The 60,948-nt window shown below is 46.2% G+C and overlaps 2 protein-coding genes and 6 non-coding genes across 9 annotated transcripts in view; 1 reads left to right on the top strand and 7 right to left on the bottom strand.

The window, feature by feature from the left end:
* Positions 1-23,418: 23,418 nt before the first annotated feature.
* Positions 23,419-32,444, bottom strand: RPS7 (ribosomal protein S7). Of its 2 annotated transcripts, none has more exons than XM_075269084.1 (7): positions 32,372-32,444; positions 31,415-31,496; positions 29,778-29,849; positions 27,298-27,441; positions 25,560-25,624; positions 24,578-24,731; positions 23,419-23,534 (listed from the first exon to the last, which is right to left on the bottom strand). In XM_075269084.1, the coding sequence occupies exons 2-7, from the start codon at positions 31,487-31,489 to the stop codon at positions 23,457-23,459; spliced, it is 588 nt and encodes a 195-aa protein (XP_075125185.1). In that variant the 5' UTR covers positions 31,490-31,496; positions 32,372-32,444; the 3' UTR covers positions 23,419-23,456. The 2 variants fall into 2 exon arrangements, with proteins under 2 accessions (XP_075125185.1, XP_075125186.1); XM_075269085.1 differs by having other exon boundaries at positions 24,581-24,731.
* LOC142198691 (small nucleolar RNA SNORA73 family) lies at positions 23,610-23,831 on the bottom strand. The gene has a single exon (XR_012715364.1). It is a non-coding gene; the product is annotated as a small nucleolar RNA SNORA73 family (small nucleolar RNA).
* LOC142198779 (small nucleolar RNA SNORA73 family) lies at positions 24,844-25,065 on the bottom strand. The gene has a single exon (XR_012715419.1). It is a non-coding gene; the product is annotated as a small nucleolar RNA SNORA73 family (small nucleolar RNA).
* Positions 26,633-26,854, bottom strand: LOC142198775 (small nucleolar RNA SNORA73 family). The gene has a single exon (XR_012715416.1). It is a non-coding gene; the product is annotated as a small nucleolar RNA SNORA73 family (small nucleolar RNA).
* LOC142198777 (small nucleolar RNA SNORA73 family) lies at positions 28,627-28,848 on the bottom strand. Its single transcript, XR_012715417.1, has one exon. It is a non-coding gene; the product is annotated as a small nucleolar RNA SNORA73 family (small nucleolar RNA).
* On the bottom strand, positions 29,929-30,150 carry LOC142198778 (small nucleolar RNA SNORA73 family). The gene has a single exon (XR_012715418.1). It is a non-coding gene; the product is annotated as a small nucleolar RNA SNORA73 family (small nucleolar RNA).
* LOC142198690 (small nucleolar RNA SNORA73 family) lies at positions 31,610-31,831 on the bottom strand. The gene has a single exon (XR_012715363.1). It is a non-coding gene; the product is annotated as a small nucleolar RNA SNORA73 family (small nucleolar RNA).
* Positions 32,445-46,594: 14,150 nt separating the features above from the next.
* Positions 46,595-60,948, top strand: part of LOC142196819 (ribonuclease H1-like) — a 15,019-nt gene continuing 665 nt past the window's right edge. Inside the window, exons 1-9 of the mRNA XM_075266798.1 lie at positions 46,595-46,667; positions 48,680-48,862; positions 49,610-49,731; positions 53,568-53,732; positions 54,507-54,606; positions 57,777-57,831; positions 59,895-59,979; positions 60,075-60,199; positions 60,766-60,948. The exon at positions 60,766-60,948 is cut by the window's right edge and continues 665 nt beyond it. Coding sequence (XP_075122899.1) covers positions 48,741-48,862; positions 49,610-49,731; positions 53,568-53,732; positions 54,507-54,606; positions 57,777-57,831; positions 59,895-59,979; positions 60,075-60,199; positions 60,766-60,867 — 876 coding nt within the window. The 5' untranslated portion in view covers positions 46,595-46,667; positions 48,680-48,740 and the 3' untranslated portion in view covers positions 60,868-60,948. The remainder of the gene's footprint in view (positions 46,668-48,679; positions 48,863-49,609; positions 49,732-53,567; positions 53,733-54,506; positions 54,607-57,776; positions 57,832-59,894; positions 59,980-60,074; positions 60,200-60,765) is intronic.

Genomic DNA, 60,948 nt, shown 5'->3' with positions numbered 1-60,948 from the left:
ATGAATGGCAGGCAAATTTCAGATAGAATTTGGAGCTGATTTTGATGCTAAATCTACTGCAAATTCAGATGTGTGAATATAGCCTAATACTTGGTTCACATTTGTGTTGGTATTCCGTCCGGGAAAAATCCACATGGAGACCCCCTGAAAGGAATTTCAAACGCAATTACAAGCGGTGTGTAGTAAAAGCACAAGTACTCCATAGACTATAATGGGGTCTGTGTGCTTGCTGCTCGCTGCCCGCACAAATCATGCGGATAGGAAAGTAGTTTGTGAACTACTTTCCTGTACACATGATCCCTGCGGAGATCTGGCGGCAAACACACGGACCCCATTATGGTCTATGCGGACTCCCCCGGACGGAATACCAACGCAGATGTGAACGAGTCTTAAGCATTTCTGGAGGATCTCAGAATTGGACTACGTTAGATAAAGTAGTGATGATGGAGGAAGGGAATGTGAATGTTTCTGGACTTTCTATCTTCTTTTATCCCATTTTGATTATTGTTACACTCAGACTCCCTTATCATGACATAGCTGATAACAGGGAATAATAGATTGCATGTAATGCCACAGCAAATAGACATGAGATAGATGTCACACTTACAATACCTTACCAGACAACACATGAAAAGGTGTTATGAAGGAGCCATATACATCAGGCAAACCTGCAGGACCTGTTGGCCAACTACGGCTCTATTCAGATCACATTTACATTGACATGTCTGTGTAAATGTTGGCCATCCCTTTGCATCTGTTTGCAGCTATTGGACTACCATTGATCAGTCACTTATTTCGTAGATAAGTGATATGTTTAAAACTTGGTACAACCCCTTTATCACATCATAGTAAAGGTCATTCAAGGGGTGTCCAAGGATGTGCAAAAGTTATAATCCATGTCAGCGACTCATTGGACAAAATATTGTTCTGTGCATGGCCGGTTGTCTTCTAGCTGCTCAAGAGTTTACCATTGTCTTGAACTCAATATCCTAGCAAGATAGATTAAGGACACGTGGTGCAAAAAAAAACACAGCGTCTTACTGTTGCGGTTTTGGAAAGCCCAACATGTTAATCACACCTATGGAAAAGCCAGCGTTTTCCCTATAGGTATAATGGAAGCAGAAAGTCCAGACTTTTACGAAATTTCTGTGAAAAGCTCTACAGAAAAACCACAATGCTTTGCAACCACAGTTTTTCCCGGAGCGCTTTTTTGCTGAGGACCGCTACGTGGGGCCTTAGCCTAAAGAGGTTTTTTGGATATAAAATATTGCCCTATTCTTAGGAGCACTGCGGCCTCTTCACTACTAACCAAACACAGCGCCATACCTTGTATAGTGGCTGGGCTTGGTATTGCAGCTCAATTGATTCATTTGAACGGGACTGAGATGCAAACAGGTCATGTGACTGACGAACGTGATGTCACATGGCCTGTGAAGCAGAATCGGCACTGCTGCAAACAGCTGATCTGTGGAGGTCCTGGGTGTTGGACCCCTTCCAATCTGATATTGATGGCCTACTCTTAGGAGAATTCACCAGTATTTTAGTCCCAGGGACAGCTTTAATGGAGATACACGGATTTCCCACAATCCTCTTGCTACAACTAAAGCCACTATAAAATATTGTTCCAGTGGCGTAACTAGGAATGGCGGGGCCCCGTGGCGAACTTTTGACATGGGGCCCCCCCTCCCCAAACCGATGCCGAAGACCTCGACTGACCCCCTCCTCCGCACTCTATTATGTCCCTTAGTAAGCCCTGCACACAGTATTATCCCCAATAGTGTCCCCTGCACACACAGTATTAACCCCTATAGTGTCCAATGCACACAGTATTAACCCCCATAGTGTCCCATGCACACACAGTATTTACCCCTAGTGTCCCCTGCACACACAGTATTATTAACCCCTATAGTGTCCAATGCACACACAGTATTAACCCCTATAGTGTCCCCTGCACACACAGTATTATTAACCCCTATAGTGTCCAATGCACACACAGTATTAACCCCTATAGTGTCCAATGCACACACAGTATTAACCCCTATAATGTCCAATGCACACAGTATTATTAACCCCTATAGTGTCCAATGCACACAGTATTATTAACCCCTATAGTGTCCAATGTACACACAGTATTAACCTCTATAGTGCCCCTGCACACACAGTATTATCCCCCATAGTGTCCCCATATGTCCCACTGTGGACACCTATAAACATTTATTATACTCTGGGGTCTGAAAAGACCCCAGAGTATAATAATCGGAGACCCGGGGGATTAAAACCATTAAAAGAACAGAGACAGTTGCTTACCTGTTCCTGTCGGCTGTCCTGTCCGCTCTTGTCCAGCTTTAATGACGTCAGACGTCACATGACCCGGGAAGCTGGCCTGGGTCATGTGACGTCAGACACGAATGACGGAGGCCTGGCAGGATCGCGGAGAGGTAAGTAACACTATTTTTTATGTTACCTTACCCCTCCCGGTGCGCCGATCATTATACTCGGGGGTCTGCAAAGACCCCCGAGTATAATGATAGCCTCTGTGGGCCCCGCAGTGTCACTTGCCGATCCCAGCCCAGCCAGGATCGGCAAGTGAATCGGGCCCGTAACGGACTTTTAAAAAAATAAAAAAACGCAGCGGTAGCGGCTGTCACCGGGCCCCCTAATGGCCCGGGCCCTGTGGCAGCTGCTACTGCTGCTACCACGGTAGTTACGCCCCTGTATTGTTCCCTATAGTTAATTTATTTTATCTTCCTATGCCAAGTTTCATTGTCTGTATGAATTAATCATAATCATTAATCCACAAATCCGCTCATAAATTCACTTTTGGATTGAATTACCGCATTTACTAGTCTATAGAGACGCCCAGGTGCCAATGTTCGGGAATAATTACAATCATATTCTCCTTTTTTTACAAGCACCTTGTTGTATCAGACCACTTCTTGCCACTAGATGGCAGTATTGGATTCTATGCATTTACAGTGGCCTTAGGTTGATTGGTTTCCTTCTAAAAATCATCAGTAAATATTCTTGAATTGCAGCAATCCGTCCTTTCTTTTTCTTCACTTTCTGGAAAATGTGGGTGACAACCATTATGGCCTCTATTAATTCCTAAAATTCTGTATGAGATAACGTCTTACTGAATAGCTACGCAGCTCTGCCAGACAGAAGTGTGGGAAAGCTGTGTGCCAACTCCTGCAGGTACTGCAATGTTAGTTGAGCTGGTGACCTTATATTATAAGGTGTTGCCTAATATAAACATTAGGCTTTGTTCACATTAGCATGGTACCATTCCTTTGGAACCTGTGAGCTTGGTGGCTCAGTTATTAGCACTGTTACCTTGCAGCACTCACTTACTTGCGAATGTATTCGGCCCCCCTTCAACTTTTCAATCTTTTGTCACATTTCAGGCTTCAAACATAAAGATATCAAATTTTAATTTTTGGGAAAGAATCAACAACAAGTGGGACACAATTGTGAAGTGGAACAAAATTTATTGGATATTTTAAACTTTTTTAACAAATAAAAAACTGAAAAGAATGGCGTGCAAAATTATTCGGCCCCTTTACTTTCAGTGCAGCAAACTCACTCTGTTCAGTTCAGTTCAGATCTCTGAATGATCCATTGTTGTCCTAAATGACTGATGATGAGAAATAGAATCCGCCTGTGTGTATCAAGTCTCCGTATAAATGCACCTGCTCTGTGATAGGCTCAGGGTTCTGTATAAAGCGCAGAGAGCATCATGAAGACCAAGGAACACACCAGGCAGGTCCCAGATACTGTTGTGGAGAAGTTTAAAGCCGGATTTGGATACAAAAAAGATTTCCCAAGCTTTAAACATCCCAAGGAGCTCTGTGCAAGCAATCGTACTGAAATGGAAGGTGTATCAGACCACTGCAAATCTACCAAGACCCGGACGGCCCTCTAAACTTTCATCTCAAACAAGGAGAAGACTGATCAGAGATCTAGCCAAGAAGCCCATGATGACTCTAGATAAACTGCAGAGATCTACAGCTGAGGTGGGAGAGTCTGTCCATAGGACAACAATCAGTTGTACACTGCACAAATCTGGTATTTATGGAAGAGTGGCAAGAAGAAAGCCATTTCTCAAAGATATCTATAAAACGTCAGGTTAAAGTTTGTCACAAGCCACCTGGGAGACACCAAACATGTGGAAGAAGGGGCTCTGGTCAGATGAAACCAAAATCAAACTTTTTGGCCATAATGCAAAACGATTAGAGATGAGCGAACAGTGTTCTATCGAACTCATGTTCGATCGGATATTAGGCTGTTCGGCATGTTCGAATCGAATCGAACACCGCGTGGTAAAGTGCGCCATTACTCGATTCCCCTCCCACCTTCCCTGGCGCCTTTTTTGCTCCAATAACAGCGCAGGGTAGGTGGGACAGGAACTACGACACCGGTGACGTTGAAAAAAGTAGGCAAAACCCATTGGCTGCCGAAAACATGTGACCTCTAATTTAAAAGAACAGCGCCGCCCAGGTTCGCGTCATTCTGAGCTTGCAATTCACCGAGGACGGAGGTTTCCGTCCAGCTAGCTAGGGCTTAGATTCTGGGTAGGCAGGGACAGGCTAGATAGGAAGGAGAAGACAACCAACAGCTCTTATAAGAGCTAAATTCCAGGGAGAAGCTTGTCAGTGTAACGTGGCACTAACGGGCTCAATTGCCGCAACCCAGCTTTCCCAGGATCCTGAATGGAATACACTGTCAGTGTATTCCCGTATACCCGATATATACCCCGATACCCGTTCCAACGGTGTGCCCCCCCACCTTCACCCCAGAAATACCCTGCAAGTCCCCTAGCAATAGAATTGGGGCTATATACACCCACAATTTTTACTACTGGTATACAGTGCCATTGTCTGACTGGGAATTCAAAGAATATATTGGGAATACAAATACCCTCATTTCTTGCTACTGCCATATAGTGCCAGTTTCTGACTGGGAATTCAAAGAATATATTGGGGTTACGTGCACCCACAATTTTTACTACTGGTATACAGTGCCATTGTCTGACTGGGAATTCAAAGAATATATTGGGGTTATAAATACCCTCATTTCTTGCTACTGCCATATAGTGCCAGTTTCTGACTGGGAATTCAAAGAATATATTGTGGTTACGTGCACCCACAATTTTTACTACTGGTATACAGTGCCATTGTCTGACTGGGAATTCAAAGAATATATTGGGGTTATAAATACCCTCATTTCTTGCTACTGCCATATAGTGCCAGTTTCTGACTGGGAATTCAAAGAATATATTGGGGTTACGTGCACCCACAATTTTTACTACTGGTATACAGTGCCATTGTCTGACTGGGAATTCAAAGAATATATTGGGGTTATAAATACCCTCATTTCTTGCTACTGCCATATAGTGCCAGTTTCTGACTGGGAATTCAAAGAATATATTGGGGTTACGTGCACCCACAATTTTTACTACTGGTATACAGTGCCATTGTCTGACTGGGAATTCAAAGAATATATTGGGGTTATAAATACCCTCATTTCTTGCTACTGCCATATAGTGCCAGTTTCTGACTGGGAATTCAAAGAATATATTGGGGTTACGTGCACCCACAATTTTTACTACTGGTATACAGTGCCATTGTCTGACTGGGAATTCAAAGAATATATTGGGGTTATAAATACCCTCATTTCTTGCTACTGCCATATAGTGCCAGTTTCTGACTGGGAATTCAAAGAATATATTGGGGTTACGTGCACCCACAATTTTTACTACTGGTATACAGTGCCATTGTCTGACTGGGAATTCAAAGAATATATTGGGGTTATAAATACCCTCATTTCTTGCTACTGCCATATAGTGCCAGTTTCTGACTGGTAATTCAAAGAATATATTGTGGTTACGTGCACCCACAATTTTTACTACTGGTATACAGTGCCATTGTCTGACTGGGAATTCAAAGAATATATTGGGAATACAAATACCCTCATTTCTTGCTACTGCCATATAGTGCCAGTGTCTGACTGGGAATTCAAAGAATATATTGGGAATACAAATACCCTCATTTCTTGCTACTGCCATATAGTGCCAGTTTCTGACTGGTAATTCAAAGAATATATTGGGGTTACGTGCACCCACAATTTTTACTACTGGTATACAGTGCCAATTTCTAACTAGGAATTCAAAATGCGCAAGGCTCCCGGAAAGGGACGTGGACGAGGCCGTGGGCGAGGTCGGGGGAATGGTTCTGGGGAGCAAGGTAGCAGTGAAGCCACAGGGCGTCCCGTGCCTACTCCTGTGGGGCAGCAAGCATTGCGCCACTCCACAGTGCCAGGGTTGCTTGCCACATTAACTAAACTGCAGGGTACAAACCTTAGTAGGCCCGAGAACCAGGAACAGGTCTTGCAATGGCTGTCAGAGAACGCTTACAGCACATTGTCCAGCAGCCAGTCAGACTCTGCCTCCTCTCCTCCTATTACCCAACAGTCTTGTCTTCCTTCCTCCCAAAATTCCGAAGCTTTACAGAACAATAACCCAAACTGTCCCTGCTCCCCAGAGCTGTTCTCCGCTCCTTTCATTGTCCCTCAACCTGCCTCTCCACGTCACGATTCCACGAACCTAACAGAGGAGCATCTGTGTCCAGATGCTCAAACACTAGAGTCTCCTCCATCTCCGTTCGATTTGGTGGTGGATGACCAGCAACCCACCCTCATCGACGATGATGTGACGCAGTTGCCGTCAGGGCATCCAGTTGACCGGCGCATTGTGCGGGAGGAGGAGATGAGACAGGAGTTGGAAGAGGAAGTGGTGGATGATGAGGACACTGACCCGACCTGGACAGGGGGGATGTCAAGCGGGGAAAGTAGTGTGGATGTTGAGGCAGGTGCAGCACCAAAAAGGGTAGCTAGAGGCAGAGGCAGAGGTCAGCAGCTTAGGCGAAGCCAGGCCACACCCGGAATCTCCCAAGATGTTCCAGTTCGTACCCAGCCCCGAAAAACTCCCACCTCGAGGGCACGTTTCTCGAAGGTGTGGAGTTTTTTCAAGGAATGCGCCGAGGACAGATATAGTGTTGTCTGCACAATTTGCCTCTCGAAATTGATTAGGGGCTCTGAGAAGAGCAACCTGTCCACCACTTCAATGCGCCGTCATTTGGAATCCAAGCACTGGAATCAGTGGCAGGCAGCAACGGCAGGACAAAGGCCGCCTGCCGTTCACGCCACTGCCACTGCCTCTGCCACTGCCTCTGCCTCTGCCTCTGCCACTGCCACTGCTGACTGTGCTGGCGATGCACTCCAGAGGACGAGCCAGGACACCACTTCATCTGCCTCCGCCACTTTGTTGACTTCTACCTCATCCTCCCCTGGTCCTGTCTTATCTCCTTCTCCTGCACCATCAAAGGCACCATCAGGCGTTTCTTTACAACAACCCACCATCTCTCAGACATTGGAGCGGCGGCAGAAATACACTGCTAACCACCCACACGCGCAAGCCTTGAACGCCAACATCGCTAAACTGCTGGCCCAGGAGATGTTGGCGTTCCGGCTTGTTGAAACTCCCGCCTTCCTGGACCTGATGGCAACTGCGGCACCTCGCTATGCCATCCCTAGCCGTCACTACTTCTCCCGGTGTGCCGTCCCCGCCTTGCACCAGCACGTGTCACTCAACATCAGGCGGGCCCTTAGTTCCGCGCTTTGCACAAAGGTCCACTTGACCACCGACGCGTGGACAAGTGCATGCGGACAGGGACGCTACATTTCACTGACGGCACACTGGGTGAATGTAGTTGAGGCTGGGACTGCTTCCCAAACTGGCCCGGTGTACCTCGTCTCCCCGCCTAACATTCCTGGCAGGGACACGAGAAGAACACCCCCCTCCTCCTCCTCCTCTACCGCCTCCTCCTCCGCCACCGCCTCCTCCTCCGCTGTTAGATTGACCCCAGCTACGAGTTGGAAACGTTGCAGCACTGGCGTTGGTAGACGTCAGCAGGCTGTGCTGAAGCTGATCAGCTTGGGGGACAGACAGCACACTGCCTCCGAGGTGAGGGATGCCCTCCTCGATGAGACGGCAATATGGTTTGAGCCGCTGCACCTGGGCCCAGGCATGGTCGTTTGTGATAACGGCCGGAACCTGGTAGCAGCTCTGGAGCTTGCCGGACTCCAACATGTTCCATGCCTGGCCCACGTCTTCAACCTAGTGGTGCAACGTTTCCTAAAGAGCTACCCCAATGTTCCAGAGCTACTGGTGAAAGTGCGGCGCATGCGCGCCCACTTTCGCAAGTCGACAGTAGCCGCTGCTAGCTTAAAATCTCTCCAGCAACGCCTGCATGTGCCACAACACCGGCTTTTGTGCGACGTCCCCACACGCTGGAACTCAACGTTTCAGATGTTGAATAGAGTGGTTGAGCAGCAGAGACCTTTGATGGAATACCAGCTACAAAACCCTAGGGTGCCACAAAGTCAGCTGCCTCAGTTTCACATCCATGAGTGGCCATGGATGAGAGACCTTTGTGACATCCTACGGGTCTTTGAGGAGTCCACAAGGAGGGTGAGCTCTGAGGATGCGATGGTGAGCCTTACAATCCCGCTCTTGTGTGTTCTGAGAGAATCCCTGATTGACATCAGGGATAACTCAGATCACACAGAGGAGTTAGGGATAGCATCCGATCCGTCACAGCTGGAGAGTAGGTCCACACATCTGTCCGCTTCACTGCGTTTAATGGAGGAGGAGGAGGAGGAGGAGGAAGAAGAGTTGTCCGATGATGTGATGGTGATACAGGAGGCTTCCGGGCAACTTCGAATCGTCCCATTGTTGCAGCGCGGATGGGTAGACATGGAGGATGAGGAGGAAATGGAGATTGAACTTTCCGGTGGGGCCAGAGGAGTCATGCCAACTAACACTGTGGCAGACATGGCTGAGTTCATGTTGGGGTGCTTTACAACCGACAAGCGTATTGTCAAAATCATGGAGGACAACCAGTACTGGATCTTTGCTATCCTTGACCCCCGGTATAAAAACAACATCTCGTCTTTTATTCCGGTAGAGGGGAGGGCCAATCGCATCAATGCTTGCCACAGGCAATTGGTGCAGAATATGATGGAGATGTTTCCAGCATGTGACGTTGGCGGCAGGGAGGGCAGTTCCTCCAGTAGGCAACCAAGTTCTCACCGGTCCACACAAACGAGGGGCACACTGTCTAAGGTCTGGGACACCTTGATGGCACCCCCTCGCCAAAGTGCCGCCACGGAGGGTCCTAGTGTCACCAGGCGTGAGAAGTATAGGCGCATGTTGCGGGAATACCTTTCCGACCACAGCCCTGTCCTCTCCGACCCCTCTGCGCCCTACACGTATTGGGTGTCGAAGTTGGACCTGTGGCTTGAACTTGCCCTATATGCCTTGGAGGTGCTGTCCTGTCCTGCCGCCAGCGTCCTATCTGAGAGGGTGTTCAGTGCAGCCGGTGGCATCATCACTGACAAGCGCACCCGTCTGTCAGCTGAGAGTGCCGACCGGCTCACTTTGATAAAAATGAACCACCACTGGGTAGAGCCGTCATTTTTGTGCCCACCTGTGTAAAGCACCCCAACATGAAACTCCATGTCTGTACTCAACCTCTCCAATTCCTCCGCATCCTCATACTCATCCACCATAAGCGTTGCACAATTCTGCTAATACTAGGCTCCCTCCACCCTGATTTCCACCAACTCTGCTGGTTAGAGGCTCCCTCCACCATGAATTGGTCCAAACTGGGCTGTTTAGAGGCTCCCTCCACCATGAATTGGTCCAAACTTGGCTGTTTAGAGGCTCCCTCCACCATTAATTGGTCCAAACTGGGCTGGTTAGAGGCTCCCTCCACCATGAATTTGCCCACACTGGGCTGGTTAGAGGCTCCCTCCACCATGAATTTCCCAAAACTTGGCTGTTTAGAGGCTCCCTCCACCATTAATTGGTCCAAACTGGGGTTTTTAGAGGCTCCCTCCACCATGAATTGGTCCAAACTTGGCTGTTTAGAGGCTCCCTCCACCATTAATTGGTCCAAACTGGGCTGGTTAGAGGCTCCCTCCACCATGAATTTGCCCAAACTGGGCTGTTTAGAGGCTCCCTCCACCATGAATTGGTCCAAACTGGGTTTTTTAGAGGCTCCCTCCACCATGAATTTGCCCACACTGGGCTGGTTAGAGGCTCCCTCCACCATGAATTGGTCCAAACTGGGGTTTTTAGAGGCTCCCTCCACCATGAATTGGTCCAAACTTGGCTGTTTAGAGGCTCCCTCCACCATTAATTGGTCCAAACTGGGCTGGTTAGAGGCTCCCTCCACCATGAATTGGTCCAAACTGGGGTTTTTAGAGGCTCCCTCCACCATGAATTGGTCCAAACTTGGCTGTTTAGAGGCTCCCTCCACCATTAATTGGTCCAAACTGGGCTGGTTAGAGGCTCCCTCCACCATGAATTTGCCCACACTGGGCTGGTTAGAGGCTCCCTCCACCATGAATTTCCCAAAACTTGGCTGTTTAGAGGCTCCCTCCACCATTAATTGGTCCAAACTGGGCTGGTTAGAGGCTCCCTCCACCATGAATTGGTCCAAACTTGGCTGTTTAGAGGCTCCCTCCACCATTAATTGGTCCAAACTGGGCTGGTTAGAGGCTCCCTCCACCATGAATTTGCCCAAACTGGGCTGTTTAGAGGCTCCCTCCACCATGAATTGGTCCAAACTGGGTTTTTTAGAGGCTCCCTCCACCATGAATTTGCCCACACTGGGCTGGTTAGAGGCTCCCTCCACCATGAATTGGTCCAAACTGGGTTTTTTAGAGGCTCCCTCCACCATGAATTTGCCCACACTGGGCTGGTTAGAGGCTCCCTCCACCATGAATTTCCCAAAACTTGGCTGTTTAGAGGCTCCCTCCACCATTAATTGGTCCAAACTGGGCTGGTTAGAGGCTCCCTCCACCATGAATTTGCCCACACTGGGCTGGTTAGAGGCTCCCTCCACCATGAATTTCCCAAAACTTGGCTGTTTAGAGGCTCCCTCCACCATTAATTGGTCCAAACTGGGCTGGTTAGAGGCTCCCTCCACCATGAATTGGTCCAAACTTGGCTGGTTAGAGGCTCCCTCCACCATTAATTGGTCCAAACTGGGCTGGTTAGAGGCTCCCTCCACCATGAATTGGTCCAAACTGGGCTGGTTAGAGGCTCCCTCCACCATTAATTGGTCCAAACTGGGCTGGTTAGAGGCTCCCTCCACCATGAATTTGCCCAAACTGGGCTGTTTAGAGGCTCCCTCCACCATGAATTGGTCCAAACTGGGTTTTTTAGAGGCTCCCTCCACCATGAATTTGCCCACACTGGGCTGGTTAGAGGCTCCCTCCACCATGAATTGGTCCAAACTGGGTTTTTTAGAGGCTCCCTCCACCATGAATTTGCCCACACTGGGCTGGTTAGAGGCTCCCTCCACCATGAATTTCCCAAAACTTGGCTGTTTAGAGGCTCCCTCCACCATTAATTGGTCCAAACTGGGCTGGTTAGAGGCTCCCTCCACCATGAATTGGTCCAAACTTGGCTGTTTAGAGGCTCCCTCCACCATTAATTGGTCCAAACTGGGCTGGTTAGAGGCTCCCTCCACCTTTAATTGGTCCAAACTGGGCTGGTTAGAGGCTCCCTCCACCATGAATTGGTCCAAACTGGGCTGGTTAGAGGCTCCCTCCACCATGAATTTGCCCAAACTGGGCTGTTTAGAGGCTCCCTCCACCATTAATTGGTCCAAACTGGGGTTTTTAGAGGCTCCCTCCACCATGAATTGGTCCAAACTTGGCTGTTTAGAGGCTCCCTCCACCATTAATTGGTCCAAACTGGGCTGGTTAGAGGCTCCCTCCACCATGAATTTGCCCAAACTGGGCTGTTTAGAGGCTCCCTCCACCATGAATTGGTCCAAACTGGGTTTTTTAGAGGCTCCCTCCACCATGAATTTGCCCACACTGGGCTGGTTAGAGGCTCCCTCCACCATGAATTGGTCCAAACTGGGGTTTTTAGAGGCTCCCTCCACCATGAATTGGTCCAAACTTGGCTGTTTAGAGGCTCCCTCCACCATTAATTGGTCCAAACTGGGCTGGTTAGAGGCTCCCTCCACCATGAATTGGTCCAAACTGAGGTTTTTAGAGGCTCCCTCCACCATGAATTGGTCCAAACTTGGCTGTTTAGAGGCTCCCTCCACCATTAATTGGTCCAAACTGGGCTGGTTAGAGGCTCCCTCCACCATGAATTTGCCCACACTGGGCTGGTTAGAGGCTCCCTCCACCATGAATTTCCCAAAACTTGGCTGTTTAGAGGCTCCCTCCACCATTAATTGGTCCAAACTGGGCTGGTTAGAGGCTCCCTCCACCATGAATTGGTCCAAACTTGGCTGTTTAGAGGCTCCCTCCACCATTAATTGGTCCAAACTGGGCTGGTTAGAGGCTCCCTCCACCATGAATTTGCCCAAACTGGGCTGTTTAGAGGCTCCCTCCACCATGAATTGGTCCAAACTGGGTTTTTTAGAGGCTCCCTCCACCATGAATTTGCCCACACTGGGCTGGTTAGAGGCTCCCTCCACCATGAATTTCCCAAAACTTGGCTGTTTAGAGGCTCCCTCCACCATTAATTGGTCCAAACTGGGCTGGTTAGAGGCTCCCTCCACCATGAATTGGTCCAAACTTGGCTGTTTAGAGGCTCCCTCCACCATTAATTGGTCCAAACTGGGCTGGTTAGAGGCTCCCTCCACCATGAATTTGCCCAAACTGGGCTGTTTAGAGGCTCCCTCCACCATGAATTGGTCCAAACTGGGTTTTTTAGAGGCTCCCTCCACCATGAATTGGTCCAAACTGGGCTGTTTAGAGGCTCCCTCCACCATGAATTTGCCCAAACTGGGCTGGTTAGAGGCTCCCTCCACCATGAATTGGTCCAAACTGGGCTGGTTAGAGGCTCCCTCCACCATGAATTTGCCCAAACTGGGCTGTTTAGAGGCTCCCTCCACCATGAATTTGCCCAAACTGGGCTGGTTAGAGGCTCCCTCCACCATGAATTGGTCCAAACTGGGCTGGTTAGAGGCTCCCTCCACCATGAATTTGCCCAAACTGGGCTGTTTAGAGGCTCCCTCCACCATGAATTGGTCCAAACTGGGCTGGTTAGAGGCTCCCTCCACCATGAATTTGCCCAAACTGGGCTGGTTAGAGGCTCCCTCCACCATGAATTGGTCCAAACTGGGGTTTTTAGAGGCTCCCTCCACCATGAATTGGTCCAAACTTGGCTGTTTAGAGGCTCCCTCCACCATTAATTGGTCCAAACTGGGCTGGTTAGAGGCTCCCTCCACCATGAATTTCCCAAAACTTGGCTGTTTAGAGGCTCCCTCCACCATTAATTGGTCCAAACTGGGCTGGTTAGAGGCTCCCTCCACCATGAATTGGTCCAAACTTGGCTGTTTAGAGGCTCCCTCCACCATTAATTGGTCCAAACTGGGCTGGTTAGAGGCTCCCTCCACCATGAATTTGCCCAAACTGGGCTGTTTAGAGGCTCCCTCCACCATGAATTGGTCCAAACTGGGCTGGTTAGAGGCTCCCTCCACCATGAATTTGCCCAAACTGGGCTGTTTAGAGGCTCCCTCCACCATGAATTGGTCCAAACTGGGGTTTTTAGAGGCTCCCTCCACCATGAATTGGTCCAAACTTGGCTGTTTAGAGGCTCCCTCCACCATTAATTGGTCCAAACTGGGCTGGTTAGAGGCTCCCTCCACCATGAATTTGCCCACACTGGGCTGGTTAGAGGCTCCCTTCACCATGAATTTCCCAAAACTTGGCTGTTTAGAGGCTCCCTCCACCATTAATTGGTCCAAACTGGGCTGGTTAGAGGCTCCCTCCACCATGAATTGGTCCAAACTTGGCTGTTTAGAGGCTCCCTCCACCATTAATTGGTCCAAACTGGGCTGGTTAGAGGCTCCCTCCACCATGAATTTGCCCAAACTGGGCTGTTTAGAGGCTCCCTCCACCATGAATTGGTCCAAACTGGGTTTTTTAGAGGCTCCCTCCACCATGAATTTGCCCACACTGGGCTGGTTAGAGGCTCCCTCCACCATGAATTGGTCCAAACTGGGTTTTTTAGAGGCTCCCTCCACCATGAATTTGCCCACACTGGGCTGGTTAGAGGCTCCCTCCACCATGAATTTCCCAAAACTTGGCTGTTTAGAGGCTCCCTCCACCATTAATTGGTCCAAACTGGGCTGGTTAGAGGCTCCCTCCACCATGAATTTGCCCAAACTGGGCTGTTTAGAGGCTCCCTCCACCATGAATTGGTCCAAACTGGGGTTTTTAGAGGCTCCCTCCACCATGAATTGGTCCAAACTTGGCTGTTTAGAGGCTCCCTCCACCATTAATTGGTCCAAACTGGGCTGGTTAGAGGCTCCCTCCACCATGAATTGGTCCAAACTGGGTTTTTTAGAGGCTCCCTCCACCATGAATTGGTCCAAACTGGGGTTTTTAGAGGCTCCCTCCACCATGAATTGGTCCAAACTGGGCTGTTTAGCGGCTCCCTCCACCATTAATTGGTCCAAACTGGGGTTTTTAGAGGCTCCCTCCACCATGAATTTGCCCAAACTGGGCTGGTTAGAGGCTCCCTCCACCATGAATTGGTCCAAACTGGGGTTTTTAGAGGCTCCCTCCACCATGAATTGGTCCAAACTTGGCTGTTTAGAGGCTCCCTCCACCATTAATTGGTCCAAACTGGGCTGGTTAGAGGCTCCCTCCACCATGAATTGGTCCAAACTTGGCTGTTTAGAGGCTCCCTCCACCATTAATTGGTCCAAACTGGGCTGGTTAGAGGCTCCCTCCACCATGAATTTGCCCAAACTGGGCTGTTTAGAGGCTCCCTCCACCATGAATTTGCCCAAACTTGGCTGTTTAGAGGCTCCCTCCACCATTAATTGGTCCAAACTGGGCTGGTTAGAGGCTCCCTCCACCATGAATTTGCCCAAACTGGGCTGTTTAGAGGCTCCCTCCACCATGAATTGGTCCAAACTGGGTTTTTTAGAGGCTCCCTCCACCATGAATTTGCCCACACTGGGCTGGTTAGAGGCTCCCTCCACCATGAATTTGCCCACACTGGGCTGGTTAGAGGCTCCCTCCACCATGAATTGGTCCAAACTGGGGTTTTTAGAGGCTCCCTCCACCATGAATTTGCCCAAACTCTGCTGGTTAGAGGCTCAATCCACCCTGATTTTCAAAACAAATGTTGGTGCCAACCTCAACTTACTACAAGGGCCAAATTCACTGCTGGTGACAAGCTCTCCTCACTGCAAGTGCCAAATACACATGTTTCAAGGTGTTTTCCTACTGTCAGAGATGTGGTATTGAGTGTGTAAAGTGTGTAGTTGTTAGGCTGTGATGTTGGGGTAATAGAGGGTCTTTGGTGTGTTAGATGCCCCCAGACATGCTTCCCCTGCTGTCCCAGTGTCATTCCAGAGGTGTTGGCATCATTTCCTGGGGTGTCATAGTGGACTTGGTGACCCTCCAGACACGGATTTGGGTTTCCCCCTTAACGAGTATCTGTTCCCCATAGACTATAATGGGGTTCGAAACCCGTTCGAACACACGAACATTGAGCGGCTGTTCGAATCGAATTTCGAACCTCGAACATTTTAGTGTTCGCTCATCTCTAAAAACGATATGTTTGGCATAAAAGCAACACAGCTCATCACCCTGAACACACCACCCCCACTGTCACACATGGTGATGGCAGCATCATGGTTTGGGCCTGCTTTTCTTCAGCAGGGACAGGGAAGATGGTTAAAATTGATGGGAAGATGGATGGAGCCAAATACAGGACCATTCTGGAAGAAAACCTGTTGGAGTCTGCAAAAGACCTGAGACTGGGACAGAGATTTATCTTCCAACAAGACAATGATCCAAAACATAAAGCAAAATCTACAATGGAATGGTCCACAAATAAACGTATTCAGGTGTTAGAATGGCCAAGTCACAGTCTAGACCTGAATCCAATCGAGAATCTGTGGAAAGAGCTGAAAACTGCTGTTCACAAACGCCCTCCATCCAACCTCACTGAGCTCCAGCAGTTTTGCAAGGAAGAATGGACAAGAATTCCAGTCTCTCGATGTGCAAAACTGATAGAGACAAACCCCAAGCGACTTGCAGCTGTAATCGCAGCAAAAGGTGGCGCTACAAAGTATTAATGCAAGGGGGCCAAATCATTTTGCACGTCCCAGTTTTCAGTTTTTTATTTGTAAAAGTTTAAAATATCCAATAAATTTCGTTCCACTTCACAATTGTGTCCCACTTGTTGTTGATTCTTCCCCAAAAATTTTTTAATTTGATATCTTTATGTTGAAGCCTGAAATGTGGCAAAAGGTTGAAAAATTCAAGGGGGCCGAATACTTCCGCAAGGCACTGTAAGCCCTGGGATTCTGACCATGGGTAACATCTGCATGGAGTTTGTATGTTCTCCATGTGATTGTGTGAGTTTCTTTCCACATGCCAAAGGAGGGAAGAGATACAGAAGTCTGACCAGGGAATGATGAGGGTGTCAGCAGTGAGGGCCCGGGGTACTGAGATCTAGCCATGTAGCTGTCTGGCTTGTGTTTTACCAGGAAAGCGAAGAGGCAGATGAAATTCCCCACCAGAGATACAGCTGGAGAAGACACCACTTACCTGTGCCAACCGTTTCAGGTAACCTGCCGCCCAAATGTCCACTCGCTTTGTGGACCGCGGAGAGAACAAGAACGTGAAGTTCTGCCCAGTGAAGGAACTGGGAGGCTTCCTGCATAGGGCTCACCAGAGGGAGACTTGTCCCAGTACGCTGGAATAGCCAGTTGTAGAGGACACAAGTGCAATTGGGCATAAGGAACAGCCTCTAAGGTTGACACCATTGTGTCCAAAACTCGCAAGCAAGGAGAGTCCCCCCAAAATACACACTGGCCTTTAGGGCAAGAACATTGCACCTCTGAGTGCCTAGAGTCCAAAAATTCCATCCCCTGGGCTGCTTGTGCAGGGGCGCTGGGAGCAGGAAGGAAGTGTTCCCTGAGAAGAGAACTGGTGGAGAGAGAAGGGACTGTGTCAAGGAGATTGGTAGAGGTGTAAAAAACCTGCCAGCTGATAAAATATGTGCCAGCTGAGTTAGGGATTGTAATGCCAGATTGTACTTAATAGTACTACTGAGTGGTTCTTCGTCAATCATCTCTTGTTCTTCCGCAGCACAATATAAATCAGGTTCTGCGTCATCAAAACTAGGCTCAATTCACAAATTTTCCAGGTGTTTTTTGTGGAAAGTTCTTATCATACCAAGGGATAGTTTATAGGTTGATTTACAGCCACATCCTAATTTAAAAGCAGTGGTTCAAACTTTTGGGTGAGACTTTTGTTTGCATCTTAATTGCCCATTTTCTAATTGTATTTGACATGAATATTTACACTGGATACTGTTTCGTGCTGGTCTCACCCCAGAAGGAGGAAATTGTTTTGTTAACCCCTTCAGGACTGGGACCATTTTGGCCTTACGGACCAAGCCAAATTTTTCATATATGACACGAGTCTCTTTGTATGGTAATAACTTTGGAATGCTTTTACCTATTGAAGTGATTTTTAATATTGTTTTTTCGTGACACATTGTACTTTATGTTGATGAGAAAGGTTGGTCTTTTTGCTTTCTGTATATGTATTAAAAAAGGAAAGCTCACTGAAAATGTTATAAAATTAGCTATTTTGAAAGTAGTCATACCACACAAATGTGTTAAGAATTAACATTTTCCACTTGTCTTACTTAATATTGGCCTTATTTTTTGACTCAAGTCAGTGAGGGGAGGTGATTGGGATGCACAGATATTACGCCGTGAGGCTTTTTGGATTTTTAAATTTGCATCAGCTAAGCCCAGAGGCCTAAATGATGGATCTCATATTTACCGTTTATTTGAAAAATCTATAATATGGTTTCTTACGGTGATTCATATGGATCAGTTTTATGGTGGTAGCTGGCTCACCCGTCCCACACATAGCCTTATTATTCGGCATCATGTTCACTAACATGCCGCTGTAAAAATACGCTATTTTATTACATAATTCTGTAGTGGGTTAATAGAGAGAGAGCAAGTATGATTACCAGCTAATATTGGGTTGGGCAAAACAACATGATGCAGGGCTGTCGTAATAGTTCTGTGTCGGCCTGGGCAGCACTTCCTTAGGCATTTTAACTCTCTAAGGGCCGCCCTTGTTCAGACAATGCGTTTCTAGTTGCGGCATGACTTTGTTCTATTAAGATAAGCTTTGGAGGTAGGCCACGTTGGGGAGAACGGGCCATTAGTATCAGGGTCACCAGCCTCCAAGTGGGTTCACTCATGTCAGATTTGACAACCGCGGATGCGGTAAAAGAGTAGTGAACCGCGACATGCCGTGGCATCATGTGATATGCCATGAGGTTACACTGGGTGTTGACGATGTATGCCCTGATTTATAGCCCATATTCTGCCCATTGCACCACTGATCTATATTTACCAAAACATCTGTGGAGATCTATTCACACTTACCTTTTTCTTGTCTCAGGGATCACACTTTGGGTCTTTGAATAGCGCATTGACTATCCCCGCCCTGCACACGCCCTATCCGATGATGCTTAGTTACGTCAGTGATCCTGACGCGAGCTGATTGGGCTGTGTGAAGAAGGGGGTGGGGCTTTCCGACACTCCGTGTCTATATAGGAATGGAGTGTGCCGAGCGCGGCGTCGGCCTCCAACTAAGTACTGGGACCTACCTTCTGGGTCTCGGGAAATGCGGTTTTGACCGCACACCACAAACAGGGTGTAGCTAAAACTATATGATATCTAGGCAGGGTAAAATGACCTAAACAGTCTCCTGATGAGTTACGTTAGGGTAATGAAACGCGTTGAGACGTGATTACTGCCATAGGTAGAGCAATATCAGACTCACTCTACCTTTCCTGCACGCTATCATCGATGGCATTTTTAGAGCCCGTTTTTTCTAATTTTCTGTCCACCAGCCCCTAATCCCAGCATTAGACCTGCCAGTAGACAGTTAAAGACTATATGCTCAATAGGACCTGGATGGGGAGTGCTATTGGTCTCTGGCAGCTAGTGGGTTTTTGAATAGCTGGTTAATGACTGCAGACCTAGCATTGAAACAAAGTAACAGTTGCATTCTGTGTAGTTTAAAGGGAGGAATGTCAATTATACGAAATTGGATATTTATCTTTACTCCCCTAACACAGTAGCAATCTATATGGGTTACTTTATTACTTGTGTAAAAACCACACACAATGGACTCTGTAGAGGTTTATATACCACTTTAGTAGGGGCTGTTTAATATCAGCAGGTGGATTCATTGTTCACATTGGGCTTTTTTGGAGGCTAACAACCGTCCTTTTTAACAAAGTGGGTTTATTTTAATTTATCTAATAAAGGTTATTTTTTATCTTTGTTTCTGGGGGGCATCCACTTTTGGAGTCTATATTCTTTGAACTTCCATTTATTCATGTAGGGTGTAAGGCTGGGTATTTTGGTCAGGATTTTGAGGCCGTATCCACCTCAAAATCCTGACCAAAAAGACGGCTCCCATTGAAATCAATGGGAGCTGGTCAGGTCTTTTTTCCGGGAGCCATTTGTTCCAGCTCCTGCAAAAAAAAAAAAAAAAGAACGGACATGCTCATTCTTTGCGAGGCGAATCGGCCTGAAGACACTCCCTCCTCCCGACTAAGTCCATTGGGCCTAATCTGGAGCGGAGTGCGCGACTGGATGCCAGTGCTGTGCACCAGCATTCGGTCCAGGCTACCCGTTTTTGTGGTCCAGAACCTGAGGCGGAGGATCAAAAACATCTCTATTTTAGGGACCGTCCGCTCTGAAGTGACTTTGAGGGACCCATATAATAGAAACCCCCAATAATTGACTCCATATAAGAAAGTTCTACCCTCAAATTATTTAGACCAGTGCTTTGAAACTTTAAGAACCCACAGGAATTAAAAGAAAATAAAGATGAAATTTTTATTTCATTTTTTTTCTGCAGATAATCCATTTTACCGTATTTTTTGGACTATAAGACGCACTTTTTTTCCCCAAAATTTGTCTTATAGTCTGAATGTGGCGCCTGGCATCCGCTGTAAGGGTCAGTTCACACGTGAAAACCGCCTAGCTTATTTGTGCGAGGTAAAAAACCTCGAGGAGTTTTTTTGACGCTGTTTTTTGCATTCCACGCGGTTTTTGACGCGGTTTTCGCTAGCGGTTTTCGCTAGGGTTTTTTTTTCCTATATGTGCTATAGAAACTGCAGGCGAAAACCGCGCGGTTTTTTGCAAAAAACCACGCGGTTTTGTGTGCAAAAAAACCGCGCGTTTTTTTACCGCGCGGTTTTCGCCTCCCATTCACTTCTATGCAATTCTTCAGGCGTTTTCCGCCTGAAGAAAGGTCATGTCGCTTCTTCAGGCGGAAAACGCTAGGAGGAAAAAAAAAGCTAGTGGTCTACATAGACCACCATGTTAAAGGAGAGGTTTTTGAAGCGAATTCCGCTGTCAAAAACCTCCCCTTTGCCCACGTGTGAACTAGCCCTTATAGAGAGGCGGAAGCAGGCAAGGGATAGACGCCGGGGGCCTGAGACATCGCTGCGCTCCTCTGCCCTTCATGAAGCCAGCAGCGGCGATGCTATTCCGCTCCTCCATCCCCCAGCCGCTGGCTTCAGGCAGGGCAGAGGAGCGATGTCTCAGGCCCCGGCAACTGTGCCAGCGTCTATCCCTCGCCGGCATCCGCCTCTCTAGTACAGCGGATGCCGGGTCAGTATCGGTGGCCCCTTCTCCCCCGGGGCCGGTCCCCACCGGCCCCGTACCTGTGAAGTTGCAGGCCGGCTCCTGCGCGGCGATATCGCAGGAGCCAACCTGTTCGGGTGACAGCCGGGAGCCTAATGAGGGGGGAATAAAATAGTGACAGCCGGGAGCCTAATGGGGGGGAATAAAATAGTGTAAAAAAAAAAAAAAAACTTTAAAAATATATAATAAAAATATGAAATAAATAAAAGTTCTAAATCACCTCCTGTTTTTTTTTTTTTCAACACAAGGTGATCTAAGAAATAGACATTCCCCAAAATGGTATAACTAAAAAGTACATCTGGCCCCGCAAAAAAAAACACTCTATGCATCCCTGTACAGCTGCAGGGTCACCTGTCAATGTGGCCTTGCAGCTGTTGCAAAACTACAACTCCCATATATTAAATATTTTACCAGTTTTTGCTTCAAATTTTTTTTTCCCTATTTTCCTCCTCCTCTAAAACCTAGGTGCGTCTTATAGTCCGAAAAATACGGTAATTATTTTTTACTGTAACACACTAATGGTTAACAGGAAAACAAACCTGAATATGTATTACACTAATTCTGACGTTTGTAAAAATATCTCACACGTAGCCGTATTCCACAGTCCTCAGATATAAAAGAGCAACTTATGAATTTTGGTGCCACCATTTTATTAGGATGTTTTTCGGTCACCATATAACTTTTGTATAGCCTCAGTTACCTGAACAATGGAAATCCACTAGAAATGACCCCATTTTGGAAACTACATCCCTCAAGGAACTTACCTATGGGTATTATGAATAGTGCTGAGCGAATAGTATTCAAATCCTAGATTCGAATACCTCCGCTCCCATAGGAATGCATGGGAGCGGCCGATCGCAAAGGGGTTAGGCGCCAGCCGGCTTCAATGCATTCCTATGGGAGCAAGGTATTCGAAAGTAGGATTCGATAAGATCTTAAAATTTTCTAGTTTTCACAAGGAGTAAACTATCTAATTTATGTAATTGTTCCCCAAGTAGGGGTCAGAATAGAAGGAGCATTTTTTTGAGTTTTGAAATTTAGTCAGAGGCATCAGAACAGTGGAAACCCATCTTCATCTTTGGGTATTATGAACATTTTGACCCCACAGAGTTTCACAAAATTTATCTCACTTATTCTGTTCAATATATAGAATTTAATACAAAATTTTTTAATTTTTTTTTTTTTTTTTTTACCAAAAACATGTAACTTTAGCTGAACATTTTTCATTTTCTCATGGACTGAAAGCCATATTTGTCATGCAATTTCCTCCTGAGCACAGGAATATCCCATTTGCGGTTATAAACTGGGCACACAGGAGGGCTTAGAAGGGATGGAGAGTTATTTGACTTTTGGACCTGTTTTAGTTGGAATGGTCTGCAGGTACCAGGTTTTATTTGCAAAGCCCAGGAAGTATTAGTTTTCTGTGGCAGGATATCGTCTTGTTGTAGACACCCAAAATAAAACCTCATAAAATACATACCCAGGTAGAATTAAAAAAATAAATTACACATAGATTTATCTATCTTTAGATAGATCGAAACAAATTTAATTCTGATCAATTGATGTATACCTTAAAACATTCACCAATGCACAGGCCTGTTTTTGATGGGCAGGTCTCTTAGTACATAGTGTCTATCCTTAAAGCTCTCATTGGGTGCACTCAACTTTTTCTTTTTTAGGAGGGGTTGTGATAGAGCACCAGGGAAAAGCTGCCATGAACAAGTCTGGAGACTCCAAAACAGCTAGCTTCCCCTTCCCTGTCTCAAAAATTAGTGCCTTAAAGGGATTCTACCATTGAAATTTTTTTTTTTGGCGATCACATGTCGGAATAGCCTTTAGAAAGGCTATTCGACTCTAACCTTTAGACGTGGTCTCTGCTGCGCCATTCCTTAAAAATACCGGTATGCAAATTAGTTCTCTCGCAACGATGGGGGCGGGTCCCAGCGCTGAAAATGCGATTGGGTCGTCCCCACTGCTGCTCGAGAACACGCTCCAGCGACGCCTCTATCTTCGGCTGGATCCTCCCCTTCTTTCGTCGTCTTCCTTCTGCATCACCTCTGACGCCTGCGCAGTTGGCTCTGCCAGTGAGACACTAGTAGAGCAGAGTACCGCTCATTTTATATACATTCCGTGACAGTCAGGAACGCCCATCCTCACAGCAGCGTCTATAGCTCTGTACTGTGAAAGCAGTGTAGAACATCCCCCTCCCCTCCTGATAGTACTTGTACGTAGACTAGTACTGAGGAAGGGGGGGGGGGGTCATCGCTGCTGTAAGGAAGGGCGTTCCTGACACACCCAGTAATGCCCTTCTGACAGTGAATTGTTACATTACTAGCACCGATAGCTCTTCACCGGGGGCACAGAACGTGAAATCCAATATTGCGATGAATTCAGCGCACTGTTGGCCTTCTAGCGGTGTATTACACCACATGTGCCCCAAGAGGTGAAAGGTCCTCTTTAAGGACCAAGTAATTTTATCCCTACTTCAGTCTTACTCCAAGAGGCTTATTTTTCCAACCCACATAAATGAGGACATACTTTATTAATGGCATTATTTGGACTACACACCAATACTTGATCCCAGGACAATAACAAGTAAGAAACAAACTAATATAACAAGAACTTTTTATTAGATCATGTTGCACTTTACAGCTGGAATTCTGGGAATTCAAAAACCACATCTTTGCCTGTGAGTTTCTTGTAGACACCAGAAAATGTTTCAACCTTGAAAGGGGAAAACAAAAAATGGTTAAAAAAACCCATCCAAGAACATTTTCAGAATTTACTAAGAGAAAATAATTTTATGCACTGCATGGTTTGTCTCCTCAGTCACCGCTCGAGAGCTCAGAGAAGTTGTAGGAATATACCGGGCGCTGTCCGCACCAGCCAGAAGACCGGGGACAGACATGATCTCCAACGTCGTGGAACGGGACTGTACGTCACAGCGCCGCAAGACGCTACGCTCCCATACGCCACAAGGACAGAGCCTGCGGGAGCGACCCCGCAGGATATCCACGTTGGGTTAAGTCAAAGAAAAACCCTACAGAAGACTATGAAATTAACACACAGAAACCAGGCACCAAAACTCCTTAAAGGCGTTGTGCTGTGAAGAGCCTTTGTATCTACCCGCAGGATAGTGTACAAGTGTCACATCATTGGGCCCCCAGCAATAAGGAGAACAAGGGATCAAAATCCACCTGTAATCTCTCTTTATATTAAGAGTCAGTTCCAATCACTGCTATGGGGCTGCGATGTTTAGAGGTCTCCGTAAGTCCCATATAAGTAGAGGAAACGCCAGTCAAGCATGTGCACCAAGCCTACATTTAGAGGAAGCAACATGGGGGAAATCTCCTGATCTCCATGGGACCCCTAGAGGGTAAAAGAACATCCCATTTAATGGTATGCTGGCACAAAGGACACTTCAGCTATGCCAATGTGAGTGCACGCTGTCAATAACTTATTGCAGGACAGACTTCATAATCCCCAACTTCTAGAAGGCTCCAATAACTAAGATTACAGAAAGTCCCTCAAAACTATCCCCAGTGACAAGCTATACCAGCAGGAGAATCCAGACCGTTAATTTGCTTTGCAATGGAATCAAGTGTTACACTTTCCTAAAAATTTGTATGGAAAACACATGAAGAGCCCGGCTTTTATACAGGGCTATACCATTACGTTAGGGATGACGCAGGTCCACTGCCACTGACCATAAACGCAATATTGTTCGAGGCAATGATTTAACCTGAACTTTACCGAATACAAACTACTACCTTGTGTTCAACATTATTCTGTTGTGCCTTGTCCAAGTGGACTTTGATAAGCCGGCTGCCGTCCAACTTCACACGGATTCTCTTGCCCACAATTTCACTTGGGAACACCAAGTCTTCAAGGATGGCATCATGTACTGCAGTGAGAGTACGGCTAAATTACAAAGAAAAATGGTGTTATTGTGAATATTCTTAAAACACTCTGTACAAGCTGCAAAGTAACACTAAAAGGTCTAAAACTGCATGAAATGTAACCTTCTATATATAAATGTATCCTGCATGGTTTGTCTCCTCAGTCACCGCTCGAGAGCTCAGAGAAGTTGTAGGAATATACAGGACACTGTCCGCACCAGCCAGAAGACCGGGGACAGACATGATCTCCAACGTTGTGGAACGGGACTGTACGTCACAGCGCCGCAAGACGCTACGCTCCCATACGTCACAAGGACAGAGCCTGTGGGAGCGACCCCACAGGATATCCACGTTGGTGCCACAAGCCCAAGGACCTTTAAGCCAGGTGCACAAGACCCATAAATAACGCAGAAACTGCTTAAAACAAGGTGTAAGACTACTTATGTGGATTCTACCATCGAGTACAAGTGAGTGACATAGCAAGATTAAGGCCTCGTTCACATCTGTGTCTAATCCGTTCGAGGGAGTCCGCATAGGGACCCCCTGAACGGAATACCAAACGCACTGGCCAGTGAAAGCACATGGACCAGACTATAATGGAGTCCGTGTGCTTGTCGCAAGATTTCCACAGGGAACACGCAGACAGGAAAGTACTTAACAATCTACTTTCCTGTGCAGATTTTCAAAGACTTGCATTTATGGGATCTCACTAAAACCTTGTACTGTAGCAGGTTTATGGATTTGTAGCAGAGATCACATACAATAAGTTTGCTGCATGAGGACACTGCTTTAGTCGTCTTTGCTCATAGCGAGCGTACAGCAGGATGTCAAACAAAATATTACCATTTACCTTCTGGGACGCTTCTGCTTGTTTTTCGTGCGGCTTTTCCTTGTTGGTTTGGGCAAGATCCTTCTCTATAGGAAAAAAAAAATTAAAACTAATGAATACTTGTAGAACACCACGGAAATTGTATTGTTGATGTTACAACTGTATTCCATGAAGAACGAGCAGCAGATGGTCTTACACAATGTAGAAAGGGGTATTTTATCCAATTGTCAATGTTGGAGGTCCCAGCAGTCAGATCCTCAGTGATCAGACATTTACCCCTTGTTATGTAATGAGTGACAAGGCTTGTTCATACTTTAGGTTGGGTCCCCACATAGTGTAAACGCTGCGGTTTGCCGGGAGCGTTTTACAGTTACTGTGTAGTAGATGGGATTCTAGCAAGTCCCATCCCCACAGTGCAGGAAAATACACGCTGCAGACTCGCTGCAATTCCCAAAACCACAATGGTTGCTGCATGTCATTATACCTACAGGAACTCCAGCGGTTTCCCGATAGGTATAATTGAATCAGGAAGTCTGTAGAGGAAAAGCATGGTAGGAAAGACAGTGATACATTGCCACTGGGGCTTTTCACGTAATGCTTTTTTGCGGCAGGATGCTAGATGGAGCCTTAGACTTAAAGGGGTTTTCCAGGACTTAATTGTTTACCAATCCTTAGGACAGGTCACTAACTGAATATCAACAGGGGTCGACACCTCAGCTGAGAAAACGCCTTTAAATGAAGATTGTGAGCCCTATATGGGACAGTGACTGCCAATGTCTGTAAAGAGTTACGGAATATAATGCAAGCAAGCATGAATAAATATGCAACCAAGGCATATTTATTTTTAAATGCATTAGGCATTTCCCAATTTTTTCCCATTTCTATATAGCTACACAAATGGAGGCCAGTGAAGAGAATATACAGCCATATTATCTGTAACTTCTGTATTTGCATCTCACCAATTAAGGGTATAACAAATAGAAAGGTGACAGCCAGTATGGCTTCATCTCTGGTCTATACTTTTTGGAGTAAACCCCCCCCCCCCAGAAGAATAGTAAGAGAGAAAGGAAAAATAGGAACCAGTTTTCATGTATTTCTGTATCCTGCATGGTTTGTCTCCTCAGTCACCGCTCGAGAGCTCAGAGAAGTTGTAGGAATATACAGGACGCTGTCCGCACCAGCCAGAAGACCGGGGACAGACATGATCTCCAACGTCGTGGAACGGGACTGTACGTCACAGCGCCGCAAGACGCTACGCTCCCATACGCCACAAGGACAGAGCCTGCGGGAGCGACCCCACAGGATATCCACGTTGGGTCTAATGAACTGATCCTATCAATATATATGTGGTGACAAAGTGAAAGGCCTGCCATATAAAAGCATTTACCACTATAGACACTTCGATTCTCCTGTGGATATGGGACAAGTGTGATTGGAGAGGTCCCACTACAATCTGGAGAAATGGAAATTGGGAGTATTTGCATGTGCCCTATGTGAATAAAGCAGGGGTGCACATGTATGGCTACCACTCCATTCGTTTCTGTGCAACTTGTAACAGCAATCTCCACCAGTTACCCAGAACTTAATGATGTATTGACTATGCATGTGTACCACCACTCTGCACTAAGGGAACTTATGGACCGCGGTGCTCAGTGGTCTGCCCCCAAGTAACTAGACAAGTCATTAGCGGAAGACACCCATTGAGCTAGGACAGCCATATATTCCCAAATAGAGCCTTCCATTAGTGCATCACACCTACCTGAGCAATGAAGACCACATGCTTGCCACTGAATTTTTTCTCCAGCTCGCGCACCAGCCTGACTTGGATCTTCTGGAAAGATTTCAGCTGAGGGACTGGAACGAAGATGATGATCGCTTTTCTGCCACCTCCAACTTCAATTTCCTGCAAGAGAAACAGATAACTACACCATCTGCTTCCCCCAAAAAAAACTTATGCAAAATACTATAAGCAAAAGCAAGCATTTTTATAGAAAAAGGTTCATGAGGATCACCGAGCATCAGAACAATGTGTAAGAGGAGCCGCAGACCTATTAGGACGTCCACGTCTGCATTATAGTCAGCCCTCCTTGTAACTGTTCATAAGACTATATTATGTAATCACGGAGGCCAATAAGTCACCGCAGCGGCATGCACAGGCCACTATGGCGGCGAGCACGGATCCTTACATAGAGCTGGGAAGCCATGAGCAGAGAGACGCGTGCTGTTCCATCACTTACACCGCCAAGTGTTGTGCCCATAACTTTTAGGTTCTGATTACAATGGGTTTGGGGAACATATTAGGCATGTGCGTTAGAAAGACTCCCTGAACTTACATGAAAAACAGCATTAGGCCCGGATCACATCTGCGTTCAGGGATTCCTTTCCCCTCTCTACATGAAAAATGCAGATAGAAAAGCGCTGCAAGCAGCACGGGTCTCCCCACATTTTTCATGCGTAAACCACACGGACCCCATTATAGTCTATGGGGTCTGCAGATTCCCTAAGTGAACTGCTTTTTTTATGTGGATTACCCCTCAAACGGTGATGTGAACCTAGCATTACACATTAATAGACCTGTGATTTATGTGAATACCATCTCAGAACAACCTCCAGTCACTTGAATGGGAATAGTTTCAGTAACCAAGCATGGTGAGGACGTGTGGACAGCACTGTGTCATCACCTTATACCATGAGATCTAGTGTTGTTAAGAGCACATTGGTGGGGATGTTGACAATCTATGCCAAGTCATCAATATCCAAGTCCAGAAAGGAGTTTTCCTTCAATACACATTTATAGCATATCCACAGAAAGTGCCATAAATGTCTGATAGGTGAAGGTCCCAGAGGTGGGGCCAACACATCTCTCTAAAAGGAGCCCAGAGCAGTCTCCATGCCTTGGCTCTTACCTCATCATGCCCTCACTGGAAAGGAAGTCAGTGCTGGCTGGGCATTACATCTACACAGTTTCTGTAATTGCCATACAAGTGAATTAGTTATGGAAACAGCGTAGTAACATTGATTCGGTGGATGACTACTTAGATAGCATCACCTAAGCACTACGGATATAAGTATTATATACTAAACTCTTCAATGTATCCTGCATGGTTTATCTCCTCAGTCACCGCTCGAGAGCTCAGAGAAGTTGTAGGAATATACAGGACGCTGTCCGCACCAGCCAGAAGACCGGGGACAGACATGATCTCCAACGTCGTGGAACGGGACTGTACGTCACAGCGCCGCAAGACGCTACGCTCCCATACGCCACAAGGACAGAGCCTGTGGGAGCGACCCCACAGGATATCCACGTTGGGGTTAAGCCAGTTATGAAATCACAGCAACTATTCCAATTCAGTATCTACATCACTGAGGTGCATCTTGCCATCTTGGTCCCTCAAGCAAAGGCAAAGAGCAACCATTAAAAATGGATATAACACTAACCAATTTTCCTCAGTAAGGGTAGATCCATAGAGGACTTTTCACATGAATTTTGGCACATATTCTGCACCACAATCTGCACTGCTGTTCACATAGAGGCAGAATTTTCTAGCATGCAAGTCACTTAAAGCTGAACCTTTGGTGGGTGATTAATACATTGATCTGCAGCGTATCAAACAGCAGTTTATGCAGAAGTCAGATTTCCATGCAAACTGTTTGCTACTTTCATCTCTACAACACTGCCAAAAAGAGGCCGAGTACAACCCTCTGCCATCCAAGGCAACCCCATAGAATTGAACGGAGCGACAGCAGGCAAGTATTAGGGTAAGTTCACATGGAGATTCTTGGTCAGGATTTTGAAGCCATATCCGCATGAAAATCCTGACCAAAAAGACGGCTCCCATTGAAATCAATGGGAGCCGCTCAGGTGTATTTTTCCGGGAGCCGGCGAGGTGCTCATTCTTTAGGCCATTTTGCCTCGCGATTCGCCCTGAAGACACTCCCTCCTTTGGACTAGGCCCATTCATGGGGCCTAATCTGGAGCAGAGTGGGTGGCTGGATGCTGATGCAGTGCACCGGCTTTCAGTCGCGACTACCCGTATTTTGGTCCGAAACCTGATGCGGCCTCCGCTTCAGGTTCCAGCCCAAAAAACTCCATCTGAACTTACCCTTACCAGCACTTCACTCAAGCAACTTTATTTTTGTGAACAGTGAGCATTCCACTTGATAGATCCTAAAGATGTGGCTCTCATAAGCTGATCCTGTGGATAAGGACACAGCCGAGAGATCGGAGCCATGCCGTACCTTAGCTGCTGTAATGTTAAGTTCCCTTAATTGAGCTTTTAAGTCGGAATTCATTTCCAGCTCCAGCAGAGCCTATGGGAAAGGAGAAGAAAAAGAACGTGAATTATATGCAACTCACAAGTATAAAACACAAGTCTATCTACAAATATCTGCATGTATCCTGCATGGTTTGTCTCCTCAGTCACCGCTCGAGAGCTCAGAGAAGTTGTAGGAATATACAGGACGCTGTCCGCACCAGCCAGAAGACCGGGGACAAACATGATCTCCAACGTCGTGGAACGGGACTGTACGTCACAGCGCCGCAAGATGCTACGCTCCCTTACGCCACAAGGACAGAGCCTGCGGGAGCGACCCCGCAGGATATCCACGTTGGGTTACAAACATGGTTGACATATTTCTCATCTGCAGTAGCTTATTCATAAGTGAGCTTTATGAAAAAGTCACATCAGTAACAAGTTCTTTATCTCCTCCTCATCGAAGGTGACACATAGAAGATCCCAGAAAGGACATCTATACAAAATATCATCACACATTGCCATAAAGGTGATGTTAATTGCGCCAGCCAATCATTATGCAACTTTCTAATATAAAATGTCACAGTATCTGAACAAGTTAATGAAGATAAGGGTATGCCATTGATATCAGACTGGTGGGAATCTGCGTATACACCCTCCGCTGATTGAAGGTGCTGTATATCTGTCAATGCTGTGCCTGGTATTATAGCTTAGTAGCAGTCACTAAAATGGGACTGAGCTGCAGATTAGCAGTACCAGTCACGGCTGCTACTAATAGTAGGGGACTGGGTCCGGTAAACAAAGGGAACACAGCGCTCAGCTGATATCTGCATTGTCAATGAGGGAGTCAGCAAAGGCACCCAGAGTCAGACCCCCCCAATCTGATATCACCGACCTAACTATCAAAGACCCAGAAAACCTGGAACTTGTGTTGGCAGCCATTGGCATGAAGTGTACAGACTAAATCCATCTGGCAGCTTAATCTTCATGCTAGGACTTTAGAATCCAATGTGTTTGGCTAAAACAATATTTTAGACTGGATACAAGTGTATCCTGCCACTCAGCGGTAATACATATCAGCTCCTACAAGGGTTGCATGCTCAAAAAGCAAACCTAGATAGAACAATTGAACCGTAAGGAATATATGACGTTTGCTTCACTATACAATGATTTAGAGGAGTTACCCAGTCTCTAGTCTTAAGCCCATCCTTGGTATAGGTCACCGATATAAGGAATGACCATCAATATTAGATATGTGGAGGCCGAGGCAGCGCTGACCTCGGTAAGAGTTACATACTGTTACCTGTGCTGCTTACTGGTCATACAAACTGTAGGTACAGCAGCGCCATCAACAGGTCTTCAAATTGTACACATTTGCTGTACAGCATGGTTGGGGTATGTAAACGTTAATAAAAACCGAGTCAGTACAGGTGACCCCCACAGATATAATACTGATCGCCCATCAATACTAGAAACAGGGGGCTGCAACTTACTACAGACAACTCCTGCAACATAGTATTACACTATCCTGAGGGGGGACATGTGTGTGTGGTGGGGGAGCAGCTAGATACACAGGGACCAGTGAGAACGTGTATAGTCTACCAACATGGATAAAACACTCACCTGGGAGATGCCAGACTCGAACTCGTCTGGCTTTTCGCCATTTGGCTTGACGATTTTGGCGCTCGTGCTGAACATGGCCTTTCTGTAAGAAACAAAACAGATCCATGAAGAAAGCATGCCGCCTACAAAATAACGTTACATATAGCAGCGTATCCTGCCACCTATATCCCCTATACAAAGTAACGTTACATATAGCAATGTATCCTGCATGGTTTGTCTCCTCAGTCACCGCTCGAGAGCTCAGAGAAGTTGTAGGAATATACAGGACACTGTCCACACCAGCCAGAAGACCGGGGACAGACATGATCTCCAACGTCGTGGAACGGGACTGTACGTCACAGCGCCGCAAGACGCTAAGCTCCCATACGCCACAAGGACAGAGCCCGTGGGAGCGACCCCGCAGGATATCCACGTTGGGTTAATACACAGCCATCAGTCTCACTCTGTGGGGGAATCAATGAATATATACTAAATATACTATATACAACATACAATCCCCCCAGAAACAGTGTGAACACCAATACTAGCCATGCTTGCCCTTAAAGGAGAAGGTATAAGCCACACATTAGAAAGCAATGAAGGTATACATGTATACACCGAGGCCAGGCAGACACAACAGCCCCCGCCATGGAGGCCCAGTCCGGCCTGTAATAACTATCTCCCCGGTATACAGCGGACAATATACACGTATAATAGCAGAAGAGGCCCTCAGCACACCACGTGACCTCCCACCGCTGCCGCACTCTCCCCTCACAGCCACCATCACTACCGGCCGCTACAATCACTCTACAACTATCCGGCTCCATCCACCTCAGGCACAGCGCTCCGCAGCGACATCCTGGCCCCTACGGGAAGAAGGCAGCCTTTACCGCCGGCATTTGGAGCCATTTCGGGGCAGCAAGCAACGGAAGATAGAAATAAAAGAGCCATTAGCTCCGGAGGACTCGCCACACTCACCGTCCTGTGTCAGTGACGGCCTAGGAAGAGGGCGAGTTCCCGCGAGAGCGGCCCAGATCTCGGCAGCGCGAAAAGGACCATGGGAAATTTGCGGCGCCTATTTCATCGCGTAGCCCCGCCCCTACGTCGTAAGAACTGGCGGAAGTGGGGACTCTAGTGAGGGCGGAAGTAATGGCTATGGGGAAAATGGGAAATGAATGCGTCCACCGGGGAATTTGTTCAGTAACTATACATGACAGGAGTCACGTGTGCGGCTCAGGCATTAATAGCTTATGTACATTGTACGTATTCATCACCCAATGGAAAAATCACGTGTCCAATCGGAAAGACAAACTATTATGTTTTTGGATATCAAAAAATACAAAAAAGTAATTTCTTCACATCATGCCACAGCCCATTCCCATTCATTGCTCTTTGAGTACCCACCCAGTATAAAGCCCCTTTAAATCCCTATGCTATAATGCCCCCTCATTGTGACCCCAATATTATAATGTCCCCTGGAATATGCCCTATGGTTATAATGTACCCCTCACAGTGTATTTATTGCCCCCTCAATGAATGAATGAACATTAGAGACAAGCGAACACTATTCAAAACAGCCGTTTTGAATAGCACGCACCCATAGAAATGAATGGACGTAGCCAGCACGCAGGGGGTTAAGCAACCGGCCGCCGGCAAAGTCTGCGTGCCAGCCGCTTCCATTCATTTCTATGGGAGCGTGCTATTTGGAACGGCTGTTGCGAATAGTGTTCACTAGAGATGAGCGAGTACTGTTCGGATCAGCCGATCCGAACAGCACGCTCGCATAGAAATGAATGGACGTAGCCGGCACACAGGGGGTTAAGCGGCTGGCCGACGTCAAAGCGGAAGTACCAGGTGCATCCATTCATTTCTATGGAGCGTGCTGTTCGGATCGGCTGATCCGAACAGTACTCGCTCATCTCTAGTGTTCGCTCATCTCTAATCACCATAAAGAATAATAATAATACTCACGTTGCCATATTCCCATGCTGTTCTCTCCGGTCTTTGCTGCTGGAGGATTCAAGGAGAAGCAGGTGCACTGTAAGTGATGTCACGCCTACTGCTCCCAAGACCTGGGGTGCAGAAACGGGCTGAATGGTGAAGAAAGGAGCAGATAGCTCCCATCTGCAACATTGCATTCAAGTTCTTTTCTTAGGGCAGGTTCACACCTGTGCCCGAGTCCGCTTTAGCCAATCTTGCCGTTTTCCATCTTCTGCCCAGAGAAACTGGACAGGGGATGGAAACCTGGCAGTCAGTTTTCAAACCCATTTTCATGAATAGGTTTGCAAAGTGGCCACCCTTGAGTGTCTTCTGCCTCTCCGTGGCGCAACCGGGTTGTTTTTTTTTTTTTAACCGGACACAAGGTCGGACATGCAGGACTTTGTGTCTGGTGAGAAGAAAAAAAAAAAAAAAAAAAAAAAAAAAAAAAAAAAAAAAAAAAGGGGGTTCGCCTGGGAGATGCTCACAGGCAGTCACTTTGCAAACCCATTCAAGTGAAGGGGTTTGAAAACTGACTGCCGGGTTTCCGTCTCCTATCCAGTTTCTCATGCAGAAGACAGAAACCCACCCTTACAGACGCTGATAAATTGAAACCAGGGCATAACTTCTATCATCTAGAACAGCACCCAGAACTGTTCTGTTGAATACTGGATGGTTGGGAGACAAGCCTTTAACCCCTTCCAGATCCCTTGGTGAGCTCACCCAGTAATAACTCCTGTGTGTAACCCATTAACACAGCCCCAGCATACACAGTATTTCATCTGTGTGCCACACATGTTTTATAGTGCACTCTTTATGTACAATACAATAAGGCCTGTGGGGAAGGTAGCTCAGTAGCAGCAATGGTGCCGACCCAACCAGTCAGAGACAGTTTATTTACCAAAAAAAAAAAAAAAAAAAATCAGCAAAATAAACCTTCAAATCAGGTACAAAGTGAGCAAAATTAAATACAGTCTTAACTTCAGTCAAAAATGTGAAACAAAACCCTGGTCATCTGAACACTTATTAGACAATACGTACTAACTGTACATGCGGCTTACTAACAGCCTCGCGGATCAACAGAAAGAAAGACTCAGCACAGTCTCAGCAGACTCCTAGTATACCAGGACAGCCCCAGGAACTTCCACTCATTCCCAGGATCTGTCCTGAAGTGCAGGCTATGCAGCCTTTTATGTAACAAGCCTATGACCCACACCTGGGACAACTCAAGACCCGCCCTGGACCACACATAAGTCAGGAATCTGGGGGAGATAAACCAGGACTCAAGCACTCTGCCTGTCACCTTCTCACAGGCCCCATGCACGTGACCATAATTGCAGATCAGCAAGTTACGAAGCATTTTCTATATTTGTCCACATTTGAGGCACAGACCAGGAATCATACAAGATCTATGACATACTGAAACAATGCGGACATGTATGTGTGTGGATTGCTGATCAGTAGTTGCAGTCCCACAAAATTCTTAGGCTTAGGCTGAGGACACACACATCCGAAAAGCTGCATTTTTTTGTAGTCTTTGAGCCAAAACCAGGAGTGGATTTAGAGGAGAGAAGTATAAGTGCTTACACTGGGTTCACACCAGCGTCTGGTCTCTGTTCTGAGGTTTCCGTCTTCTTCATGCAGAAGACGGAAACCTGTGAGACCGTGTCCGGCCGTGAGCAGCGGTGAGCGTTTTATGCTGTCCGTGGTGAAACCGTTTTTTCTAAACCAGACACAAAGTACTGCATGTCTGACTCGGTGTCCAGTTAAAAAAAAAATGGTTTAGCCGCAGAGAGCACAAAATGCTCACGAGCGCTCAAGGCCGGACACTTTTCAAACCCATTCAAATGAATGGATTTGAAAGATACCGGCAAGTTTCCGTCTCCTGCCCAGTTTCAGGCAGGAAACCTGAAAGCGGAGACCCCGGGTGCAGATGTGAACCTGCCCTTACTTTATATTTCCCACTGAATATCTCACAACGATTTGCACAGTGAAAGAGGGACACTTATAGATTACTGGTTGAAAGCTTAAAATTTGCTATCTATATGAATTAATAGATTTTTTGTCACCTAGAACTACAGCCCTGTCCCATCCACTTCAATAGGAGCAGGGTTGCTTCTGGCCGTATATTTTATTAATGACTTTTGGTGGCTGCATGAGCAATCGGTGCATTGTCTAGGTGTGAGACGTGACCGATCTGATACTGCTGACCTATCTTGTAGATGGATTATCATTATCAACCCCTTTAATTAAGTTGGGTATAACGTACAGTTAGGGTCCTGATAGAGAGTTTCTGGAATAATATGGTTTAGTTTATTATTGCACATCTATTTCCAATATCAAAAAGAGGGGCATTTAAAGAGGACCTTTCACCACTTTTGGGCACATGCAGTGTCATATACTGCCAGAAAGCCGACAGTGCGCTGAGTTCAGCGCACTGTCGGCTTTCCCGATCTGTGCCCGGTGTAAAGAGCTTACGGTGCCGGTACCGTAGTGCTCTATGGTCAGAAGGGGTGTCTTGGTTCCCTCACTCCTGTTGTTCCGGGGTTAACCCCTTATGGTTTACTTACACTGCCAAAATGTCTATGGGTATGTATTGACTTTGGACCTATGACATTCATTGTTATACCTCCCATTTACCTCTTAACTAGTTACTCTTCACTATATGTATAATATACCCCAATTTTGGGGATTGTGTTATAGGGGTTACACTCTTTTGGAGGTCTATATGTATATTTTATGCACTTTGTTTATTATACATATGTGCATTGTATTGGTGCAGTGTATTTATTTATTTCTATAAGGAATTGATTAATTAGGATTATACACCATATATATAGGGAGAAACTCTCTGGTTCATCAGTAGTGAGAGGGGTACGGTTCTGTCGGACTGTTTTTCTACAGTCGGACCCCTCTGTGTTGCCCTCCATTGTATGTTATATGTTTTGTATGTTTTTTATTGTTTTTTCAATAAATATATATATTTTTATTATTTATTATTTTTTGGATTCCTCAATTTTTGTTGTCGTTTCTGACCATTAGCCAGAGACGTCCTTCTGCCTCTTGGCGCCTATCGCGCTGTGCTGTGGAGCGGGGAGGAACGCCCCCTCCCGCTCCTGATAATGCTCGTCTATGGACGAGCTGTGTGAGCAGAGGGAGGGGGCGTTCCTCCCGACTCCACAGTACAGCGCGATAGGCGCCGCGAGGCAGAAGGACGTCTCTGGCTAATGGTCAGAAACGCCCTTCTGACCATAGAGCACTACGGTACCGGCACCGTAAGCTCTTTACACCGGGCACAGATCGGGAAAGCCGACAGTGTGCTGAACTCAGCACACTGTTGGCTTTCTGGCAGTATATGACACTGCCTGTGCCCAAAAGTGGTGAAAGGTCCTCTTTAAAGGGAATTATAATTAACCTCTACTGCGCATCCATGCATGTGCAGTAGAGGTGGATCGATCATCGCTGGAGAAGAAGAACTCACACAGACTAAATCAGTACAGGAGGAGGCGGGGCCATCTCACTGGAAGAATCGTGGAGGGTAAGTATGTAATATGGGTCAGGGGTTGGGCTGAGTAAGTAGGGAAGGGTAGGATAGCTAGAGAGACAGGGAGGGGGTGTATGGGAGAGAGTAAGTAGGGGAAAGTGAGGAAAGAGGTGGGAGTGTGGTGAGAGGGGTTACTTTGGAAGTCTCACAGAAGGAGGCAGAAACATATAAACAAATACAGAAGATGCCGGGAGCTCCCACAGACACCCAGAAATCACTCAAAACATGGCTAAAGGTATATGGGTGCATTTATTAACCTATTAATAGCACTAACAGACATTTAAAAACAAAACATTTTTTGCCTGGAAAACCTCTTTAAGGGTGCATTCACACTACGTAACGCCGGGCGTGTATGAGAGCCGTACACGCCGGCATTACAGCAGACTGCCGAACACTTCCCATTCACTTCAATGGGAGCGCTCGTAACAGCGGCGTTTACGAGCGCTCCCATTGAAGTGAATGGGAAGTGTTCGGCAGCCCTGCTGTAACGCCGGCGTGTACGGCTCTCATACACGCCCGGCGTTACGTAGTGTGAATGCACCCTAAGGATCTTAAGTGGTTGATTTGATTTCAAATTTGGCAGAATTTAGAGATACCTCTATTGTTAGGTTGGAAAGAGGTTACCCATGTATCTAATGTTAATGGAGTTTGGGGAATAGCAAAGAAAATTTCACAAAGTTTGGAAACATTGCTTTAATGTCTGAACTTTAAAATTATGGAACAGGCTCCATCAGGATTTGTCAGACAGTGTGGAAAGCTTTAAAGAAAAGGGTTGGGTATCTACCTTGCAAACCATGATACATAGGGTTACTGGTATTAATGTAGAACAGGGGTCAGCCATCTTCAGCAATCCATAGCACCCATCATGCTCCATTAAGTTCTATAAACAGTAGATCAAGTATGCATGCTGGGAGTTGTAGTTTCAGAACAGTTAGGTTATGTTCACATGGCGGAAAATGGTTTCCGACGTGCAAACTTCCACACGGCTAGCCGCGATGGGATGCCGATGAAGTGCATTGGCATTCCGTCGCGGCATTCCACTCCTGTTTAGGCCCGAATGAGTGGGCTTAAACAATAGTGTGTCTCAAGCTGTGGACACCGTAGCTGAATCAGCTAGTGGAAAAAAATTGAGCGGCTCCAAATGATGTTAATGGCAGCCGTTTTTAGAGGTGGATTTGAGGCGGATTCCGCGTCAAAATCTGCTGCAAAAAAATCTGTGTGAACATACCCTTAGGCTGGATTCACACAAAGTTTTTTGGACCGGATTTTAATGCAGGAATTCACCTCAGAAAAAAACACCTCCCTTGGCTAGCGCTACTGTAGCAGCATTTCGACAGTCGCGGCATTCCGCCTGGATTAGGCCCATATGAAAGGGCTGATTCAGCCGTGGAATCCGCGTCAAGAAAGCACAGATCGCTTCTTTTTTCCGTGAGTGGGAAGAAACCATAAGTTAATGGGAAGCGGTATTTTGAGCCGGATTCTGAGGCGGATTCTGCGTCAAAATCTGGTCCAAAAAAAACCCTGTGAACCCAGCCTTAGGGAGCCTGCACACGGAGTTACGTGTAGAACTTGTTCAGAATGAGCTCATAAAAACCAGATCCCATTGATTTCTATGGGTGCCGGCATACACATGCTACCCATTGAAATCAATGGGAGAGTTTTTTCCCTATTGCTTTCAATGTGATATGCGTGTATGCCGGCACCCATAGAAATCAATGGGATCTGGTTTTTACGCGCTCATTCTGAACGAGTTTTACGCGTAACTCCGTGTGCAGGCTCCCTTTGAGTACTGAAGGTTGCTGACCCCCGATGTAAACTGTTGATCCAATGATCTGTGTGATTGCCAACAGGTGTCAGAAAAGAAATGTTGCCATATGATGGTAAATTTGGAGTCTGTGAGTGGATTTTGCTTTCCTCTAGATCAGGGGTCTCAAACTTGCGGCCCGCAGGCCAACTGCGGCCCTCGGGACGATAGTTTACGGCCCCCGCGCAGCTCCCTGCATGTCCCTTTAGTGTTTTACTTAAACTTCCTCCGATCACTCCCCCGCTCTTATAACAGCAATAAAAGTGATGGGTGATCGGTGGAAAGCTAGTACTACTGAAGTTTAAAACTCAAGGACCTGTTTGTGACGTCAGACGTCACGTGACTAGGGAGGCATGTCTTAGTGTGCCGCCGGAAGATGAAGAGATGTAGTACTGAGAGGAATGTGAGATGCAGAGTGGAGTGTGTGTGTGTCAGTAACCTAGGGGCAGAGATGGAGGGGGGGGGGACATGAAACTGGGGCCACAGATGGAAGGGGAACATGAAACTGGGGGCAGAGATGAGGGGGAGCGTGAAAATGGGGGCAGATGGAGGGAGGACATGAAAATGGGGGCAGATGAAGGGGGACATAAAATGGGGCAAATGAAGGGGGATATCAAACTGGAGGAGAAATGGTGGGGGGAGATGAAACTGTGGGTAGATGAAGGGGGCACTTAAACTGGGGACCACTGGAGGGGGCAGTAAACTGTGGGAGTAGCTGGAGGGGGACCTGTCTGCCTCTAGTTGTCCCCAGTTTATTGTCACCGTCCAGCTATCCCTACGGTTTAATGTCTGCTTCTAGCCTCCCGAGTTTAATGTCCCCTTCTAGTTGCCCCCAGTTTAATGTCCCACTTCAGCTGCCATTAATTTATTGCCCCCCTCCAACTCCCCCCACTGTTTTATGTCCCCCTCCAGCTGCCCCAGTTTCATGCCCCCTCTAGTTTCCCCCACTTTAAACTGGGGCACCAGGAGAGGGACTTAATACTGTGGGGCAGTTGGAAGGGAACATTATAATGTGGGGACATATAGTGTACGGGTGACTGTAGGAGGATTATACTGTGTGGGGGCACATGGAAAATGAATAAGAATGGGTGGAGTCATCATAAAATTGGGCGGAGTTAAATTTGCTGCGGCGAGCATAGCTTGTGGAAAACCTAAACAACATGGAAAGAGACGTGGAGTCCAGCGAAATCCTTATCGATAAAAATTGTTCACTTTATTTAATCCATATTAAAAAATACATGCATCTCCATATATAGTGCGTGGCTCAAGGCGTACGGATGACTGAGACCACAGCAGATGTCAGTGACAGACTTAGACTGACCAGCTGACGCGTTTCGAAACAAATTGTTTCTTACTCATGCTGCCCAGCCTCACCCAGACTCTACCTCCAGCGGCCCCCGCATAAATTGAGTTTGAGACCCCTGCTCTAGATCATCGTGGTTACGTAAGAATAAGATTGGCAAACTTGATAGGAATTATATTCTTTTTTATTTACTATAGGTTTATACTAGTGTTTGACTGTTTATTCTTTGGGACTGCTTGGGGACACAAAGAACAGAAACCTAATCCACTTAAAAAGCGGTTACCCCCATAGAATATAATGGGGTCTGCAGAGTTTCCGCCTGGAAAATATGGAGAGAAAGTTCTGCTTGCAGGACTTTTCTTTCTGCATTATTCAAGCAGAATGGAGATGGAAACCTCCAAAGGAGACCGAGCGCTAGTGTGAACCTAGCCTTAGCTAGGAAGAGAAAGATAAACCTCTGCCAGTCACTTTTGGCCACAGCTTTTCTCCTGGCACAACAAAGGATTGGACATGTTGAAATCTAACATACCTGATCCTAATTTCCCTAGAAGATTGCAGCCAGGAGATCTCTATCTGCATATATTAGTTTGTAAGCAGTTTGAAAAGATTTGCTGTAAGGGAGCAGCCTGTTGGTTGTCACTGTCTTGTAATGGATTTCTCTGATTTCCACCACATTGTCCTACATTTTGACAGGAATGGCGCTGTATGCTAGTCCATCCATTGGTACAGACCTAGTCCTGCTGTCAGCTGAGAAGTGGATACAATTGTATTCAGGCTAGGCAATGCTCTGTGAGCTAAATGCAGCAGCAAATTACATTGTGTAGAGTCGTGTTCCTCCACCATCTCAAGCCAAATAGCCAAATACCCCCTTGCGAAAAAAGTTCTACTGAGAACCCCGAATAGACACTGTGCTGTTTCCCATGTGACATATCTGACTCCCGATCTGAAGTAGCAAAGAAAAACTGGCTCCTTGTGTGTTGCAAGCAGATCATTTTGTTTGTGAGGGCACCCATGGCAAACAAGCTAAAACCAAGCAGCTTTTTCATTCATTAGACCGTAGATCAGAAGCTATTTATGTATTCAGCACAGACTACCTACTGCTGCTGAGTCCCGCTCCATTAACCCTGACCCAATATCTTCTGATGACTGTCTCTTAGCAGCCACCGTGCCTCACTAAATCTGCCACTTCCAGAGGAATGGTTCCCAACCATAGTGCGTGCCCCCTGGGGCACATATACCACAGGTTGAGAACCACTGGTCTAGGGTATGTCAGTTGTGGAGGTAAACATGAGTGTTCTTATTCACTGCAAATTTATATCTAGAACATAGTGAGGACTCGTGTACATGGCCATTTTATGTCTTCGTTTTGTATAGACCAGGGGTCGGGAACCTATGGCTCGCAAGCTGGATGTGGCTCTTTTGATGGCTGCATCTGGCTCACAGACAAATCTTTAAAGGGGCTCTATCACTATATATATGGGTTATGAGCTAAAGATATGCCTGAAAAGCTTTTAAAAAGGCTATTCAGGTGCTGCTATTAGTTTGTAAAAAGACCCTCCGTTTTTGTTTCTTACCTCGGAAACGATATGCAAATGAGCTTAATCGTGTACGGTGGGCATTCCGTGCACCCCTTAGCGTCATAGCTCCTGGACGCTCACCGCTGCCTCCAAGCCCTCCTCCTCCTGCTTGTTCACCGCCTCCATCGTCGGCAGTTTCTATTGAAATAACGTGCATGCGCAGCAGCGCTCCCTCTGGCGTGCTACTGCGCACGCTCCAGCGCCAGCTCGCAATGTTCTCTATGGGAAAATGGCACGATCAAGCTCATTTGCACATTGATTTCTGAGGTAAGAAACAAAAACAGGGTAGTCTTTTTACAAACTAATAGCAGCACCCGAATAGCCTTTTTAAAGGCTATTCAGGCATATCTTTAGCTCATAACACGTATATCTAGTGATAGAGCCCCTTTAATTAAAAAAAAGGGAAAGGCGTTTCTGACAGTCAGCCTCACAGCAGCGTCTATAGCGCTGTACTGTGAGAGCGGTGAGGAACGTCCCCCTCCCGATAGTACTCGTCCATAGCGCTCAGCGACATCCCTGGGTGGTAAGCAACACCCCCTGTCACAGTACAGCGCTATAGACGCTGCTGTGAGGAAGGGCATTCCTGATTGACTGTCAGAAACGCCCTTCTGACAGTTCAGAGCTACAGTACCAGCACCAGTAGCTCTTCACTGGGGGCACAGAACGGGAAAGCTGATAGTACGCTGAATTCAGCGCACTGTCAGCTTTCTAGCGGTGTATAAAACCGCATGTGCCCCAGGAGGTGAAAGGTCCTCTATAAGCACAGACCGGAGGCGAGCTCACCAGCAGGTACAGGAAGTTCCTGCACTGTCAGCTGGCATTCTCCTCGTCCCAGCCTAGCATCACTGGCGGGGATCAGCAGCCGCCTGAATACAGGTAACGCTTCCACTTCATACTAATTACGTTTTTGGTATTATGGCTCTCACGGAATTACATTTTAAAATATGTGGCGTTCATGGCTCTCTCAGCCAAAAAAGTTCCCGACCCTGGTATAGAGCCATAATAAGGCTGCCATAGAGGCACATGAGGTCTGTACTGTGTAATTCAGAAGTAGCTAATAGTGAGTATTTTACCATAATACCATATGTAGGGGCTGCTATGGGACATAATACCATGTGCAGGTGCCACTATCATCTATGAGACATAATACAGTGTACAGGGGCTGCTATGGAATATAATACCATGTTTAGAGGCCACTATAAGACATAATGCCATATGCAGGGGCCACTATGGGACATAATGCTGGACACATACATATACCACTAATTGGGGGCTGCACATGTACTTTCATTGCTTCTAATGGAAAAGTACAGGTGCGTCCCAGGAAACAACAGTAGGGAGCCTTCACACAGAGTAACGCGCCGCTCATTTTGTCCCAAATACACGTGTAAAAATACATGTGTAAAATCTAGTAAGCCATTGAGTTCAATGGTTTTTAATTTCGTATAACGCGCGTAATTTTGCGCACGTAAAAATTACGCACGTTATACGAAAAAAAAACCCATTGAACTCAATGGCTTACTAGATTTTACACGTGTATTTGGGACAAAATGAGCGGCGTGTTACTCCGTGTGAAGGCTCCCTAAGCGCAGGGGTGAACCTGCACTTTTCGCCGCCTGAGGCGGACAACAGAAGGCCCCCCCCCCCCGAGGAGGGGGCGGACCGAGGGGAGCAGTATGAAGGGGGCGTGGCTTAGTAGCGTTAGCAGGCAGGGAGAGGACCTGCTCTCTGCCTGAGCGTAAGGGGAGGCCGCTGGACCAGCGCTGCTCCAGCAGCCTCCCCAATCCACCGCTCGGTGCTAAGCCAGTCCAGGACAGCTTGTCCTGGACTGGCTTAGGTAAGCAAAAATGCCGCCCTCCCCGGGGCCCTGGCATAGCGCCGCCTGAAGCGGTCGCTTCAGGTCGCCTCATGGGAGGTGCGGCGCTGCCTAAGCGCATGTGTCCTAAAGCATTTGGTGGCAGCACTTCCGTGCTATATGACTTTAGTATAAAGGTTGTCAGCTCGGCACTCTGAGGACCTCATCTTTGATTTCTTAATTTAAATTGTCACACCGAAAAAAAAAGGTTGCCTACCCCTGCTATATAATAACTACACGTGTAAAAAAATGATCTGATGTGTTTTTTTACACGTGTAAAAAAATGTCATTGAAGTCAATGGGAGTCTTATTTTTACACATGCATTTTGCCAAAATCCACACGCGTTTACTCCATGTGAATAGGCCCTAAAGCTGTGAGCTCAGTACAGTGGACATCCGGCAATTCGGGAGCTCGCTACCTCATAACTCAATATGATGCAGTGAGCTCAATAAACACAGTCAAATTCAGTTCAGGAAATCTGGCCTTCACACAAACCATGTTTCCTGGACAGGATGCAGTTGTGTGAACACGGCCTTAGGGAAAGTTGACCCACACATGGACCGGAATTCAGCATCATAAATCACTACAATGAAGTGAGTTCAGTAACAAAAAAACATCCAATGTGGATTTTTCACAGATTTCACTAGGAAAGAGTGAAATCTGCAATAAAAACCTAGAGCATAAGTTGACATGTTGCAGTACTAAAATCCTAAAATCGCACAGTAATGTTTTTTTTATTTTGCATGTGAATGGGATTTAGCAAAGTGTCCTATTATACTGGGAATCAGCTTTATCTGTTGAATCTACAGTATTGTCCTTTTTAGGCTAAGGCCCCATGTTTTGTTGCATTTTTTTTTTTTGAGACAAAGCCAAGAATAGCTACAAAAGGAATGGGAACTCTATAAAAAGTTCTTATTAAAGATGAGCAAACACTATTCGAAACAGCCGTTTTGAATAGCACGCTCCTATAGAAATGAATGGACATAGCCGACACGCGGGGGGTTAAGCGGCTTGCTGCCAGCAAAGTCTGCGTGCTGGCCACTTCCTTTCATTTCTATGGGAGTGTGCTATTCTAAACAGCTGTTGCGAATAGTGTTCGCTCATCTCGAGTTCTTATACTTCTCTCTTCTGCTCAATCCACTCCTGACTTTGGCTCAAAAAAGCGCAATAAAATCTGCAACAAAAAAGGTGCGTTTCAGCAATGTGGGGCCTCAGCCTTACTGACATTCTAGAAGGACTGGAGGATAAGGCTAGCTTGGCTGCAACTCCTGTCATGTAACCAAAGATTGCTGGGTCACCCTGTGACTCCTGCACTAATATTATTGAACTCTAACCCCCAGGCTGCTGTGACTTCTAGTTGCAAAATGATGGAGCAGTATTCATTTTTTTGCAATTAGAAAGTCTTGATTGTAGCAGCTTAGATGTCACAGTGGGGCTCCATTCACTAACATTAGTAAGGGAGTCGCCAGGTGATCCTATGATCTTTTTTGTTGTGTGATGGTTGGCCACAAAAGTCATCTTGTACAGTAGACCGGGGTTCAGTAACCTTCGGCTCTCCAGCTGCTGTGAAACTACAACTCCCAAAATGCTCCATTCGCTTCCATGGGAGTTCCAAGAACAGCAGAGCAAGTATGCATGCTGGGAGTTGTAGTTTTAAAACAGTTGGAGTGCTGAAAGGTTACCTACTAGAGATGAGCGAGTACTGTTCGGGTCAGCCGATCCGAACAGCACGCTCCATAGAAATGAATGGATGCACCTGGACACTCAAGGGTGGCCACTTTGCAAACCTATTCATGAAAATGGGTTTGAAAACTGACTGCCAGGTTTCCATCCCCTGTCCAGTTTCTCTGGGCAGAAGATGGAAAACGGCAAGATTGGCTAAAGCGGACTCGGGCACAGGTGTGAACCTGCCCTAAGAAAAGAACTTGAATGCAATGGTGCAGAAGGGAGCTATCTGCTCCTTTCTTCACCATTCAGCCCGTTTCTGCACCCCAGGTCTTGGGAGCAGTAGGCGTGACATCACTTACAGTGCACCTGCTTCTCCTTGAATCCTCCAGCAGCAAAGACCGGAGAGAACAGCATGGGAATATGGCAACGTGAGTGTTATTATTATTCTTTATGGTGATTAGAGATGAGCGAACACTAGAGATGAGCGAGTACTGTTCGGATCAGCCGATCCGAACAGCACGCTCCATAGAAATGAATGGATGCACCTGGTACTTCCGCTTTGAGGGCGGCCGGCCGCTTAACCCCCCGCGTGTCGGCTACGTCCATTCATTTCTATGCGAGCGTGCTGTTCGGATCGGCTGATCTGAACAGTACTCGCTCATCTCTATAAATACCTACCCCTGTTGTAGACCCAACATCAGTCTATTCATATCAAAGGCTAAGTTCACATTTGTGCTGGGCTCTCTGACTTTCTCATCTGGTGGGGGACCCAAACAATAGAAAGCCTAAGACCCCACAGACATTAATGCTTTTCCACCGTTTTATACTGAAAGCAACACAGAGAAAAATCCTCCATGCAAGGTTTTTCTCTCCACCGAGCCGTGGAGTCTCTGCACAGATGTGAACCAACCATAACTCTAGCTTTACAATGGTGTTCATTACTCCATTGTTGATATCTGCATGGGGACCTGAAAGATGGAGTGCCCGTCCGCTAAAAAGTGGTTACCCACAGTCACCATAGACCAGGGGTAGGCAACCTTCAGCACTCCAGCTGTTGTAAAACTACAACTCCCAGCATGCATACTTGCTCTTCTGTTCTTGGAACTCCCATGGAAGTGAATGGAACATGATGGGAGTTGTAGTTTCACAGAAGCTGGAGAGGCGAAGGTTGTAGACCCCTGCGACTGTAATAAGGACTACCAGGTTTCCGTTGGTTCTATCCCTACACCGAGCCTGCTGCACCTACATCCTATACAGACTGCAGCCAGCAGGGCAGTGTTTCCACCAGTTATATGGTGTGATTGCTTTACATAAAGCTTATATCCTTTATATAGAACATATGGAGACTCCCCTCCTTCTGAGGCTCAGAGCCGGCCACAGCTCCTGTGACTACACGCGGTATGGCTGTAGTGGTAGTGATGTGACTCTCTTCGCTTTCCGTAGTCCTGGTGTTCTCCGAGCCCTCATTAGGGCAGCTGACCTCCGTAGCAACGTCCAATCAGGAAGCTGCGGCGCTGACTGTGGCGGAGAGGTGTACGGAGCAGAGTGAGTACGGGGTCGCCGGCGGTTATAGGGGGCGTCACGTTATTACAGGCAGGGACGTGTATGTACGGGGGCACGGCAGGCCGGGAGAAGTCATTCACTCGGGGATCTTACTGTAGAACTACAACTCCCAGCATGCTGCTGATATGGCTGTGGGGGCAGTGGCTGCTCTGTTGTGTGCTCTGTACATCACACCATATAAACACGTGGCAGGTCCTTATGCTGAATGGCACAGTCTGGTTTGATACGATGTTTTGGATTTGGAGGGGGATTAGTGTCTGTGTCCTGCCTCAGGTCCTCTCCATATTCTGTCCCTGTGGATCCTGCTGGAAGGCTTTGGCCCTCTGCTGCCGGTTTCTCACTGGGCACAAATGGGGAGAATTTATTAAAGGGGATGTCCAGGAATTTGACAACTCACAAAGGAGAAGGGCAAGGCGAAACACTAAAATAAATGAATACAAATCCTGTTCTCCTTCCCCCGCTGCTCTGGTGACTTATGTGGGTAATGTCACCGGGTCTTTTAGCGCTCAGTGACCTCACTGCCCTGAGCAGATGGCGGCGGCAGGCACCGGAGCGCAGAGGACAGGTAAGTGTGTGATATTTATTTTTTTTTTGTTTACTCCACCTTCTCTTCTGTGAGTGAAATTCCTGGACAACTCCTTTAAGACTGGGAAATGAAAATCGTCGAAGGTCTGACACAAAGGACCCCGCTGTGGTTCAGTGGCTTGAAACTGCTGCAGCTCCTCTTCACAGGCCATGTGACTTTATTGGTTATGTGGTCTGGTCTGGTCACAGCTCAGTCCCATTCAAGTGAATGAGCTGAGTAGCGATACCAAGCACAGCCGCTGTACATATGTGCAGTGTATGGGCTTGGTAAGTACTGAAGAGGCAGCTGGGAGCTCCAGTGTAGAATCCCCACCGCTCTTTAATCGGTGACCTAGTCTAAGGGAGCCTTTAAGGGCCCCTTCACCTGGCGTACGCTCGCTCCCATTGAAGTGAATGGGATATGTTTTGAACCGCTCGTGTGTAGGGGTCTAAATGAGCGGCGCGCTTACGCCATGTGAAGGGGCCCTCACATGGAGTAAACTCGCATGTATTTTTGCAAAATACACTTGTAAAAATAAGACTCCCATTGACTTCAATGATATATTACAGGCGTATTTTTACACGTGTAAAAAATATCATTGAAGTCAATGGGAGTCTCATTTTTACACGTGTATTTTGCAAACATACATGCGCGTTTACTCCGTGTGAAGGCTCCCTTAGAGTGCTTATACACAATTGTAGGCACGTTCTCCCCTAGGGCAGGGCGATGAATCTCAACATAACCAAAACTGATAGTAAGTAAATAAATGGCAGTTATGTTTGGTGTAGTATGTACGTGGTGCGCCAGGCTGAATGTGGGTGTGACTGGTAGGTGGTGCGCGGCGGTCCCGTTCACTCGAGTGGCAGCTCTAGAGATAGCCAAGTGCTTAATTTAGATTGTCTACTTCAATGGGAGTACCATAGACCACCAGCCCTTCCCAAATTCAGTCTGTCTGAATATGCAGCGAAGGATGAAATCTACGGATGCCATCTAGAACGATCCATGAAAGACAACGTCTTGCCGCTAAGAGGGCGTTCACACTACCATTGATAATGTCCGTTGCTGTCTTCCGCCACAGGATGACAGTAACGGACATTACCAACAGTTGTGGGAGCGCCCCCTAAGCTGCAAATTGGCAGGAACTGAAATCTGACCAGATGTTTTCCACACTAGGTATAAGGATTTGTGCAGCTTTGTTCATTCGTTTTGTAAAGCAGGTTCATCATAGGAGACTAAATCTTGAACTGCACTCTAGAGCCACCATGTGTGAACAGTCCCTTTTGCTGTACGTTGGTAGGTCTTGTGCTAGAAACAGAGACGGCTAAAATAAAATGCTAAATGTAGTATTCTTATACTATATAATTACTTTAATATCTTATATTATGAGACCCCTATATTATGAGACCCTACTCTACTACTCTCTTTGCAGGATGTGCTGTGCTGGCGTGCCCTATAATGTGGCTGTGACAACCGCGTCTCTTCTATAGGCGATGTTCAGGATCTTCTCCTCAGCTCATCTGCTGTGTGCAAGGTTATCAGGAGTTCGGTGTACAGTGGCCACAATGTTCTATGCTGTGAGGAAAGGACGGAGCCCGGGAGTCTACAAGACCTGGTAAGTCAGTCTTAAAATATCCCATACTGGTCCCAAGGCTAGTAACTACATTCATCTCCACTGAGGGACACCAGACTGTCACTTTGAATAGCTGAGGTGTGAGGAGGAGGGGGGGGGGGGGGTTAGGATTTCAGACTTTTACCAACCTAAGAATTGGTCCTCGTTATTTTCGTTCCAGGAAATACCTTTAAGTACGTTACATGGCGCGTCCAAGACTTTCTAGCACCACTATATTTTATATATGTAGAGGGTTTTCTTTAAAGGGGCTCTCCACATTGGACACTTTGTACTTGTTAGTGGGGTTTCTTGACAAGGAGCTGATCTCAGAGTCCCCTTGTTGGGACCCCTAGTGATCAGCTAGTGATATATGGAGACACCTGGCGGTAAGTGGCAGCTGGTTACGTACTTTGAGTTCAGCGCTCCTTTTTAAAGAGAACCAGTCACATTGTACATGATGGTTAATCTGCAGACCTCATGTTGTAGAACACGAGGAGAGATTTCCACCTCTGTTCTGATCTACCTATGTGGCGGCCACAGGAGTTGCACATTACTAATAAAGCTGATGTCCCGGAAGCCGAAATTATATTGATAGTCAAAAAAGTCTTTGGGGCCGTGATCTTTCTATGGTTCTAGATATAAAATGACCAGATGACCACTGTCTAGTGTGTTTTTACCACTTCTATTAGAGGGGGAGGTGAAAATTCTAACACATCCTCTATAAACCATTTTTTTTTTCTGTTATCTAAGGGAAGAATGTAAAGAACAAGTGGACAGATTTCCGTCAGCAAGGTACAAGAAGTTTGCTTCAGAAGAGGAGGCCTGGAGATTTGTAGGGAATAACCCAGAAGCTTCTTCAAGTCCTATAGAAAGTGAGAGCAAATCTGTGCTGCTGAATACAGTAGATCCCAATACATAACCATGATCACTGGGGTATCCAGGAGTTACTGATGGGGAAGTGGTGGAACCCTGCAAGAGGAATGTGCTACTGCATGGTGCTGAATGATTTTTTGGGACTTGATCGATGATCTATACTTAGATCTGGGGGAGACCCCTGTGGATAGGCTGTTTGAAGAAACATTACATGGCCTGATCATTCATTAAAATGAATACAGCCATTGCACTAATGTACTGTAATGAACCAGCTATAACGCTCACCTGAATGCTGCAGCCTCTTCAGCGAGCTGATCAGCTGGGAGCCTGGGTGTTGGACTCAATCTTAAACAAAGGTCATCATCATTATTTAGACAGGAAAACTCTTTTAGGCTAAGGCCCCACAGGCCGTAATCGCAGCACTAAAGTGCTGCGGAAAGAACCGCTGCGTGATTGCACTGCGGTTCTTTCTGCAGCGCTTTTAAGAGAAAGTTCAGAGTTTTCCTCCGCGGACTTTCTCTTCCCATTATATCTACGGGAAGCCGCCAGCTTTTCCGTAGATATAATTGTCCGCGTTGCGATTTCTTCCACAAAGTGGGCATGGGATTCGCATGAATCCCATCCCCTTTGCTTGCACTGTAAAACGCCGCGATTTTTCCCGCAGCGTCTCCGCTGCGGGCAAATTGCGGCGTTTAAGTCTCGTGGGGCCCCGGCCTAAGGGTAAGTTCACATGAAGTTTTTTGGTCAGGATTTTGAGGCCGTATTCGCCTCAAAATCCTGACCAAAAAGACGGCTCTCATTGAAATCAATGGGAGCCAGTCAGAGCCAGATGCTCGTTCTTTCAGGTGGATTCACTTCGCGAAATCGGCCTGAAGACACTCCCTCCTCTGGACTAGGTTCATTCATTGGGCCTAATCCGGAGCGGAGTGCACTGCTGGATGTCAGTGCAGTGCACAGGCTTTCAGTCGCAGCTACCCGGCTTTTGGATCAGAACCTGAGGCGGCCTCTGCCTTGGTTCCAATCCAAAAAAAACCCTGTGTGAACTTGCCCTCAGGCTGAGGTCCCACATAGTGGAAAAGCTTTTTTGCAGATTTTGCTGTGTTTTGGGATTTTTTTTGTGCTAACATTAGGAGTGAATTGAGTAGAAGAGAGAAGTATAAAAATAGTTCCCATTACTATTGTAGCCAAAAAAAAAAAAAACTTCCTGCAATGTGGTGCCTTAGCCTTAAGGAGTTATTCCCATCTTTTAAGACAATGGCATATCTCTTGGTCATGCCATTCATGATTGGTGGGAGAATAACCCCAGGGATTCACATTTATAGACATTAACCCCTTCCCGACATGCGCCGTAATAGTACGGCGCATGTCGGGTCTGTAACTATGGCGACCGCCCGGGAGCCGGGCGGCCGCCATAGCCACGGGGTGTCTACTGCTTTAAAGAGGACCTTTCACCATATCCGGGCACAGGCAGTTCTATATACTGCCGGAAAGCTGACAGTGCACTGAGTTCAGCGCACTGTCGGCTTTCCCGATCTGTGCCCGGTGTGAAGAGCTTACGGTCCGGTATCGTAGCTCTTCTATGGTCAGAAGGGCATTTCTGACCATTAGCCAGGAACGTCCTTCTGCCTCGCGGCGCCAATCGCGCTGTGCTGTGGCGCGGGGAGGAACGTCCCTTCCCTCTCCTGATAATACTCGTCTATAGACGAGCTGCGTGAGCAGAGGGAGGGGGGCGTTCAAATCACCCCCCTTTCCCTAGAACACATATAAAAGTAGTTAAAAACTGTGAAACGCATACATGTTAGGTATCCCCAGGTCCGAAATCGCCCGCTCTACAAATCTATAAAAATATTTTTCCTGTTCGGTAAACGCCGTAGCGGAAAAAATAGTCAAAAGTGCCAAACCGCCGTTTTTTCACTGTTTTGATTCTGATAAAAATTTGAATAAAAAGTGATCAAAGCAAGAACATTTACCGAAAATTGTAGAACTAAAAAGAACACCCGACCTCGCAAAAAAAGACGCCCTATGCATCCCCGTACACTTACGTATAAAAAAAGTTATGGCCGTCGGAATATGGCGACTTTTAGAAAAAAAATTTTTTAACACAGTTTTGGATTTTTTTTAAGGGGTCAAAATGTAAATAAAACAATTCTGAATTTTTTTCCTGCTTCCCAGTACATTATATAGAATAATTAATGGTGGCATCATGAAGAAAAATTTGTCCCGCAAAAATTAAGACCTCATAGGGCTCTGGGAGCGGAGAAATAAAAAAAGTTATGGGGTTTAGAAGGAGGGGAGTCAAAACGAAAATCAAAAAATGCCATCGGCGGGAAGGGGTTAAAAATTGCAGAGGTTTTCTGAGATTAAAGGGGCTCTATCATTGGGAAAAGTTATTTGTAACTAATCACATCCTTGCATAGGCTTTAGAAAGGCTATTCCACACATGGCAAAAAACAATGTATACTCAGCTCACCCCTTAATCATGAACACCTGATCCTGGGCCGCACGGATGTGGATGGACCTTGTTCCACTTGTAAAGCCAGCAAAAAGTAAAGAATATCCAGCGTCTTCAGAAGGTAAAAATTAACTTTTATTTCCGCATTAAAAAAATATAATTTTTACCCTCTGGAAACGCTGGATATTCTTTACTTTTTGCTGGCTATTCCACACATACCTTTAGTATGTAGATTGCCTCAGTGATTTCTGAATAAGGGCTCGTTCACATCTGCGTTGCCCTCTCCGTAGTTCAGGTTTCCGTTTCCTGCCTAAAACAGAGGCAGGATACGGAAACCTGCAGGAGTCTTTCTCACCCATTCATTTGAATGGGTGAGAGAGATGTCCGGCCGTGTGCGGCGGTGAGCGTTTTGCGCTCTCCGCCGCGAAACCGGGTTTTATAATCCGGACACAGAGTCGGACATGCAGTACTCTGTGTCCGGATAAAAAAATCCGGTTTCGCGGCGGAGAGCCTAAAACGCTCACCGCCGCGCACGGCCGGACCCGGTCTATGGTTTCCGTCTTCTGCCATGCAGAAGACGGAAACCATAGAACGGAGACATGAACGCAGGTGTGAACCCAGCGTAAGTCCGTTTTTATTCATATGCTAATTAGCCTCTTGGTACACTCCCCTTTGCTATTGTTTCCTATGTGTATACAGCACAGGCTGCTGCTGATGACTCAGCTTCCTATTTGCACACAGAGACAAGGCTGATGGGAACTTCCTGTGCTGGCTGGAAGCTAATTAGCATATGTATATAAACGGGCTCATTCAAAAACTACTGAGGCAATTTACATACAAAAGATAGGTGTGGAATAGCCTTTCTAAAGGCTGTGCAAGGATGTGATTAGTTAAAAATGACTTTTCCTAATGACAGAGCCCATTTAAGATATTCATCCTTAGGATAGGCCATCAATATCAAATTGGTGGGGGGAGGTCACACACCAATTAGTTGATATCAGTAGCCGGCAGAACCGCACAGTGTACACAGCTGGAAGGCTGTATTGTATTAGAAAAGGAGGTGAAAATTCTAACACGTCTTCTATAAAACATTTTTTTTCTGTTATCTAAGGGAATCATGTAAAGAACAAGTGGACAGATTTCCGTCAGTAAGGTACAGCTCTGTGCGCTGTTTAGTGAGTGTGCCCGGCTACTTCTGCTCTGCTCCCATTTCAATGAATTGGACGGGTGACCATTCTCTGCACAGCTGGGGGGCCAGAAACAGAGTAGTAAATTAGCCCATTATTTTCAGGGTAGTGGGGTCTCTACCTCCACTCAACATAGAGTGTAAGAATATGGTGTGCGTCATAGTGACTTATCTAATGTAGTAATATATTTATGCAGGTTCTTCAAAAGATCAAAGCTCATCATCAAATGTGAAGAAGACATTTCATACCAAAAGACCACTCCCAGTCTCCACGTCTACAGAGCAGCCGGTTCCTAAACGAACCAAGTTAATTGACATCAGTGCATTACCGCCTTTACCTGGACACTCCTTCACCCAGATGGGTAGATTATTCTTCATCTTTTCTCATTATTTCTATTAAATCTCACTTTAATTGAGTCTTGTATGAATTTCTTACAGTCTTGGGGCATGAAAGTAAAGATCTCTAAGGGCGGGTTCACACCGGCGCTCGGTCTCCAGTTTAGCCAATTTGGCGGGTTTCCGTTTTCTGCCCCGATAAACTGGACAGGTGATGGAAACCCAGCGGACAGTTTTCAAACCCTTTCAAGTGAATGGGTTTGCAAAGTGACCGCTTGTGAGCGCTTTGTGCCTCTCTGCAGCAAAACCGCTTTTTTTTTTTTTTTTTTTTAGGCGGACATGCAGGACTTTGTGTCCGGTTAAAAAAACGGTTTCGCCACGGAGAGGCAGAAGACGCACAAGGGGGTTTGAAAACTGACCGCCGGATTGGCTAAAGCGGAGATCGGGCGCAGGTGTGAACCCGACCTAAACATTATGTTGTAATGTCGTATCATGAGCCTGTCACAGTGCCATGTCAACCATAGTGACAGCGTCCACAGCTATGTTTGGTAGCCATGGCCAGATGGGTCCTCAGTGCATTGTTATGACAAAATAAGGGATATGTTATGACAAAATAAGGGATCAGTAGGGAGTGTGGACTGTTAGAGGTATGAAAGAAGTGATAGGTTGTTTTGTTTTTAGGCCCTTAATTTATAAAAATTTCCCAAAAAGCCACTGAATTCAGTTTGCCCTAAAATGCAGTGTAACAGTAACGCTTTCCCAGTGATATTTAGTGTATAATGTCATATACTCTTTTGAAGGTGACTGCGCAGTTGTGTACACCGATGGTTGTTGCTCCAGTAATGGACGAGTTAAAGCACGAGCTGGGATTGGAGTTTACTGGGGTCCAAACCATCCAATGTAAGTACAGCTATTGTTTCATCTATACAAGTGTGTTTATAATATTAAAAATGTGCAACGATAAGAAAAGAGACTAGTAGTAGCAGAATGTTCCCATAGTTTGTAAGAAAGGCCAATGACTGGCTGCAGGTAGCGGACGGGGTAGAGGGATGACTCTTAGGGTGCATTCACACTGAGTAAACGCTAGCTTATTTTGTAGAGTAAAATTACACTCGTAAATTTTGCTATCCCATTGACTTCAATGATATTTTTTTACAAGTGTAAAAATACGCCTGTAAAAAATACGCCTGTAAAAAATACGCCTGTAAAATGTCATTGAAGTCAATGGGATAGCAAAATTTACACGTGTAATTTTACTCTACAAAATAAGCTAGCGTTTACTCAGTGTGAATGCACCCTTACACTTATTCTGGCCAGATGGCCCTCATAATCTCCCGCCTAGACTACTGCAACACCCTTCTCCATGGACTCCCAGCAAACACCCTCGCCCCCCTCCAGTCCACCTTAAACTGCGCTGCTCGCTTAATCCACCTCGCCCCCCGATCTTCATCGGCTGCTCCCCTCTGCCAGTCCCTCCACTGGCTACCTATAGCCCAGCGAATTGAGTTCAAGCTACTAACGCTAACATACAAAGCCATCCACAACCTGTCCCCTCCATACATCTCTGAACTAATCTCCCGCTATCTGCCCACACGTAACCTCAGATCCTCCAATGATCTCCTACTCCGCTCTGCTCTCATCCACTCCTCACACAACCATCTAAGATTTCTCCCGTGCATCCCCCATACTCTGGAACTCCTTACCACGACACATAAGACTGACCCCCACAATCACAGGCTTCAAGAAGGCCCTGAAGACTCAACTATTCAGGAAGGCCTACAACCTCCAATAATACTATCACCGCACCATCATCTGTACAGTCTCCCCCTCTCCTTCTGTCTCTACCCCCTTCCCTCATAGACTGTAAGCCCTCGCGGGCAGGGCCCTCTACCCCACTGTGCCAGTCGGTCATTGTTAGCATTATATCTACCTGTATATTCTGTGTATTGTATGTAACCCCCAAATGTAAAGCACCATGGAATTAATGGTGCTATATAAATAAATAATAATAATAATATTAATAATGGCTGAGATCAGATAGCTGCTGGCCAGATGAGTGTTTGCCTGAAAGCTACTGCACCTCTCCTTACCCGAGTAATCTCTCTCAATCGCCTTATACACATGCACACTCCACTACACACATTTTCTCCTAAACAATAAGACCGCTGCCAGACTCCTCTGGTGCTCCGTTCGGGCAGTCTGTCCCCAAATCCACTTTAAAAAGCAAACATGACTTTTGTCTCCACATTTTTCAGTGAAAACCCAGTGGACCCCATTATAGTCTAGTTTCCATGGGTAACCATTTCCTAAGCAGATTGGGTTTCCAATTTTCGGGTCCCCAAGCAGATCTGAAGAATGGAAACCCGAGCGCAGGTGTGAACCTAGCATCCGATCTGTGAGAATCTGAGGACACCCACCTCCATAGACTTGCTATGGTTTAGACACTGATCTAATAGGTATAGCAGCTTAACTTCACCAAACCCTTACAGTACACCATGGTCTACAGAACCCGTACATCTGCTTTGTAAAACTTCAACCATGCATAGTAGTACGCCATTGGAGAGTGGGAAATAATGATTAGAATATCTGGGAAAACGGATAATGACCCTGACTTTACATAGACGTTATGTGGGAACTGTTGCTGACACAGTTTTTTTTTTCCCATGATGTATCTTCGGGTTTTTTGTTTTTTTTTTTCCTCCTGTTGATTAAAGAGAACATTTCACCACCTCCACCAACCCCAGTTTTTACCATGTCTTAATAGCCGCTGCTCCGCTGATTCCTGTGCAGTTGGAATTTTTTTTTTTTCTCTAGCCTCCACAGTTCTCAAGCAGTCAATGCTGTTAGTTTTGGTGCTTGATGTACTACTCAGGGTCTGCAATGCCAGGTAGGGGGTGGTCAAGGAGGTGTGGCCAAGAGCTCCAATCAAAGGTGGACTCGTCTTACATGACAGTACAGACCCTAAATAGCGTATTGGGCATCAAAACGAACACCATTGCTCAGGAATGGTGGAGGGCTAAAGAAAAAAAATCCAACTGTGTTAGAATCAGTGGAGCAGAGTCTATTACTTGCTGTAAGGAGTTGGCAGAGGAGGTGAAAGGTCCTCTTTAGGCTGAGGATAAACATTGTGGAAGCACAGCTTATTTTTATTTTTTTGCAGATTTTGTTGCCTTTTTTGAGCCAAAGTCAGAAGTGGATTAAGCAGAAGGGAGAGGTATAAGAACTTTTTATTGAGGTTCCATTCCTTTTATAGCCACTCTTGGCTTTGGCTCCAAAAAATGCAACAAAATCTGCAACAAAAAAAAGCTGCACTTCCACAACTTGGGGCCTGTGCCTAAAAGGGGAATCCCAATCTTAGCCACATTTGGCTGAGATGAGGAATATATATTGTGACCAACCTAGGACTTATGGAAACAGCCAAACAAGTTGTGCTACGCCACTTCCACAACTCTGACTTACATAACTTTTACTTCTATGAAACTGTATATAAGAGCCCACCTGTCTGTTTCCATATTCTCAACCAATCCAGGTGAATACGAATATTATTTTTCTCCTCTAATCCATGTAGTCAGAGATGGGAACCAGTGAGGGTAATCGTGCCTGCTATAATCTTACACCGGAATTTTAGTTTTGTTGCAGCAAAAAATTTTGCTGTTTGCTTTTGCAAAAGAACCAAGATGTGAAGTGCAGCCATATTGGTTGTCACTCTTGAATTGACTGTTCAGAAATTGATGAAATTGTTGCAGGACTTGTCTCGATTTTTCAGCTGGAATTGGGGACAGAGAAACCCCAATTTTAGTGGCAGATTTTGCATGGTGATTTGTTCCTCAAAATGTAGCATAAGACAGTTGTTCCATCTGGGTTTCACATTGTGGACTCTGCATATTCTTGTATCGCAGGGATATGTGTGTCCACCTACAAGTTTCTCAGCAGAGACATTTGGTCACTGGGGTTCTCAATACTTGGCCTGTAGTAATCTGGGAATAGAAGCCATATTGGTTGTGTTGGCTTCAGATAAATAGGACAAGTCCATTGTGTGTAATCTCCTAATCAGGTTCTTATGTTAATAGGAATGTGGCAGAAAGACTTGAAGGAAGGCAGACGAATCAGCGTGCGGAAATACAGGTAGGCTACGTTTCATGCAGAAATTCCCTTTAAGGCTAAGGTCAGCCAAAAAAAAAAAAAAACCAGCGGCAACGCATCACTTTTTTTTTTTTTTTTTTCCGACAGCGCTTCTCACAGAAAGTCCACAGAGTTTTCCTCTGAGGACTTTCTGCTTCCATTATACCTATAGGGAAACTGCTGGCATTTCCATAGGTATAATTGACATGCTGTGATTTCCAAAACCGCAGTGTTTTTGGAAATCGCAGTGTCTGCTGCGTGTATTTTTCTGCAATGTAAGGATGGGGTCCCAGCCTTAAGGGGTTATCTAGTTTCTAACATTGATGGCATACATAGAACCCCACAGATCACTGGTACCGAGACAGCATGGCCAAGAAATCTATGGGGTAGCGCTGCAGTACCTACTCGCCACTACAGTTTGTACGGCGAGGGAACAGCGTGATTCACAGTTTGTAAAATAAATAAATAAATACTGCGAGCCGTGCTGCCTCACTACCACCACGCCCACTGCATTACCCATGTCCAGGTACACCACGCCCACTGCATTACCCATGTCCAGGTACACCACGTCCACTGCATTACCCATGTAGCATCAAATATCTTACCCACCACAGAAGTTTAACTTACTGGCCTATATTTTCTAAGTTCACTTTTACACCCCTTTTTGAAAATTGGCACCACATTTAACCTCTTAATATCATACACACACACTCCAAAGGAAAAAAAAAATACCCCTCTGTTAGCTCCCCATCGTCTTAGTAGTAACTGGGACATCACGAGATCATGGCGAGATCACAGGAGCTTTCTGGTGTCCATGACAGTCAGGAGCCTTGTGAAGGGTCCCAGGCCTGTCATAAGCAGGTATCCATTGAGGTTTGGATGTGGCTGGGCCTGAATAGGTATGTGACAATTTCCTCATCGACTGCAATGCAACAGTATTGCAGTCTGTGGGACAAGCAATATGGTGATCGCAGGTTCTGGCCCATTAGGGGATATTAAAAAATTATATATATTTATTTCAAATCAGCCCCCCATCACAAATAGAAATCAGCAAAAACAAGTTGGGTATCCTCGCATCTCAAAATATCCAAAATACAATGGTATATATTTATTAAGCTGGCCGGCCCATTGTACCAATCAGGCCCTCTTACTACTTGTGTCCCTGTTTCCTCATGTAAGCTCTGGCGCTCGGGTCCCTCACACCTAATATACATGAATTCTTTATCACATTATAAAACATTACGTCAAATACTGTCTCTATGTAACGTGCTGCTGATGTTGGTGCTATATAAATAAAATAAATTTTGGTTCTTTTTTCCCATGTGGTGAGGTCTGTAGCGGGAAAAAAGTTGTAAATGGCTGAGCCTCCCCCCCCCCCCCCCCCTCTCTTGTGGCTTCAACACCCCCCTCCACCAAACCTTTGCTTTTTTATAAAAAAAAAAAAAAAAAAAAAAAGGTAATAAATGGTATAAATGAAGAGTACAACGGTCACTGCATAAAATACGCCGTACACAACCCTATATGTCAGAACATGGTACCTCCAAAGAAATCTTTTTTGCAGTTTTTGGATTTTTTTTATGGTGTTAGAACATATCAAACACTATATACATTTGATATCTCCATAATCCTAACAACCTGTAGAATATATATAGGAGATAAAATAGTGTGGTGGTGAATCTATCCGAGGCAAATGTTTGCATAGCCACCCAGAGGTTGTGTGGTGAATTACAGCCTGACAAGAATTTTGCAGGCATGTCACAATATTGGATTGAATTAATTTTGTGAGAAATGCTCTCTGAGGTAATCTCACCACACAGGAGCTGCCCCAGTGATACCCCAGTTAGGGCAATAACATAGGGGTATTCTTAAGTGGGCCTGGATTTTTATTTTTTTAATTTCTTTTGCAACGTGTGGATGTTATTAGCCAGAATCCCATCCACTTTGCAGGTACTGTAAAACGCAGCGTTTCTGCTATGGCCAAAACGCTGTGCTGGTCCGCTGGCCGTACAGATGTTACTCTTTGTCGTGTATGGATCTGTAATACTTCATTTCCCTCTTTCTTGCAGGCAGCTTGTAAAGCATTAGAACAAGCAAAAAGCCACAACCTCACCAAGCTGGTTCTATACACAGATAGCATGCATACAATAAATGGTGAGGCCTCTACACCCCACTGACTGCTTTACTATTGTGCACGCTTTTTTTTTGTATTCCTTTTTCATGTTAATGTCATTGATTGTGTTTATTAGGTATCACAAAGTGGATCCATTCCTGGAAGCTGAACAATTGGAAGATGAGCACTGGAAAAGAGGTGGTAAACAGGAGAGACTTTGAGAAACTAGACAGGCTGGTGCAAGGCTTGGATGTGAAATGGGTAAGTATGGTGCACTGTGCTCAGACTGGGGGAGAGGACTATGGGTCACATGAACTCGCATGTCAAAATATTGATAAGTGACTAATATCCGATCTGCAGAGGGTCTGACACATGCCACCCCCTTCAATTAGTGGTTCATACAGAGAATGGAGCAGGAGGCAGACAGCGCTGTTCTGTGTAGTAGCAGAACTGAGTGACCACAGATTAGGTCTCATTCAAATGAATGGGAGTTGATCTGCAGTACCTGTTCTGACCACTGCACACAGAACAGAGCTGTCTGCTTCCTGTTTTGTGTATCATCTGCTGAGAACAGCTGATCGGTGGGGGATGACAAGTGTATGATATTAACTACCTATTCTTCAGATCATCAATATTGTTAGCCCAGAGAAGCCTTTTTACGTTCACCCAAGCCACGGTGTGGCCAGTAAATGCTCCCAATGTCGCTCATAGCTTAAACACTGCCATATGAACCCAGCCTTGGAGACTAAATGCATATACATAGTAATCTATATATATATATATATATATATATATATATATATATATTCTAATGTGCCATTATTCAGATACACATTCCAGGGCACGCTGGTTTTGGAGGAAATGAAGAAGCTGATCGACTCGCCAGAGAAGGAGCCCAGAAGCCTGCAGTAGACACCGATGACTCTTAAAGAAAGAAGAGGGACCTGTTTTTGGACTTATTTGTACAGAAGGTCCCAGACCTCTTTGTCCATCCAATACACAGCCTGCAG

The sequence above is a fragment of the Leptodactylus fuscus genome, chromosome 3 (assembly GCF_031893055.1).
Source record: "Leptodactylus fuscus isolate aLepFus1 chromosome 3, aLepFus1.hap2, whole genome shotgun sequence".
In the NCBI taxonomy this organism is placed as follows: Eukaryota; Metazoa; Chordata; class Amphibia; order Anura; family Leptodactylidae; genus Leptodactylus; species Leptodactylus fuscus.
This window is presented reverse-complemented; position numbering and strand designations above follow the sequence as displayed.

Excerpts from the sequence above, each read along its gene's own strand:
- RPS7 (XM_075269084.1), bottom strand. The coding sequence starts at position 31,489 with ATGTTCAGCACGAGCGCCAAAATCGTCAAGCCAAATGGCGAAAAGCCA. Across the intron at positions 27,442-29,777 it reads TTAACATTACAGCAGCTAAG|GAAATTGAAGTTGGAGGTGG; the intron begins GTACGGCATGGC and ends TTTCTCTTGCAG. Across the intron at positions 23,535-24,577 it reads ATAATGTTGAACACAAGGTA|GTTGAAACATTTTCTGGTGT; the intron begins GTAGTTTGTATT and ends TCCCCTTTCAAG.